At 44.4% G+C, this 63,178-nt stretch overlaps 3 protein-coding genes across 5 annotated transcripts; 2 read left to right on the forward strand and 1 right to left on the reverse strand.

The window, feature by feature from the left end:
• The first annotated feature begins 4,866 nt into the window (after window positions 1-4,866).
• On the forward strand, window positions 4,867-13,310 carry ERGIC3 (ERGIC and golgi 3). Of its 2 annotated transcripts, XM_031953910.1 has the most exons (14): window positions 4,867-5,053; window positions 5,247-5,317; window positions 6,214-6,301; window positions 6,535-6,654; window positions 7,188-7,281; window positions 7,410-7,575; window positions 8,400-8,457; window positions 9,407-9,421; window positions 10,459-10,490; window positions 10,823-10,919; window positions 11,215-11,279; window positions 11,559-11,695; window positions 11,792-11,847; window positions 12,019-13,310. In XM_031953910.1, the coding sequence occupies exons 1-14, from the start codon at window positions 4,966-4,968 to the stop codon at window positions 12,096-12,098; spliced, it is 1,167 nt and encodes a 388-aa protein (XP_031809770.1). In that variant the 5' UTR covers window positions 4,867-4,965; the 3' UTR covers window positions 12,099-13,310. The 2 variants fall into 2 exon arrangements, with proteins under 2 accessions (XP_031809770.1, XP_031809771.1); XM_031953911.1 differs by lacking the exon at window positions 9,407-9,421.
• Window positions 12,783-45,291, reverse strand: LOC105749236 (fer-1-like protein 4). The gene is made up of 44 exons (XM_031949316.1): window positions 45,213-45,291; window positions 44,427-44,481; window positions 44,122-44,302; window positions 43,595-43,686; window positions 43,343-43,384; window positions 42,995-43,153; window positions 42,577-42,637; window positions 42,279-42,410; window positions 42,076-42,138; window positions 41,887-41,971; window positions 41,437-41,596; window positions 41,090-41,273; window positions 40,712-40,898; window positions 39,938-40,290; window positions 38,779-38,887; window positions 38,323-38,536; window positions 38,074-38,194; window positions 37,818-37,918; window positions 35,033-35,120; window positions 34,771-34,887; window positions 33,465-33,617; window positions 33,198-33,351; window positions 32,964-33,088; window positions 32,075-32,209; window positions 31,702-31,875; window positions 28,842-28,958; window positions 28,422-28,583; window positions 27,840-28,011; window positions 19,760-19,830; window positions 19,527-19,658; window positions 19,365-19,407; window positions 19,189-19,289; window positions 18,920-19,057; window positions 18,708-18,818; window positions 17,674-17,801; window positions 17,326-17,496; window positions 16,832-16,986; window positions 16,601-16,749; window positions 16,391-16,476; window positions 15,422-15,520; window positions 14,999-15,240; window positions 14,498-14,778; window positions 14,312-14,412; window positions 12,783-14,178 (listed from the first exon to the last, which is right to left on the reverse strand). The coding sequence occupies exons 1-44, from the start codon at window positions 45,289-45,291 to the stop codon at window positions 13,992-13,994; spliced, it is 5,970 nt and encodes a 1,989-aa protein (XP_031805176.1). The 3' UTR covers window positions 12,783-13,991.
• Window positions 45,292-58,909: 13,618 nt separating this feature from the next.
• SPAG4 (sperm associated antigen 4) lies at window positions 58,910-62,285 on the forward strand. 2 transcript variants are annotated; one of them, XM_031953912.1, is made up of 11 exons: window positions 58,910-58,989; window positions 59,106-59,178; window positions 59,722-59,783; window positions 60,104-60,144; window positions 60,247-60,272; window positions 60,440-60,548; window positions 60,644-60,719; window positions 60,862-60,977; window positions 61,546-61,713; window positions 61,880-61,969; window positions 62,100-62,285. In XM_031953912.1, the coding sequence occupies exons 1-11, from the start codon at window positions 58,938-58,940 to the stop codon at window positions 62,265-62,267; spliced, it is 981 nt and encodes a 326-aa protein (XP_031809772.1). In that variant the 5' UTR covers window positions 58,910-58,937; the 3' UTR covers window positions 62,268-62,285. The 2 variants fall into 2 exon arrangements, with proteins under 2 accessions (XP_031809772.1, XP_031809773.1); XM_031953913.1 differs by lacking the exons at window positions 60,104-60,144; window positions 60,247-60,272 and having other exon boundaries at window positions 59,754-59,783.
• Window positions 62,286-63,178: the final 893 nt, after the last annotated feature.

A 63,178-nucleotide genomic window follows, 5' to 3' on the forward strand; every position in this document is an offset into this window, starting at 1 on the left:
ATATACTCCCCAGACAAGTTGTCTTTCCAGGATGCCAGAGCCTTTGATTCATTTACAAATCCTGGTCAAAAAGCATCCCTTTGAATTCCAATAGGAGATCCAGGCTTATCCCAGCCTCCATTCTGACTTTATTGGACTGCTCAGCCCCCACTGGCTCTGATCTGCTTGGGCTTCCCAACCTTCTGCCTAGCCAATACAAATTATGAACGCATTCACAGCCGAACCCTTATTCTTACTCGAGGCTTACAAATAATCCTCCCACTAATATGCGCCTGATGACTATTGGCAAGTCTTGCTAACCTAGCTCAGCCCCCCTCCACCTGATGACTATTGGCAAGTCTTGCTAACCTAGCTCAGCCCCCCTCTATTAATCTCCTAGGAGAACTTTTAGTAATTATAACCTCATTCTCCTGATCTAACTTTTCACTTATCTTACTAGGCACTAATACAGTAATTACAGCTGTCTATTCATTATATATACTAATTACCTCACAACGAGGTAAATTCACTGACCACATACATCCCATCAAACCAACATTTACTCGAGAACATATACTAATAACCTTACACCTCCTGCCTTTACTAATTATTTCTACCTGCCCCAAATTCATTCTTGGTATTACATACTGCAAATATAGTTTAACAAAAACATTAGATTGTGAATCTAATATTAGGAGCTTAAACCTCCTTATATGCCTGAGAAAGTTACAAGAACTGCTAACTCTTGACTCCATGATTAAAACCCATGGCTTTCTTACTTTTAAAGGATAACAGCTATCCATTGGTCTTAGGAACCAAAAATTTTGGTGCAACTCCAAATAAAAGTAATTAACTATTTATTAAATACTTTTCTTCTACTAACCATCATTATACTTACTTTTCCTTTAACCTATAACATCTTTATACCAAATAAAATCATCAACTTCCCACTATTATGTAAGACCACAATTAAACTAGCTTTCTTTACTAGTCTTATCCCACTAATACTCTTCATCTACTCTGGACAAGAATCCACAATTACAAACTGACAGTGACTTTCTATAAATACATTTAACTTATCAATAAGCTTTAAACTAGACTATTTCTCCATCATATTCATCCCAATTGCATTATATGTTACATGATCTATCCTAGAATTCTCAATCTGATATATACACACTGACCCAAATATTCACCGCTTTTTCAAATACTTAATTATCTTCCTCTTTACAATAATTATTCTTGTATCCGCAAACAATCTATTTCAATTATTCATTGGATGAGAAGGCGTAGGTATCATATCATTTATACTCATCGGATGATGATTCGGACGGACCGACGCAAACACCGCTGCCCTCCAAGCTGTATTGTACAACCGAATTGGAGATATCGGATTCATGCTAGCCATAGCATGCATAATGCTCAACAACAACTCCTGAGATATCCAACATATTTTCATAACAAACATTGACACACCAGCCCTACTTGGACTTGCTGCAACTGGAAAATCAGCCCAATTTGGCTTACACCCTTGACTCCCATCAGCCATAGAAGGACCCACTCCCGTATCAGCATTACTACACTCTAGCACTATAGTTGTTGCAGGTGTCTTTCTACTAATCCGATTCAATCCTACCATACAAAGCAACCAAATAGCTTTAACCACTATACTATGCTTAGGAGGAATTACAACTCTATTCACCGCTATTTGTGCTATCACCCAAAATGATATCAAAAAAATCGTAGATTTTTCTACATCAAGTCAACTAGGCCTAATAATAGTAGCTCTTGGCCTAAACCAGCCATACCTAGCATTCCTACATATCTGCACACATGCTTTCTTCAAAGCAATACTATTCCTATGCTCCGGCTCTATTATCCACAACCTTAATGATGAACAAGATATCCGTAAAATAGGGGGACTACTCATACTTCTCCCAATTACATCCTCTGCAATTATACTAGGCAGCTTAGCCCTTATAGGAACCCCATTTTTAGCAGGATTCTACTCAAAAGATGCAATCATCGAAGCCATAAACACATCACACGTAAATACATGAGCCCTGTGCATCACACTTATTGCTACCATACTCACAGCCTCCTACAGCATACGAGTGATTCACTTCGCCTTACTAAATGAACCACGATTCCTACCTATTTCTACAATATCTGAAAATAATCCAAACATAATTAATCCTATTACACGACTAGCTTTAGGTAGTATTCTTATAGGCTTCTTTCTCACAAGTCTCACCAAGACACCCAATATAATAAGCTTCCATCAACTAAAGGCTTTGCAGATGGCCCTCAGTAGCTCACTCAGCTGCCAGGACTTTCTGTCCATTGAGAGAACTGCATTCTTAGTGCAAAACTCCATTTTCCATAAATCTGCCACTACAGAAGTCAGTCAATGGGTAAACTGATTTCTATCTAACAATAAACTTTCATTTTGCAACTAATATTCAGGAATGAGTGAATTCTTTCACTCCTATAACCTGTGGCCGATTTAAAGGGGATTCTTAACAACTCTTATAGCCACTAACCTCTAGACCACTCTAAACCTCATCAAAGGGAAGGTGGCTTCTGTGATTTCAGAAAGAAAAGATCCTAAAAGGGAGAAGATGAGGCAAAAGGGGGAAAGAGTGAAAAAGGAAGGGGAGTAGATGACCCTAGTTTGAAAGTGGAAGGGGGTTCCACTGATGAATGGTCTTATGGGAAAAGAGAGATAGTAAAGGAAGATAAGGATCTTTCACTGCCTGAAGTCTGAGGGATCTGATGCTTTAAAAATCTACTTGTTCTGGGAGGGGAGTAATTGGAGCTCCTGAAGACAACTGGAACCTGGAGGAGTAGGAGAATATGAAACAGGACATTTTCAAGAAATATAAAAAAGTTGGGGGGGGGCACATGAGAGGATATAGATTAAGAGGGGTGGAAAGAGCTCTACCATGGGATAGTGTCCTCTCTGACATCTGCCCCAATTGGCATTGGTAATAGAAAAGGGAAATTCACTGGGAAAGTTCTACAAGTTAGTAGTAGAAACCACCTAAAGAGAACTTAGAATGAATTTGATTGCATGAAGAATGCAGGGAAAAGAGAAAAGATAACTTCAGAAGTTATGAATTCAGAAAATCCACTTCACAAACACAAGATTGGGGAACTGTTCAGTTTATCTGAAAAAGACAAGTATATTAATAGTCTAATAGCTTCATATGAGTCAAAAATGTGATATAGTTTTAAGGTAGCATTAAGGAAAACATACACCTAAGAATCTAATGGTAGATTAAATGCCCAATGAACCATCAGACCACATCTGGGATATTATTCTGTGATTCTGGGAACAACAGTTTAGGAAGGACACTGACAAGCAGAAAATGTCCAGAGATATCAAAATGATGAAAGATAACAGGTCCATGCTAAGGACTGATAGAAAAAGATTAAACCAATCAACCTGGTATTTAGTCAGGAGATGAGAAGACTTAGTAGGGAGCTATAGCTTTCTTTCTTTTACTTTTTTTTTTTTGTTGTTGTTGTTTAAAATATCAGATTTTTAATATTTCAATAAAATACAATTAAATTGAAATACAAATATAGAAATATAATACTTCTTAGGTGCTGTTAGTTTGGAACAAACCAAATAGCATCCCTTCTCCTTGGATTGTCTGCAAATGCAGTGCTTGTTGAACATTAATTTGCATGTAACATTAATCCCAATTCTAGAAAATCCTATCTATAGTAGCAGATTTTCAGTTGGTACAGACATTTTGTACCAAAAACATTTATCAAAATTGCAAAGGAATTTATATGTTTTTTGATCTTTCCATGAACAATGTGCAATGTGCATCTGGCAAGAAATCATACAGTGTTACTGAAAGTTATTCAGAAGCACTGATGAGTTATAATACCAGAGAAACTGAGATGAGAAGACATTTAAGTTTTTAATGGGGAGTTTAAGCTAGCTGACAGTAATGGGAATATGCTTCCAAAGCATTTGGTACAGAGAAACTGAGAGTCGGACTTTATACAGGGTTTGCAAGCAGAACACAGAAGCTGAGAAAGCCACGAGCTTTTGCAGCTGTTATCTTTACTTCAAAGACAAAGCAAAGAGAGAGGAGGTAACTTGGCATTAACAACTTGGGGCTTGTGACTCACAGGCCCTGTCAGACAAGGGAGAAGGGCCCGATAGCGTTGTCCTTGACAGAGATTCTGTTCCCAGGGTAGTTTTTGAACAGGGATGAAGTCAGAGAGGCGAGCACCTGGAGACCGTTCTTTTCTACCCTTCCTTGTGTTGCCATGGTTTGTGAAGGGGAGTTGAAGCCTCAAGGTGTAAAGGTTTCTTTTTAGATTCATTTTTCCCAAGTCTAATTGCACAAATGAAAAGGGGGAGGGGGAGAGGGAGGGGGAGGGACGTACGGCGTGCTATCCGGAACAAGAACTGTATTTCAGCATAGCAATGCTCATTTCCCTGGGGAAGAAAATCCTGATAACTACCACTGATATCGTAAGGTAGCCACTCTTAAACTTTGTAGCTTTCTTCAAATAGCTTAAAGAGTGCTACAAAGAAGATTCATAAGATTAGTTCTGTTTGACCCCAGGGGGCAGAGCAAAGGGCGAAAGCTGCCAAAAAATATATTTAGGCCTGATATCAGGAAAAACTCTAACCATCAGAGCCCCCGAAAGCGGGACGGGCTCTTGGGAAGCAGCACGTTTTCTATCACTGAAGAAATTCGAACAAAGGCCGGGGGCCGTGTGCCTTATTCTGGGTCGGGTGGGTCCCAGTACCTCCGGGACAAGACCCCCCGCCGTTATCTTTTTTGTGCCCTGTGCAGAAAACCACACAAGATGAAGGGAAGGGAAAGGGGCGGAGCCACTAGCCTCAGCGCCACGCATGCGTTTAAGCTCAACCACAGCTAGAAGGGGGCGGGGTCCCGTCCCGGAAGTGAGCGGCCGTGGGCAGGTCCCCTGACTTTCCCTTTCCGGCAGGTCCCCATGGAGGCGCTGGGGAAGCTGAAACAGTTCGATGCCTATCCAAAGACTCTGGAAGACTTCCGGGTCAAGACATGCGGTGGGGCCACAGGTAGGAAAAGGGGACAAGGTCAGGGGTCGGGACGGGGGATGGGAACGTGGGGGGGTGTTTTTCCCGAGCCCTTCCCCTTGCCCCTTGTCCTCGCCCCGACATCAGGCCCCGCGCTGGCCTGGGTTGGTTATGGAAGATGAGACAAGTACCGAGGGAGAGGGGCTGTCTGACATCTGACCCCTGGTCCCCGTAGTGACCATCATCAGCGGTCTCCTAATGCTGCTGCTCTTCCTGTCCGAACTGCAGTATTATCTTACCGCGGAGGTGAGTCTCCGGGGCCGCCGCTAGGGGCATTCTGGGGGCGGGGGGAAGGGACGTCATCAGGAAGCGCCGGGCGGGGTGGTGAAGTGAAATACACTCCCCCCAGCGCTGTGGGGTTACGGGAGGCAGGCGCCCTGGGGACCTCGTTGGGGCAAGAGGAGGAGGGGTTCTGTGTGACGAGGCCCTTTCGGGGCTCCGCGGAGGAAGGAGGGATTAGTGCGATGGATTGGGATGACCAAGGGGCCCGGGGAAGAGGGGCTCGGTGTGCTTAATCGGGGCCCTCAGGGATCCAGGAAACGAAGAGGGGCTGCAGTGGGGCCGCCCGCCGGGTCTGCGGGGTGTGTGGGGAGAGGGCCCCGGGAAGCAGCCCGCGGAGAAGGGGAGAAATGGGGCAGCCTCCCGGAGCTGCCGCGGGCCCACGGGGAAGAAGGCGCCCCCTGGGGCTGGGCACGGAGTGTTGTGAGGGAGGCCGCGAGGGTTGGGAGGGGTTTGCTGTTGAGGAGGTCATTGCCATAAGAAAGGGAGCACTGAGTGGGATGAGGGGAGGGGGCGAGGGGGACCGGTTGGGCTGAGGTGCCAGGAGGAGGGCACTGAGCGGTCGCCCAGCTGAGGGGATGTGGGTGGGGAGCGGTGATGGCAGCGCGTGTGGGGGGAGTAAGGAGGGAAAGGGGGGGGCTTTGCTGATTGGAGGCATTGGGTAGGAGAGGTACAAGCAGGGGCGTGGGGCGGGTGTATTTTTGAGAGGTAGGAGAACAGGGGATTAATAAACTTAGCATGACTTGGAACTGAGAAGTTCTTTGTGCAAAGGGGAGGGGGCTGATGGGAGGCTAGAGGAGGATTGATGGTAGCTGCTCTGGAACTGGTCCCAACCAGCCTGAGGCAGCTGCCCCCATTCATAGGTTCATCCTGAACTCTATGTGGACAAGTCCCGGGGGGACAAGCTGAAGATCAATATTGATATTTTCTTCCCGCATATGCCCTGTGCATGTAAGTGCTTGATGATCCCACCTTCTCCCATACATCCAACCCCATCCTAAACCCATTGGTAAAAATCATCAGGGGAGGTTTTCCCCCCTCCAGCTCTTATACTGATGTTGTGTTTTCTTTGCACGTTTAGAAAAATGAGGTTGCAGCATCAGTACCCTATTCATTGCCCTCATTTTCTTCACAAGTAGGCCCAACCATAGGATTAATCTAAGATCTAAACTCCCTGGTTCTAGATCTGAGTATTGATGCCATGGATGTGGCTGGGGAACAGCAGTTGGACGTGGAACACAATTTATACAAACAGCGTTTGGACAAGGATGGCCACCCTGTAACCACAGAAGCTGAGCGCCATGGTAACCAGGAGTGACAGGCCCAATCAACCCTGCCCTCGCCCCAGGAATCCCTTTTCAGAGTAGGATCCTTTCTTTGAAGTGAGTGAGGAGTCAGAGAATCAGTTTCTAGAGCTGAAAGTATTCATGGAACCACATGGTTTAATCCCTTACCTATAAGCCTAGAGAAATTAAATGACCTAGAGCTCAAAGTCACAAAGCTAGTTAGTACAAGTGGAACTAGATTCCACACTACCCTGTTGTTTCCCCGCCCAGGGATCTGATCTCCATAGGTCTTTCAGCCCTTATCTGTCATTTTTGAGGATGTCATTTGGAATCTGACCTCTTTGGGTTTCCTATGGTAGGAACTAAAGCTCTTGGAATATTTACCATCCTTCCTGCCTCCTCCCCAACCCATTACAAGGCTCCTGCCATTGATTCCTTGTCTTGTCCATACTCTTATCAAATGCTTGCTTTATGGCAGCTGAGTCTATCAAATCTATCACCTGGTCTTGCCTCTACTCCTGGCTAATGCCTTGGGCTCTGCTTACCCTCAGAGCTGGGGAAAGAGGAGGAAAAGGTATTTGACCCCAGCTCCTTGGATCCTGAGCGCTGTGAGAGCTGCTATGGTGCCGAGTCTGAGGATAGCAAGTGAGTGTCACCTACACAGGTGAGCTTGGGCCAGGGCTTTGCTGCATTTCTGTGAGCCTGGAAATGGGCCCACCCCCTCTCTGCCCTACACTGAGCTGGGCTCTGCCTTCCCTATCTCTCCCTTCTAGATGTTGTAATACATGTGAAGATGTTCGGGAAGCATACCGGCGGAGGGGTTGGGCTTTCAAGAACCCAGACACCATTGAACAGTGTCGACGTGAAGGCTTCAGCCAAAAGATGCAAGAACAGAAGAATGAAGGCTGCCAGGTCTATGGCTTCCTAGAAGTCAACAAGGTCAGAACCAGAAAAAAAGAGGAGAAAGCTCTGGGATGAGGTCTGATCAAATTTCCTTAGATGTGGATAATTTCTACCTGGGAAGACTAGGCATGGTTCTTTCAAAAGGGGACAGTCCTTTTGCCTGAAGCTACTTAACAGATATTTCCTGATCACCTATTGTGTTTAGTTTCTGCTCTTAAGGATCCCACAGTCTAGGCTGTAGGATTAAGTAGAGACACCAGTAAATATAATAAAGAGTAGTTTTAGAGGGCCAAAGGAGGGAAGATTTCTTGGAGGAGGAAATATTTGAAGTGAGCCTTTGAGGAATGATGGAGGTATGAGAGTAGAGAGATTGGAAGGTACCTGAAAAAGTAAGTCAGTACTCATAAGGCCTTGAAATATAGTTTATAAAGTTTGAACTTGATTTTTTTTAGATGTAATTTAATTTGACAATCATTATTTAGAGATTAGTCTAATTTTACCTGAGATTAAATTTGTAGAGGAGGATCATGTTATTCCTCTGCTCAATAATATCCTATGGCTCATTATCACCCACTGAGTAAAGTTGTATTCCTTTTTTTAGCATTCAAGACCTATACAATCTGCTGTCACTTTTTCCCTCCCTCCATTCGCTAACCAAACTCAATTAGTATAGGAGTTGGAGGAAGAAAATGATTGAGTGAAATCTTGGAAGTAGTGTTATTTAGAATTAATGATTGGTCAGATGTAGGAAAGGGAGAAAGAGTCAAAGACAGCCCAGGTGATAGGGGAAATGGTGACACCCTTAACAAATGAGGAAGGTCATGTTCTGAAGGAATGGAACCAATGAATGTTTGTTTTAGGTGGCTGGGAACTTTCACTTTGCTCCTGGGAAGAGTTTCCAGCAGTCTCATGTGCATGGTAAGTGAAGATTTTTGTCAGAAAATAGGCATTTATTGGAAAAGTCTCTGTCCCCACTCTTCCAAAGATCCTAATTTCCCTGTTGCAATCCCACTCCCACCTTTACCCTTACGCATATACATATAACTTTGTAAACATAAACAGCTTGACTGCTTTGCTTTTGCTTTTTTTATCTTTCTCAGATATTGTCCCTCAGCTCTCCTGCTCTCCTTAAGAAAAAATCCTTAAGATTGTAACATCAAAAATCACCTGGGGGTGGGACAAAGGACAGCTTCTCAGTTAATGTTAACATGTAGCTAGCTGCTCTAATCTCTGCAGGTGTTTCTTCTTCAAGCATTCCAACAAATGTATGAGAAGGGAATTTGGTTTAAGTTCCCCGTGTCTAATATCCCAAAGGTTTAATCACCAGAGTTTAAGCTGGAGACAGACATGGGTACATCCTTGTTTAATCAGTAGCCAAAAGGGAAGAGGACAAGGTTCAGAGTTAGGATGTCTTTCAGGAAACAAAACAGTATGGGGAGGTGGGGATGAGGCTCTCATAAAGTCAGTTTACCTTATTCAGGGGATAGTATAATACATCTAAGTGAATTGAGTTCCCCTCCTCTCTTCCCAGCTCAGGAGCTGGGGTTGTGGCCTACATACCTGGGATGAGAAGATGCTGGGATTTGAAAGGGAAGGAAGATGGTTAACCTCATAAATAGTACATGTCCTTCCCTTTCACAAGTCTTGGAGCAAGGTTGAAGATGTCCAAACTCCTTTCTCAACTGTCCATCACTACCTCTGCCCAATTCTAGAAACTGGGGTGGAGCTCAGGACCCACAATGGAGCACTCCAGATCCTTAATGGCTGATGTTCTCACACATTCAAGCCACACTAATTTTTTGGACTGTCATTATAAAACACTGAATCTCACTCTTTTTTTCTTTCCCTTTTCCCCTTCATGCTGCAGTTCATGCTGTAGAGAGTAAGTGGCCAAATGCTTAACCCTCCTCACTTCCATAGGGGGGAGAGCAAACTTGCCTTTGGCATGTCCTGCTGTCAAGAGTTGGGGATTGGATGGTGACTGTATCTTTTCTTGACAGAGGTTAAGATGGAGCTAGGTCTATAGCAGTTGAAAAAAGTGCATTTATTTAAAGCAAGGATCTGTCCAACATGAGAGACTAGAGCTAGAAGAATTATGAAAGAACCTAGACCGGGCAGTAAATAAGTACATAAGGCAAAGAAATAAATTGGAAGGTGTCTTCAGGGCCATTCTCACCTGTTGATCCCATAATCAGTCATTTCATCCAATAATGAAAAGTTCAAACCTGTGAGCTTGTGTTCCCACAGAGGAAGTTAGAATGGGAAAGACTTCTCAGTAACTTTGTCTTCCATTTTACTTTTTTTTTTTTTTTCTGTTTTATGCTCTATTTCAGTTAAATAGAAAGCAAAGCTAATACAGCAGAAAAATCATATCCGTAGCTCACTGATGGGATTTAAGCAAGGGATCTATAGAAAATCACAGTATTAGAATAAGAAAACTTTAAGAGATTTTTTTCCCTTGTAATCCATTCTAATTTATAGCTGAAGCTATAGTAAGTGATTTACCTCAGTCATATTATTTGATGGCTGAGTTGGGTCTTTACTTCTCTTCAGGACTCTCCACAAAGCAATATCTCCAAATTTTGCCTTCTGCTTTAGTAGGGCACCCTCACCCTAGTTGAAGTGATCCTAGGGAAGTAGGGTCTAACATTCCTATTCTCACAGAGATGGGGTGCAAAGAAAAAACCTTTTCTCTTCTCCATCCCCAATATGTTCTCCAGATCTGTCACCCTTCCTGGGAACTTCAGGAGGCATATAATGAGACTAGAAAGTAATTTAGGAAATCATGGGTTAGGGAATAAAGTGACTACCAGAAAGTATGGGAAAGCCATACTCCTGGGGAAGAAAGTGAGAAAGAAGCTCCTGAGGATACCAAGTTGGATCCAACCATGGCCACTTACCTCTTTTTTTTTTCCCTAGTTCATGACCTGCAGAGCTTTGGACTAGACAATGTAGGTATCAGACTTAGGTGGTAAGTACTTCCCCAGAGGTTGGCCAGGGCTCTTGGCTTTTAGGACCCTTAAGAACTGACTCACTTGGAAGGGGCTCACCCCTTCACCCCCAACCCTTGTTGCTGATTTTAGTGAATACTAGATCCCCAAATTCACTGGAATAAATAGAACCAATTAGCTTTCATCAGCCCTTCCCACTAGCTCTGGTGAATTATGTCAGCATGGGATAGAGGGTAGGCAGGCCACCGTAAACTCCCTCTGTAGTGCCTTTGGGTTTCCTCTGAGTTGAGACCAGAGTTCTTATGACCAGAACATTATGTTGGTATTTCCAGATCAATATGACTCACTACATACGACGTCTGTCTTTTGGGGAAGATTATCCAGGAATTGTGAACCCTCTAGATGATACCAACATCACTGCCCCCCAAGGTACCAAGGAGGGCTAGGGCTGGAGGTGCCATTCTAGATCTCCCCTTAGGGTAAGGGGAGGGTGGCTAAAGATGTTCACGTGGATATAGCCAAAAGGCTTGTCTTAGTTGCTACTCTGCTCTTTTTTTTTTTTTTTTTTTTTTTTTTTTATTTAATAGCCTTTAATTTACAGGATATATACATGGGTAACTTTACAGCATTAACAATTGCCAAACCTCTTGTTCCAATTTTTCACCTCTTACCCCCCCCCCACCAGCTACTCTGCTCTTGAGTTTAATTCCCATTGTTCTCACAGCTTCCATGATGTTCCAGTACTTTGTGAAGGTAGTGCCCACAGTATACATGAAAGTGAATGGGGAGGTAAGTCAGAGTCCCCAGTTGCCAGCTCTACAACCTGACCACCTCCTCCTCCCCTGTCCAGGGCTCTGTCTGCCTATTACAAGGCATCTTTTAAACAGTGAGCTCTGTGAACAGAGAACAGGAACTGGGATTTTTTTTCCCTTCTTAGCATAGTACTTGGCACATAGTAAGCTCTTAAATGCTAGTTGACTGACTGACTTGGTGACTGACCCAAGCTAAGGCAGACATACCCCTTCCATTTCTACTCCTTGTCACTGCTCCTCTCCCTTCCAACCCCAGGTGCTGAGGTCAAATCAGTTCTCTGTGACAAGACATGAGAAAGTTGCCAATGGGCTGATTGGAGACCAGGGGCTTCCTGGAGTCTTTGTGCTGTATGAGCTCTCCCCCATGATGGTCAAACTGACAGAAAAGCACAGGTGAGGAGGAGGAGGAGGCAGGGAGGGGCCATAGGCCATAGTTGGTCTTCTCTCCAAGTGCTGCTAGCAACCCACACTGGTTACTCCCCCATTTAGATCCTTCACCCACTTCCTCACTGGTGTCTGCGCCATCATTGGAGGCATGTTCACAGGTGAGTTTAGCCCTCTATGGAGTGGATTTGAAATGTTTGTCCTTAGACTTGAGGAGCAGGGAAGAGTAGAGGAAGGAGAGTTGGAATTTAGCCAGGAGTCTTCATAATTGTGGGAGGCAAAAAGACAATTTGGACTGGACTGCTGCCTAATCATGGGTTAATCTTTCCCAGTTGCTGGACTCATCGATTCTCTGATCTATCACTCTGCTCGGGCCATCCAGAAGAAAATCGAATTAGGGAAGACAACATAGTCACAGGAGCTGCATGCCCAACCCTGTCTTACTCGGGTCTATCTGTCTCCCAGCTCCTCCCAACTTCCTCAGGCCCTGTCCCTCGTGAATGCTATTCTGCCACATATAAGACCTTCTCTGTCCTCCTGACCCCACCCCACTCCCAAGAGTTGGTAAAATTGTGTATTGTGATGGTATTGAGGTCTAAGTGTGTCTCCTGCTCACTCCTCCCTCTCCTTCCCCCCATAATCCTTTGCTTCAACTCTCATGCTGCCTTGTGTCTCAAAGGACAGTTCCTCCTGGTCTTTCCTGTTATGTTCTCACTTAACCAAGCTCCTTCCTGTACTGGAATTACCTGCCAGGAGTCAAGAGCAAAGTGAACCCCTTTCCAGAGATGCTGGTCTCCCAAATTTCACCTCCCTGGCTCTTCCCAGAAGCTGATGGAGGCACTGAGCTTGGAAGAGAAGCTGAGCCAGCTACCAGTATGGGGCATTATCAAGGAGTAGGATCGTTTTGCTTTTGATCACACCTGGATTAGGAGGATTCAAGAGGATAGCCTTCCCTCAGGAAATTTCCACCCTAATTCTTAAACGGGGTGTTTATGGGATGGGAAGCACCAACATAAAAGCAGCAGCCACAGGAAGCCAAGGAAGTAAAAAGCTCCAGGTTTCTGCCCCCGAAGTCAAACCCCTTTTCCCTCTTGTGTTCTGCCTCAGACTGGGATGCAAGCTGAGAAGGGAAAGTGAAGGGAAAACAATGCAAATTCCCATGGCTTCTTGGGGATGAGAGGAAGAATTTCTTCTGACCTTTTGCTATCCCTAATGCTAGTTGGGTTCCATCTGTGCCTTAGTCACAGTGCAAACATTGTCACCTCAACCCTTCATTGACTTCTCTAAGATTTCCGTTCACCTGCATAAAGCCCACTTCCCAGCAGAGCTGGGAAATCAAACTTTCCCAGAGAAAAGTATGAAACGGACAAAAGAAAAGACATTGCAAAGACGGTTGTGGTGTACCTGAGAGGCAATGCCGTCTAGTCCCAGCACAGAGTGAATGAGGAACAAGGGGATTAATGACCATAAATAAAGTGGTACAACTTTTTAGACCCTCCTGAGTCGACAGTCTCCTTAAAGATATGGACTTAATCTTAATCTTCAACTTGTTTGGTTGAAAATTAATTTCCCAAATATCAGACACCAAATTGTGTTCAAAATAAAATAGAAATGATTTTTTAAATTTTTTTTCTTTTATGAATTATTTTTGTCTCTACTTTTCTTCCTTTTGTGTATGTAAAAAAGAATTGCGTGTAAAACAATTTCCCTGAACTCTCTTTAGTTCTCTGGGATGAGTGGATAGTGGCGGATGAGATGAGAGACATGCCCCATTCTTAGCCCAACACACACATTTTAGGAACCTCTTGGACATGTGTAGTCTGGAGCATCCCTCCTGGGCCCAAGGTTAAAAGAATGAGTTCCCAGAGCCTATGTCCTCACTTTTTTAGGTATCCAATCTCCACTTTAACTGTGACCTTTCTGCATAAGACATTATCTGAACAGAAATCAGCCATTCACAGTCCTAGGAATCCCTAGTCTAGCTGAAGATGGCTAACACGACTTTATAAGATTCCTGCCTCAGGCCTCCCTTGGTATACTGAGACTTTGGAGGGGCTTCAGAAGATCCTCGTGGTTCTCTGAGATCCTCTTCTCTCTAAAGCTGAGCCCACAAATGCTTCATTTGATGACTGACTAAAGCTGTTACAGAAACTCATTTTCTATTGCAGGTCTACAGCACAAAAAAAGTGCTCCCTACTATGCACGAGATTTAACCGATAGGTTTTATTCTACAACGATTTGCGTTTTGTCCTGGTGAAGATTCAGCGCACATAATTTTGTGCTGGGGTTTGCCCTCAGCCGGGGATCAGTGGAGGGGGCGGAAGATGACTTGGCTAATCTGACCGGGGATGGTGTAGAAGATGAGGAGAAGGAAGATGGTGAGAAGGGCCAGGAGCAGCAGCAGCACGAGCACACGCCAATACCGGCGCCAGATGAAGAAGACGAAGGTTTTCAGTGGGTTCACAAACCAGTTGAAGGAGGTCTTCGGGCGACTGAGGGGAGGGGATGGCAGTAGTGGTTGAGGCCCGAGTTCACCTCAGACGACTCCCCCCCCTCCTGCATGTCTGCCTTCCAGTGTTTCCAGCATATCTTGGAACCCAAACTCCCTGTCCTAACCGTACTCACTTGGGCTTCTCCAGGGCCTCGGGCTCCTTCCTCCCCTTTCCCACAGGGCGTTTCTCAGCTTCCTCCACAGGCAGCAGCTCAAACTCGGCTTCCACCTTTCCCTAAGCGGTATAAGGCGGAAAGGAGGGATGAGCTCCCGCAGGGACCGCCTCCCCTCCTCCCACGCCCTGCCCCCACCACACGCACCGTCAGGATGTAGACGTTCCCACCCGAGTCGGTGAACTCCACGTCCTCTGGCTTGGCCTTCCTCCTCCTCTTCTTCCTCTTGTCCCTGCTCTCGGCCTCCTGCTTCTCACGCTCCAGGTCCTCAGGCTCCCGGAGCTTCACAAACGGCCACCATCCCCGCATGCGCCGAGAGCGGAAGAGGCTGCAGCGGGGGCTGGCCCTGTCGTGGGCCTGACGGACCGTGCACAGCTTCGACTCTCGGGCACCGCGCACCATGTTTGGCAGGTGGAGCTCCAGGGACCCTGGGGATGGCGGCAAAGCTTGGGTCAGTCAGAACTCGGAGGTCCCAATCAGCTCAAAGCTGGCAGGATCAAGGGCAGAGCTCTGCGGACCCCAAGGACCATTCTTGTTAAAGGGTTTTCTTTTGGCAGAGAACTGTGAGGAGGCGAGACTCGAGGCGAGAACTGGGGTCGGGGTGGTGAGCTTTAGGTGAGACAAAGGGCCAAAAGTCAAGGCGGATACCCAGAAAGTCGTTGGTGGAGATCCGGTCGTAGTCCCAGACCTGCAGGACCAGCACCGCCGGCTGTCGAAACTCGGCCTCCTCCAGGGCGAAGGGACTGGGTTTTCTCCTGACGCTCACCTCCTGCTCCGTGGGCAGGTAGTCAAAGCGGAACACGAAGCGCCAATTAAAGTTCCCCTCCCCCGTCAGCGAGTTGAAGTGGACATCTGTCTCCTGCTTGTCAGATTCCAAACCCTTCACCCAGCTGGGAGACAGGGAAGGGGATGGGGAAGGCATGAGGAGATAACGCTTACAGAGGCCCCAGTCATCTCTGATTCAGAGCATCGGAGCACTGTTGGAGCCCCATTGAATCAGTCCCCCAGCCCTCATGGGCCCTGGGTTCTGGCTTCCCCCACCCCTAGCCTGCATTGTCTTGGGGTCCCCACCTTTTCACATAGATGTCGCTGGACATTTCCCCAGTGAGGGGATTCACATCATCCAGGATCACGTCCTCAGTATTCCAGATGATAACTCGAAGCTCATAACTGTGTGAGGGAGGAGGGTTGAAAGAAGCATCCCTTCCATAGGATTAAGAGGTCAGCCTTAATCCCACAGAAACTTCATCATCAGTGCCCTGTCCTTCATCCCTTCTGCCTCTTGCCTCCTATCAAACAGTCCCAGATCCTAAAACCCTCTGAATTCTGTCCCTGCATGAATCTAGTCTAGGTGACTTAAGCCTAGGGATTGCCTCATGCTTGAATTTTTTCCTGTAGAGGAAACTGATGGAAGGCCACATTTGGTCAAAATTAGACCTGGTCTTGTCCCTAGCTGCCTTCCCCCTAAAATCCTCCCCAATAAATAGGAGAATGTGGAACTTAATGGCCTCATCTTGGATTCCACCTACCCAGGAGTCCTTCCCAGAGTTACAGCTCAATAGCTGCATCTCTCCTCGAGTCCCTCTGGCTGTTTTCCAATCTCTCTCTCTCTAAGAGCTTCCTAAGGTCAGGGGTCCCATCTTCTCTAAATTTTGTATTCCCTCTAGTGCTGTCCTAAGTTCTGAGCTTGTTAAATTCTCTCCCCCCCCCCCCCATATTCATGTCTGTCTATTTTTGTCTCTTCTTTCCATTAGCTGATCACAGGATCGAGGACCTAGAGATGAAAGGGACTTTAGACAACCAACCCCAACCCCTGTATTTTCCAGATGGGAATTCTGAAGCACCAAGAGATTAAATGCCTTTGTCCAGACATAGTGTGCCTCAGGGATGTGAAGGCAAACTCAAATCAGATTCCAAAGCCTTGGGAGAGATGGGGAGTCAGACTCTGAGGAGCCAAATTATAGGGAAGAATTGGAGGAAAGGTCAGGGAGAGAAACCCCCAAACCCTGTCACTGTGTGTGCTGTAGGAGTTCTCTTTACCTAATTGGTTGTCGGGGCTTGATGTCCACAGGGGGTGGGGCTGGCACATCATTGGGAAAAATGTCTACCCACATATGCAAGAAACCCTAGAATAGGATCAGAAGTCATGGCTGAGCTCCCCTGCCTCTTCTCCCACCAGGCCCTGTGGTATGAGAAGCAGAGAAGAGCCATACCTCAGGTGCCAAAGAGCATGGGAAGGAAGCTTCTCACCTGCAGCAGACCCGGACTGCTGGGGTGGAAGAGGGGCCGGGTTTCCACATGTTCAGGCACCAGGGAACAGCCGTGTTGGGGCATCTCCCTCCATCGCAGCAGAACAGACAGGGCTTGCTCCTCCTCACAGGCAGCTGGACCCTTCCCACCTGGCCACAACAGGATAGAAATAAAACGGACCTCGCAGGTGGGCTTCTGCCACCTCCCCTCTAGTCCAGGTGTGTGTGTTACCTGCAGAGGTGGCCCCTGAGGGTACCTGGAAGAGCTTGCTGCCCACTTTGACCTCCCCAGGGCGGTACTCAGGAGCAGGGAGACCACTGCGCTGACACAGACTGGCCAGCACTTGAGAAGGTTTGACAGCATCCCGCCACGCGTTGTAGCCTTCCCTGTACACACAGGACACAGACATGGGATGCAAATGTGTACTTTAACCTGGGAAACTGGAACGTAGATATGTGACTTGGCAAGGACCTTAATATGGCCACATGCATGGCTGATAGGGACCTGTAACATGGACACATTTGGCTGAAATACAGCGCAGACGAGCTTGAAGACAAACTAAAGAACAGCCTTGGTCAGTATAGAAAGTGGGAAGGACTGCTGGGGACACAGACAGAGGCAGTCCAGCCTTGAGTACTTAACACAAGACAGAAAGGTCAGAGATGCAAGCATATGTGCTAGCCCCTACAGGACCTGCTGACACCCCCCCACACCCCTGAACTTACGGGTCATACTGGGAAGCTAGCCCACAATTAGCTCTGTGGTGGCTGTAAAACCGATTCTCCAGGTCAATCCGGGTTTCTCCAATCAGGTCATCAGAGCCCACAAGGTCGTGGTCAAAAACGGCCACCGTGAGCTCAGTCTCAGCAGGGAGGGAGATATTTAACTCCAAGACTCTGAAGTGGGAAGGAGACGAGATGCTTGAGACATACTTAGTGTCCTGTCAGCTCTGGGCCTTCTCCTACTGGCGTAATTCTTCTCCAGCATGGCCAGAGGCCTGGCTACACATACATGTGCGTTCCTAACTGATCCCAGCCCCGTCAGATAACTTGGCCATCTGCTCCTTCACTCACTCTCCAAAGATGGGGTTCAGCTGCTTGGGAATATAGCGTTCCTTGGTGTCTTTGCGCTCCCGGCCTGCACTCACCACCACATAAGGGTCTGCTTTGCCATTGGCATCTGCAGGGGCCAGACTGGTGGCCTAAAAGGTTATGAGGGGAGATTAAGAGGCCAGGAATAAATCAGAAGTCAGGAAAGCAGGACTGCAACCGAAGACTTAGGTCGTGAGTCTGGGTTTTGTGGAAGAGAGGTGAAGGAACAGAAGGGGCTACTAGAAAAGGCTCACCCTTGCCGCTGAAGTGAAAAAATGCAGAAGTAGCAATTCTGATCTCAGATAAAGCAAAAGTAAAAAAAGATCTTATTAAAAGAGATATGGAGGGAAAGTATATCTTGATAAGGGGTGCAGTAAATAATGAAGTAATGATACTAACTGTGTATGCACCAAGTGGTAGAGCAGGCAAATTCCAAAAAATTTTAAGCCAGTTACAGGAAGAAACAGCAAAATTGTTCTAGTGGGAGACCTCAACCTTCCCCTCTCAGAATCAGACAAATTATTTTGTAATAAACAAGAAACTAGGGAGATTAATAGAATCCTAGAAAACCTAGATATGATAGACCTATGGAGAAAACTGAATAGGGACAGAAAGGAATATACCTTTTTCTCGACAGTATCAACACAAAAATTGACCATATATTATATTAGGGCATAAAAACCTCACAAATGCAAAAAGGCAGAAACAGTAAATGCTTCATTTTCAGTCTACAATGCAATAAAAATTATATTCAATAAAGGGCCAGGGAAAGATAGACTAAAAACCAACTGGGAATTAAATAATCTAATTCTAAAGAATGAGTGGATCAAACAACAAATAACAGAAACAATCCATAATTTCATCCAAGAAAATGACAATTGTGAGACAACATACCAAAACCTATGGGATGCAGCAAAAGCAGTTCTTAGGGGAAATTTTATATCTCTAAATGGCTACATAAATAAAACAGAGAAAGAGGAGATCAATGAATTAGGCATGCAACTGAAAAGGCTCACCTTTACAACATACACACGAATGAGCAGCTTTATGGGACGGTTTTGGGGTATCCTGTGTGAAATCCGAGGCTCAGAGAGTGCTTTTGACTCGGGGTAAATGAGGAAGGAGCCCTGAGTAGGATAAAAAATCCTATCACTACGTTTCGACAGTGATCTGTCCCTCCTTTTCCTTTTCTCTTCCCTTCCCCTTCTCCCACACACAACTCTGGCACCTTAAACTTGCCCATGGGATATCCAGGCCTGTCCTCATCTCCATCCCCATCATGACTGCTACGGCCTCGGTACAGGGGAAACACGTGTAGCCAGTCCTCAAATTGGCCAAATTCATCCTCTAGCGGTGAATTGTAGATCTGTGGGATTCCTATGTTAGTCGAGAGCCTAGCCCAGGGCAGCCAAGAGACCTACATAGACTAGTACCTTATAGAATACAGTCCAGGTTCCCTAGCCCTGCCCCAAAGCCAGCCCCATCACAGCCTAGCACCTTCAGAGTAGCAATTGATTTTCTCTGGGTTGCTGGGACCTCAGCTTTAACCTTGGTCCCATCTTGAGCTTCCATGTCCCCAGAAAAGGGATTCAGCACATCTGAGAAAGGTAGAAATAATCCAGTCAGAGATGTCTCAGTTATAAGGCAATAAGAGATGCACAAGAGTCTCTTACCTGAGTATTCATTATCTTCATTGTCTTCTTCATCCATGGTCATCTGGAATCATGGGAGGAGATGAGGAATCCCTCTTATATACCCTGGTATGTACATAGTCTCTGGCTTCCAAATGCCCTTCTCCCATCTTAGCCCCCTCCCTGTCTCAGTCTAGGTCCCACCTGGTCCCCAAGCTCCTGCAGGGAGGCATAGTACTTGGACCACCAATCCAGCTCGTCAAGCTCGGGCACGTCTTCTTGTAGCTGTTGCCCTTTCTCCAAGAGACTACCTTGAGGTAGCTTCCTAAGGGGCTTCTGGGGGAAATAGGGGAGTAAGTTCCTTCTTCTGTCTCCCCACTTGGGACTGATCCTTTTCTCTCCACCCCACTCTCCCCCACAGGGAGAGCAGCTCTTACATTCATCAGCTCTTGGGAAGTCCTAGCCACAGGCAGCTGCCATACCAAAGGGGAATCCAGATATTTCTGTCCTAGAGGAAAGGGGGAAGGAGAGAAAGAAGATAATGAGGTCTTTGGTCAGATTCGCAGAAGTTGGTTTTCTCAGAGGTAAAATGATTCTTATGTTGCCTAGAATGAAGATGGGCACTGTAATATTCTGTGTCCTGGTTCCACATGAAGACTAGATCAGAAGTTAGAGATGGGTTAATTTAGAGCAAGGAGCCATGCTGACTACCAAGCTCACAGCTTAAAACATAAAGTGCTGGACTTGGAAGTAAGTGACCTATGTTTAAATCCCATTTCAGAGTAATATCATTACTAGGATTATACCCCAAAATCAAAGAAAAAGGAAAAAATGCACAAACATATTTATAGCAGTTCTCTTTGTGATGGCAAAGAATTGGAAACTAAAGGGATGCTCATTAAATGAGAATGACTGGGTCATATATGAATGTGATGGAGTACTATTGTACTGTAAGAAATGATGAAGGGGATGGTTTTAAGAAAACCTGGGAAGGGGCAGCTAGCTGGCATGGTGGATAGAGCAGCAGCCTGGGAGTCGGGTGGACCTGAGTTTGAATGCTACCTCAGATAGCTACCTCTAGTTGTATGATCCTAGGCAAATCATTTAACCACAGATTGTCTCCCCAAAAGAAAGAAAAATTTGGGGAAACTGTAACAGATTAAAATGAACCAAACCAAGAGAACAATCTACATAGTAACAATAAAATTGTAAAGATAATTAATTTTAAAAGATTTTGTAACTGACCAATATAATGACTAGAAACAGTGCCAGAGGACTCATGATGAAAAATGCTGTTCACTTCCAGATAGAGATGATGATGGATTCAGAATGAAAAGTGAAACATTTTTTTCTTTTGTTCTTTATTTTTCTTGCTTTCTCTCAGGATAACTAATATGGAAATAATGTTTTGTCTCATTTTATATGTATAATGAATATCTTCTTGCCATCTTAATAGAGGTGAAGGAATAAAAGGAGGGAGAGAATTTGGAATTGAAAGTAGAAATTTTAAATACAATTAAAAAAAAAAAGACTTTGTAAGTCTGATCAAGATAATGACTAACCATAGTTCCAAAGGATTCATGATGAAACATGCTATCTACTTCTAGATAGAGAACTAATGAATTTAGAGTGCAGATTGAGGTCTATTTTTTCCCCTTTCTTTTTTGGAACATGGCTAATGCCAACATGACTAATATTTACAATTGTTTTGGTTTTATTGCCATTGAGTAGGAAGAGGGGAGGATAAAGGAGAAAATTTGAAACAAACAAACAAAAGGAATAAAAAAAAGTATCTGTGCTTTTTAAAAATTAATTAAAACATGTCAAAAAAAAGTCTCAGTTAAGCCACTTAACTCCTATTTATTATGTTATATACTATTATATAATAAAATAACTTCTCTTACTGGGACCCAGTTTTCTCATCTGTGAAGTGGACGAATTGGGTTTGATGTGCCATAGTCCCCTTGAGGTCGCCCTAACTCGGTCGTAGCACCCCAGCTTATAATCATTCCCTCTTAAGCATGTGATGAGATAAGGGTCTTGTATCTTTACAAGACAAAGGTCTGTTATTAGAATATCAGCAACCTCTCCAGCACCTCCCTTCATGACGTTATTCTAGGCACCTCCCCAATTAGAGTATCCCCATTCCAGGTACCTCCTCCCACTATGTCATTGAACTTGGGATTCTATAAAAGATCTTCATGTAATGACACTGGGAGGGAAGAATACTTAAGATGAGAATCCTACTTAATTAATTGATTTATTTTCTTATAAATTAATAATAAAATTATTCTCCAATCTCTATTCTGTCTCAGTTTCAACGGCATTACAATGTTTCGTAAACTATGACATTCTGTAACTTTGACTAGGATTCCTGGGGATTCCGATGAATTTTTAAATAAAGGGTGCAGGTTTTATGGCCAGATCTGAAGGACTAGCTATGGAAAGAAGAGACAAGGGGTTAGAAGAGATACAACATGGCTGGTAATTGGAGCTCTGTAGGAGATCCTCTCACTAAGCATAACAGATTGTATTAGGGTGCGATGAGTAAATTCTATTTGTCTAAGTCAGCTAAACAAGTTAGTTTCAGGTGATGAGAAAGGTATAATGCCATACTCAAATCACCCAGTGACCCTAGCACAGCAGACTAGAATAGTCAATAGCCAGAGTTTTCTATGAGACTTTGTCACAAAAGCTAACAGTAATAATAGGGGACTTGAAGATTTTGCTTCTACAATTTTCTGTGAAACTTTGCCACTAGAGCTAAAATAATAATAGGTCACTTGAGGATTTTGTTTCTAGAACACATAGATAACATCTCAAAGATAGCATTAAGAGATTGAAGCTGGGTCCCTGGGGAATGATGTTGCCTTTTACAGTAACAGAAATGTTGAGAAGTGGGAAGATAGTTTCTGTTTTAGATATGTTCAGTTTAAGATACCAATGGGATATCCAGTTCCTATCTAAAAGGCAATGGGAAGTGTGAGATTATAGCTCAGAAGAGAAATTAAGGTTGAGTATATAGATCTGGGAATGATCTGCACATAGCTGGTAAAATAGGACAAGGACTCTTAATCTGGCTACCATGAACTTAATTTTTTTTTTATAATTATGTTTCAATATAATTGGTTTCCTTTGTAGCCCTCTGTATTTTATTTTTTGACATTAAAATCAACATTCTGAAAAAGGGTCAACAGGCTTCACCAGATGGCAATGGGATTCAAGACACAAAAAAGCAAAAATGCTGCAACCCTGCTGGTAGAGAATCAAGAGAAAAAGTCCATTTGTTAATCAAAAGAAACACCCACAGGTTCATCCTAGCCAAGCCAGAGTACCTTTAGAGTTCCAGGAGGATAGATTATTACCAAATTCCTCTAAACATTAACATTTCTATTGTTTAAATTGAAAAACCCTAAACTTGAACTTTGTATCTTTGTCTTGTCTCTATGTAGACTCTTTGTTTCCTGATCATTATGCACATTTTGGATCTTTTTCTCTTTCAAAGGTGGAACAACAATAATTTCAGTCTTCAAAAGGCAGAGGAAGTGACAAAGGAGAACTTTAATTCTCTGCATGATCCTGACCAATAAAAGGAAGAATCTGTTGTTAAAATAGCAGGCTCTTGGGAGATAATGATCATTTTATCTCAGAATTCATGACAAGAAAGAACTGGAAAACAGCGTATAATTCACACACACCCATCAGATTTGGGGAGAGTAAATATCAAAGGGTTTAGAAGAAGGATGTGTCCCATGGTCTAAAAATTCAGTAGGGGAAGACAGTTTAGGAAGGATTAAAAAAAACTCAAGAATAAAAAGATAGAAAAAGACAGTCAAAGTCACAGTGACTAATTGTAACACAGTAACTCAGTGACTAATTGAAATTTGAAAAAGAACACTGATGGTGTTCTTGTAGCAGGTCATGTAGAATAAATTACAAAAGGTGGCACAATCCTAAGAAGGAGCTGACCAGGAAAGTAAAAGACTTTTGGTTATAAGAGGATGGCATAAGAGGGTGGTCCAGTGAAAAGAAAAATGAAAAGACAAAAACATTGAAATGTAAAGAGAAAGACTTTCCCATAGAGAATAAGTACCTTACGGGGCAGCTAGATCACTGGCTCTGAAAGCAGGAACACCTGAATTTAAATCTAACCTCAGACACAATATTTTCTAGCTGTATGACCCTGGACAAGTCATTTAACCACAATTGCCTGCAAAAAAAAAAAAATAAAATAAACATTCCTTATTAGGAAAGCTTTAACTTTAAAGGGCAACTGGGTGGAGCACCAAGTCTAGAGCCAGGAAGACTCATTTTCTTGATTTCAAATCTGGTCTCAGACACTTACTAGCCATGTGTGACCCTTTATCCTCCTTGCTGGAAATTAGAAAATCAAATTCCTTGCCAAGAAAACTCCAAAGTTGGATAACCAAACAACAACCAGAAACTTAAATAGCTCCATTACTTACAGCGTAAAGACAATAACAAAGAAAGTCTTCATCTGCATGAGACCCCAAAAAGAGTCTAGGAAATATCACTGATAGAACTGGGACAGATTCTCACAAGTCAAGGTAGAATACTTTGCAGAGAGAAGTAGCTTTGGGAATGTTAAGTGAGTTAGACTTCTCCTATTGAGGAGATATATTTCAGAGCTAAGTTTTCTTCCAGTCCTAGGCTAAGGATCATGGCTCTAGTTAAAGAAAATGGTAATATTCTAACTAAAAAGAGAACAGGACAATCCTTCTGAGATAATGACTAAAGTGAGCCTGCAGTTGATCATTCAAGAGTAAGTCCAGTGCCTCTCTTCAACAATGAGAATGATTCAAACCAGTTCCACCTGTTCAGTAATGAAGCGAGCCATCTATACCCAGAGAGACTGTGGGAACTGAGTGTGGACCACAACAGCATTTTCACTTTCTGTTATTGTTTGCTTGCATTTTTGTTTTCCTTTCAGGTTTTTTTTTTCCTTTCTAGATCCAATTTTTCTTGTACAGCAAGATAACTGTATAAATATGTATACATATATTGGATGTAACATATTTAACATATATTGGACTACTTGCCATCTAGGGGAGGAAGTGGGGGGAATGAGGGAAAAATTTGGAACAGAAAGTTTTGCAAGGATCAATGTTGAAAAATTTCCCATGCATATGTTTTATAAATAAAAAACTATAATGAAATAAAACTAAAAAAAAAAAAAAAAAAAAAGACTAAGTCCAGGAAGACCATTGAATCAGCAGAGATGCTATTCCCTGAGAAGAATTCAAGGGCCAAGTGACTTGTCCAGCCAAGAAAAGTGTCACCTCTTTGTAGCCAAGCAACTTGCTTAGGTGAGCCTAGAAGCAGCTGAAAAACCTTATTGACCCTAGTCTAGCAGAATGGACTCAGGTGACTAAAATACTTTGTCCTATAAGGAAGAAGACAAGCTAAATGTCAGAGCAACTCATTGGTTTCATTGGGAAACCTGTGTTCTTAACATTTGTCATTATACCATTTTTATGTTTACGGTCCACTTTTCTCCCACCCAATTCTGTGATTATTTTTGGAAGAATATATACTCCAAATTTGGGGGAAATACTTTGGAATTATTGTTCTTACTATGTCATTTTAACATATTCTGTTCAGTCATTTCAGTCATGTCCTATTTTTCATGACCCCATTTGGGGTTTTCTTGGCAAAGATATTGGAGTGGTTTGCCATTTTTTTCTCCAACTCATTTATTTTACAGATGAGGAAACTGAGGAAAACTGTGATTTGCCCATTATCATACTGCTAGTAAGTGCATAGATTTGAACTATGGTCTCCCTGACTTCAGGCTTGACATTCTATCCACTATGTCATTTAACTGCCCATTTTAATAATTGCCTTTGCTAAAAAAAAAAAAAAAAAAAAAAAAAAAAAAAAGATTATATTGGCTTATTGTTAAAAGAAAGTCCAGATAGGGACTTGTGAGCAAATGTTATGAAGGTACAGAGGGGTACTTCTAGAACACCAATAACAGAGGATGCTATCAATACCAGTGCATGAATAATCAAAAAATGTATTATATTAGTTAAGTCACATTGAGGATAACAGGAAGAACAAAGGAGGGAAAAGACCACCGTTCAGAATGGGTTAAGGTAATGATAACCGTTGACATGAAGAAAAAATTACTCAGCTCATATTTTTGTTTCTTTTGTTTTCTCTATAAAGGAGAATGTTTTTTGGTTTAAATGAAAGAATAGAACAAAAATAGTAAATAGGGAATTTAAAGTACAGTAAGTAGAGAAAATGAGTTCTGAGGGATGGTGAACATGAAGAATTCAAAGATATATGGGAAGACATAGAAAGTGATGAAGAATAAAGAAAGCATAACCAATAGTGACAATATAAAAGAGGGTAAGTTTTAAAAATAACAAAACTAAACATTGATATCAATTTGTAAGAGTTAAAGTGGCTCAGTGAATAGAGCACTGGTCCAGAAATCAGGAAAAGCTTAGTTCAAATCTGGCTTCAGACCCTTAGTGTGTGTCACGCTGAGCAAGTCACTTCATCCTGTTTTGCCTCAGTTTCCTCATCAATAAAATGAGTTGGAGAAGGAAATGGCAAACCCCTCCAGTGTTTTTGTCAAGAAAACCCCAAATGAGGTCATGATGAGTTAGACACGGCTGAAAAAATGTTGAACAACATACCCTTCAGAAATGGTAACAAAATATATATTTGCCTATACAATCAGTCACAATCACTTTTTAAATGTAGTTTTACTTTTTTGTTTAACATCCTCAGGATGTCCTTTAGATAAAGGATTAGATATGTCCTCCTGGGACCAAAGATAGAACTAAAAACAGTAGCTAAAAGTTGCAAAAATGTAGACCTCACTGATTCAGGCCAGTTCAATGGTCTTGTGATGAAGAAAGCCATTTGCACCCAGAGAGAGAGGACTATAGGAAGTGAGTGTGGATCACAACATTTTCACTATTTGTTGTTGTTGTTTGTTTGCATTTTTTCTTTCTCACTTGTTTCCTTTTTGATCTGATTTTTCTTGTGTTATCATGATAATTGTGGAAATATATATAAAAGAATTGTACATATTTAACATATATTGGATCACTTACAGTCTAGGAGAGGGGGTAGGGGAAAGAGAGAGAGAGAAAATATAGAACACAAGGTTTGTAAGGGTGAATGTTGAAAACTATTTATGCATGTGTTTTGAAAATAAAAAGCTTTAATTTAAAAAAAAAAAAAAAAAAAAGGAGAACTCACCTTGTGGTAAGGGAAAAAAATTAAAACTGTCTGAATGATAATCCAAAAGTAGAACAGGCTGCCTTGGGAGTTAATCACTTTTGTGTCATATATGGAAGAAAGATAGTACCCAAATTATTTTGCAATATCTGGATGAACTAACAATGTGGAAATCCCCTGACTGACTGGTAGCCTAATATTAGAAAGTCTCCAAACCTTATGTAAGGATATGGTTGAAGGGAAAGGTCTTATCCACTGTTGTAACAAATGCTTGTTGTAACAAATGCTTGCTATCCTCAGATAAGAGACTCTATGGTTTCATCTAAAAAAACTGATTTCATGATTGTGAAAGTATTTAGTCTCTTCCCCTTGTCTCCCTACTCTAAATTTGTTCTTATTCTAATAATAAATCCAGCCAACTGTATCCAAATTATTCCTGGTTCTCTTCTTTCTCTATCCTACCTTTCCCTTGAAATGTTTTACTCTTCTATCCTAAGCTGCTGCAGAATACTGCTGACTGGCTGTTCGCTAGGTGAGCTGATGAGTTATAAAAAACAGCTCTCCATGAAGACAAAATGGTTATCAGGGAGAACAGATTCCTTAGCTTACTAATATATCCATTTATGTTCAATTTGGCCTCCTATCTTTAAGTCACATCATAAAGTAGGGTGGTATTGGGGAGAGGGCAGGGTAGCTAGACTACCAGGCTTGGACTCGAAAGATCCTTTTTCTGAGTTCCAATATGGCATCGGACACTTAATTAGCTTTTTTGACCCTGAACAAGTCATTTAACCTTGTCTACCTCGGTTTCCTCATCTCTAAAGTGAGCTTCAGAGAGAAATGGCAAATCAGGCCAGTATCTTTGCCAAGAAATCCCCAAATCACAAAAAGTTAGACATTACTGAAATAACTGAGCAACAGCAAAGGACCTCCTTTGACAGGATTGCCTTTCCCCAAAGGGAAGGGAAGAAGAAGGAAGGAAGGAAGGAAGGAAGGAAGGAAGGAAGGAAGGAAGGAAGGAAGGAAGGAAGACATATTTTGGACCCTAATAATGATCAGGTTGAAAAAAGGAAGAAAGGGAAAGGCTAAGCCTGGGAAGAAATTGGAAAAATGTTCTTGAAGGTGCTAAACACCTCCAGTGTCTGCAGGGTTTAGAAGGAGAATCAGTAGGGTAAGCCCAGTGCAGCAAAGGCAGCAGCACCAGCCTTCCAGAGTAGGGCTAGAATTGAGCCCCAAAGAGCAGTCAAGGTTGAACTGGCCAGCCTTTTCAGGAACTCTGTGAAGGTAAAGGTCACTCACCTTGGAGTCCTCTATCTCCATCCTCCTCAGAGGACTCTGTGGGCTCCTGGAGAGCAAACCGAAGGACATGGGGGACGATGTGGGAACCTACGAGAATGGTACGTCCAAAGGCTCGACGCTCAACTACAAGGACACTGAGTGGGGGCTGCAGATATGGTTGCTCAGGGAGCTCCTGGGTGGAGTAAGGAAAGGAGATGGAAAGTCACAAAGCATGAGAAGGGTCACTGGGACTCAGGGGATCCCTTTACTCTGCTCAGGATGTGAGTTTGTGTAGTGAGTTTGGAAGTTGAGAGAAGAGATGCAAGAAAAAAAAAAAAAGGAAGACATTTCCAGCAACCTATCCAAAGGGTAGATTATGAATTCAGAGGGTTTAAGGGATCTTAAGTCCAGAAGAGAAATCGATGGACCAGCTTTAAGTAGGTTCCCAACAGATTCTGAGGTTTTATGAATCAGTACTCCAAGATAGGCCAAAGATTATGAGCCCAATCAGACCTCCCATACTTTTTTCTAGGGGTGTTGGAGGTAGGGAATTCCACGAACCCTAGAGAAAGGATGCCTCCCACTCTCCCCATGGCCTCTCACCACAGTCAGATGCTTGACTAGTTCTGTGAAGTTGGGGTTCTCTCGATAACTAGCCAGAATCTCAGACTCCACACGTTGGCCCCCAATTTCTAGCACAACCTGTGGCTGCTCCACTGCAAATAGATGTATCCGGCCCAGCCCCCGAAGACCCCAGAACAGTACCTGGATGTATGTGGGGGAGAAGGGGAGAATATAGGGAGAGAGAGGGAGAGAGACAGAGACAGAGAAAGAGAGTAGGGAGAAGATGAGATATATTTTTACCAAGAAGAGAGAGAGGGGACATAATTCTAGGGAAGATATGAAAGGGGGAACTACTTATATGGGGTCTGTTAATGAGGTTTGGGGATATTTGGAGAGGGATTCTGGGAAAGGATCCCCAGGGTAGGAGGCAAGTAGAATGGGGCTATAGGTCCCAGATACCTCAATTCGGAACTCCTTGAGCAGGGGTCGTACCCCTGGGGGTAGATGGAGACATCCAGAAGTAGTGTCACGCAGAAATTCCAGATCCTGGGGCTCTACATCTTCTGGTACTGAGGGCTAGAAAGGTGCAGAAGGCAGATGATATATGGCAGGGATCAAGTAGGGAATGAGTTACTTGGGAATTATGTCCAGAGGGACATATTAAAAAATGTGTTCTCTAGATGTGGGTATGTGTTTGTATCCTTGGAGCCATATTCTTGATACAAAAGTTCCTCTCTTGGATTTCTTGTTTCTCTGCTCCTGTCTAAATTTTCATGTAAAACTTTATATCATAGTTACTTGGGTTGGTATTTCATGCCCCTGAGGACATATCCATGAGGACAGGGACCCTATCTTATATAATTCTCTCCCACTTCTCCCACATATAATATGAAAGAAAAACTCTAGATTTTTCTTATTTTGTTGTGCTTTTAGAGAGCTTGGAATAATTGCAAAGATTTTTGGATAAACAAGGTGTTGTTTACATAAAGAAACTATTGGAAAATACATTCCCCTCAAAAAGAATACTATTCTTGGGCAGGACAATAGAGACCTCCCATCCACTTCCTCAGTCTTGGTTCCCAGAATGATCCAGTCATGATTTAATGATTGTCTCACTAACTAAATTTTTATTAAGCTCCTAACTTTGTTTCTCCCTCTTCCAACATAGTATTACCCTTCTTGCCCAATCTTTCATCTCTATAACATCCTAATGTATTCTTTGTCTTCTCCACCCAGTTGTAAGAGTAGCCTATTCTGAGCAGGACCAGGAGATCATCATGTACTTCAACAACAATACTATATGATGATCAGTTCTGATGGACATGGCCATCTCCAGCAATGAGATGAACCAAATCAGTTCCAATAGAGCAGTAATGAGATGAACTAGCTACGCCCAGCGAAAGAACTCTGGGAGATGACTATGAACCACTACATAGAATTCCCAATCCCTCTATTTTTGTCCACCTGCATTTTTGATTTCCTTCACAGGCTAATTGTACAATATTTCAAAGTCCGATTCTTTTTGTACAGCAAAATAACTGTATGTATATATATGTATATATATATATGTACATTTATATATACATATATATATATGGTATTTAACATATACTTTAACATATTTAACATGTATGGGACTACCTGCCATCTGGGGGAGAGGGGGGAAGGAGGGGAAAAATTGGAACAAAAGGTTTTGCAATTGTCAATGCTGAAAAATTACCCATGCATATAACTTGTAAATAAAAAGCTATTTTTAAAAAAGTCTAATGATATATAGACTTACTAAGTCTCTTTTCTAGAAGTTGAATCTTTTAACTTTTTAATTGAGCAGCTTTAAGATATTATTTTACATGAATGTAATTCATGAAGTATTCACCTTATTCCAAGACTGAAAAAAAAAAAAAAAAGAGTAGCCTATTCTCCTCAACTTGGTGGGAGAACATGGCTTCCTTGAACAACCTGCTTACCTATCCATGATACTGGTCTTCCCTTGTATACATTGGTAATAAGTATGTTTTAGCTCAGCCAGGAAAATGCAGAATACCAAATTAATTCTTTGAGAATTGGAACTTTTAAATGATTATTAAATTGAATCAGGTGATTAGCTAAGATGACAGAAAAAAATAATGTTGTGTTGGAGGAGTTGTGTTAAAAAAAAAAAAAGAAAGAAAGAAAAGGAGGGGGGAATGCACTATTAGTGGAGTTGTGAACTAATCCAGCTATTTTGGAGAGCAACTATGTTCAAAGGGCTATCAAAATGTGCATTACCCTCAAACTTACAAAACAAAAGCAAATTAAAGAAAAGATAAAGCGGCAGCTAGATGGCACAGTGGATAGAGTACCAGCCCTGAAGTCAGGAGGATATGAGTTCAATTAACACTTTGTAGCTGTGTGACCCTGGGCATGTCACTTACCCCCAATTGCCTCAGAGGAAAAAATGTACATTACCCTTTGATCCAGCCATGTCACTACTTGGTCTGTGTCACAAAAGAGGGGAAAGAACAACAAGTGCAAAAATATTTGTGGCAGCTTTTTTTGTGTGTGTGACAAGGAACTGGAAATTGAGTGGATGCCCATCAGCTGGAGATTGGCTGAGTAGGTTTTGGTATATGAATGTAATGGAATATTATCATTCTATAAGAAATGATGAGTAGGATGATTTCAGGAAAGCTTGGAAAGACTTACAGGAACTGATACTAGGTAAAGTAAACAGAACTAGGAGAACATTGCCTATAGCAACAGCAAGATTATGTGATTATCAAATATGATAGATTTAGCTCTTCTCAGAAATACAGTGATTCGAGACAATTCTAATCAACTTGGGATGTAAGATACCATTTACATCCAGAAAGAGAACTAAGAGACTGAATGTGGATTGAAACATACTGTTTTTATTTGTTTGTTTGTTTATTTATTTATTCGTTATTAGGAAGTGTTAAGTGCCTGAGACTACATTTGAACTCAGGTCAGGCTGGTACTCTGTCCACTGTGCCATCTAACTACCCCTTTATCCTTTATTTAATTTGCTTTCTTTCTTTTGTGAGTTTTTCCTTCACAACATGATCAATATGGAAATGTGGTTAAAATGATTTTAAGTGTATAACCCAACAGATTGCTTACTGTCTTGGGCAGAGAGGAGATAAAGGAGGGAGGGAAAAAATTTGGAATTTAAGGTCTTATAAAAATGAGTGTTGAAAATTATGTTTACATATAATTGGAAAAAAAATACTATTAATAATACCCCCAAAAACTGAATCGGGTGAGTCCTGTTGGAGAGTGGGGAAAAGGAGGGGAGACAAACCTGTGATTCTACTCTTACCTCAAGCCTGCCACTGTAATCCAACTCAATGAGTTCAAAGGTGGCAATGAGCTCCCCTGCAGCTTGAAGACCCTTCGTCAGGGGGAAGAACTGCAGCTCAGGATGTCGGTAGGGCTCCTCGATCAGCTTTACCTGAGGAGCTGCCAGAGCCCGACCCAGGAATACAGGGGGTCCCTGTAAGGAAAACAAGCCAGGCTTGGAGGAGAAGGCAGGGACCTGAGATGGAAAGGACTGGGGACAAGAAGGTACCAACTGAGCCAGCAAAAAGGATGATGGTGGCTGTAGTAGCAGTTGGGCTAGGCTGAAACACGAAGGCAAACTCCAGAGAGACAGACCAATCTATGGGCATGTACACATTCACACACACACTCACAAACTTGTTGTGATCAAAGACATTGATAGTGACAAGGGGTGGCTCTGCATGAAGCTGTTCTCTCCGACCATCTATAATCAGCTGCTCAAACACTAGAAGCTCATCCCACAGTGGGCTCAGCGTCTGCTCCAGGACCTGGTAGAGACATCCAGAGGGGAGGTAAAGAAGGGAGGGATAACCAAGGGTAGGGTGGACCTAAGAGCTGCTGGAGAGCACGAATGCTTCAGCTGGAGGGTGGATCACTGTTTAGTAACTTGGTGATTTCAAATCTGTTTTTAAAGTCATGGGGGGAAATGATGCAAAATTGCAACAACAAGCTTGATCCCAAAGAAGAGGAATGGAGAAATGAAAAGATGCCTTTCCCTCTGCTTTATTGGGAAGAGGGGACTATGGCTGATGAACATTACAGTGCCAGACTTCTTTGATGTGTGAGTTAGTTTTGCAGGCCCTGCTCTTGACTTCACATTTTCCTTCCTTATCCTATTCCTCTTTCTAGTTCTCTCTCTCTTTTTTTTAATGCATCATATTCCCGTATTGGAATGTAAACTCCTTGAAGCCAGTGACTATATATTAAGCCTATTTGTGTCCTCAGCACTTACCACAGTGCCTGGAACATAGTAGTTGTTTAATAAGTGCTTGTTAATTGACTAAGAATGAAGATAAGTGAAATACCCTGTCCCTGCTTCTGGTAGCCCAAGCTTGATCCCTTCCCCATTCACTTCAGAAGATAGGGAACTACTTTGAGAGCACAAGCTCTCCCATAACTTCCACCCCCAGAAATGAGCCCTGAAGATCCAGCTTCAGGTCTGCCCACTATTCACCAGGACAGTACACTTCCTTATCCTCTCCCAACTACATAGGGTCTGGGGAGGAACAGTGTTGCCCTTACCTGGGTGGCCTGGCACTGTGTGGAGACAAGGACGTGGGCAAAGGGATCGGAGAGGCCACTGTCGTCAGCTGCCAGGACTCCCCGTGCTTGATAGAGGTGAGCTCGGAGCTGAAAGTAGCTAAAGTCTAGGGTGGGGACAGGAAGGAAGCCATGCTTATCAGAGAACCAGCCCTGATCCTCAGGCACCGATCTCTGGGCCTCCCACCTCCTCCCCGTTTCCAAGTGTAAGCTTACCATCTCGGTGTAAGGTGTGAGGCAGACCTCCCAGGGGTTGGGGCAGCAACTCTGGGGGAAGCTCCTGAGTACAGACCTTGGCATGTTTGCTCTGACCGAGCCATAGGAGCAGCTCCAGCTTGGCACAGACCTCCCCAGGAGGAGCTCCAGGTACCTCGAGTGAGGGGAACACAGCTGAGTCAAATAAATCTGTCCCTCTGGGTTGGCCCTGTTTCTCACCCATCCACTGCTTCCCTCCAAGTCTAGCCTTGTCCCTAGGCTCCTCACAGTGAGCAGGAGGCTCTGGATCCGTCCACAGTCCTGTCCACGTTCTTCCTCTACCACGGAGAATAACACATCTTGGGCTGGGACCCGAGCAAGGGCCACACGCCGCTGTCCACTGAACATCCAAACCAACACATCTGGGAGAGGTGGTTGGGGCTGCAAGAAGTCAGGAGACTATGATATAGCGAAGGTTATGCTGTAGGGACCAGAAGTGGCAAGGAATGGTACCGTAGGTAGAAGAATACAAAGAAGCTGAAAAAAAATTGGGATTGTGCTCTAAACATCCCAAAATTAACCATAGGATCCCTATTATACAAAAATATTCATAGCAGCTCTTCAAAGAACTGGAAACTAAAGCTGTATCAAAAACTGGAGAATGAATGAATAAATTATGGTATATGAATGAAACAGATTCCCATTGTATTATAAGGCATGATGAAGGGGATAGTTTCAGAAATATCTGGAAAGACTTTATGGAACAATACAGTGAAGTGAGCAGAACTAGGAAAATGATTTATACAAAGATAACAGCATTGTAATGACAAGTTATTTTTAAAGACCTAGGAATACATCAATGAGATAATTAGCCATGATTCCTCAGTGCAATTATGAAACATCCTACCCACTTCATGGCATAGAGTGATGGACTTAAGATACAGAATGAGATGCATGTTTTTGAATTTGGCCAATATAGATATTTGTTTTGCTTGATAACACATACTTGTTCCTGAAACTTTTCTTTTTCACCCTACTTCCCAATTTCAGTGGAGTGGGAGTGAGTTGAGGGAGGGGGAAGAAAATAAATGCTTATCAATTGAAAAAGGAAGAAAATTCATAAACATTTGTAAGGGGTAAAGAAAAAGATTTTTTTTAAAGAGGTGGAAGGAAGGAAGAAAGGGAGGGAGGGAGGGAGGTAAAGAGCAAGGGAGGGAAGGAGGAAGGGAGGGACAGAGGGAGAAAGGAAAGGAGGGAAGGAAGGAAGGGAGAGAGGGAGGAAAGGAGAAAGGAAGAAGGGAGGAGTGAGGGGGGGAAGGAAGGAGGAAGGAAAGGCCTGAGGAGTTAAAAAACCTGGGTTCAAGCACCAGTTCTCTCTGACACTCTCTAGTGTTGTAACTCTGGTTGAGTTATTCTCTCTAAATACTGATTTCTTCACCTGTAATAATGGGTTAGATAACATTTCACAACCTCTTTCACCTTGTTTTGTGACTACTCAATAAATCATAAAATGCAATAAGAAAGAGCTATTGTTTTTATGTCTATAATAATTAGGAAAAGATAATTCCCCCCTGCCCAGGGCAGGTTCTCTTACCTCCTGGAAGAGGAAATTTAGCTTGGCCAGGATCTTCTTAGCCAGTATCACCTTCTGGTCCACATTGCTGGGACTCAGCCCTCCTAGGAGGCGCAGGCCCTGCCGAGCAGCTACAGCCTGAGTGAGAGAGAGACAAGGATGGAGACGGGCTCCAGGCTGTTAGTGGGGGAGGATGCCATGTGCTGAGATGATCAACTAAGTGACAGACAGATCCAAGGAGTCACCCCCCTTTGCCCTTCCTTCCTTCCCCCTTCCTGCCTACCATGCTGTGCGTCAGCAGCTTCCTGCGGCTCCGATCCAGGGCATTGGGCCGGGTCATTGTCCTTCGCTCAACTCCCCGACAGTACTGCCTGGGTACAGGGAGAGTGGGGTAAGGAGTTATAGGTTACAGGGCTATAAGGGGGATCACAGAAGTCTGTGTGGAGAAGTCAGGGTGACCAAAAGATTAACATTCCTTACAAGAGAGGTGGCAGAAGTCATCAGAATCATGAGGAGAAATCAGGGAGGCTGTTAGGAGTTCGTGGGGAAAGGCCAGGGAGGACTTAGAAACGGTAAGGAGAGAGTTGCAGAGGTAAGACGTAAGGGAAGTAACGAGTCTTAGAGAGGAATTATCAGTAAAATAAAGTAACTCCCAGTCCTATAAACCTGGTATCCTGTAATTTTAAAATGCCATTGGAAAAAGTCTTGGAAAAGTCCAAATGATCACCAAAGTAAAAAAATAAAGAGAAGAGTCGAACTATATAACATTGGTGCTCATTATTTGTTTGGTGTCATTCTGATTCTTCGTGATCCTATTTGCGGTTTTCTTAGAAAAGATACCACAGTCATTTGCCATTCTCTTCTCCAACTCATTTTACAGATGAGGAAAAGGAGGCAAACAGGGTTAAGTGGCTTGCCCAGGGTCACACAGCTAGGAGGTGTTTGAGGCCAGATTTGAACTCAGGTCCTCCTGACTTTAAGCCCAGTGCTCTATGCAGAACCACCTTGCTGCCCTTGAATTCGAAAACTGGGTTAGTTCAATTACTGAGATGGGCACCATGTGGCCTCCTTGACTCTTCTAGTTTTAGTACATCAAAGAGTCTACAGATTCTTTCCTAAAAGGGCATCGAGGCTACTCTGTACAGTAGAAAGGGGACTTAACTCTGGACTTACAAGCTTAGAAACTAGATTTGAACTCAGATCTTCTTGATTCCAAGCCTAGGATACTATTCACTACACTATCTAATTGCCCCTAGATTCAGAGGACCTGGGTTCAAATTCCACTTCTGATGCTTTCTGCCTGTGTTTGCCTGAACAAGTCTACTTCTCTCTCTCGCTTGGCCTGTTTCCTCACATGTAAACTGAAGGGGGGGGACAATGATCCCTAGATCACTGGTTCTCAGAGGCAGGTTCTCAAGCAGTCTGCAAGGTCAAAGTGATTCTTCTATTAAGTAAGTAGATGCCCATCAATTAGGAATCACCATACAAACCATGGTATAGAATGTAATAGAATATTATTGTTCTATAGGAAATGATGAGTTTTAGGATGATTTCAGAAAAGCCTGGAAAGACATGAACTGATGCTGAGTGTAGTGAGCAAGACCAGAGAACATTGTACAGCAACAAGATTATCATCAATTCTGATGGACTGGCTCTTTTCAACAATGAGGTAATTCAAGGCAATTCTAATAGAGTTGGAATGGAAAGAACCTTCCGCATCCAGGAAACTGAATGTGGATCAAAGCATAGTATTTTCACCTTTTTGTTGTTTATTTGCTTGTTTTTTTTTTTTCCTTTCTCATGTTTTTTTCTCCTTTTGATCTGTTGGCATTTTTGTTTGTTTTTGTTTTTTTGCTCAGCAAGATGAATGTGGAAATGTGTAGAATTGAACACATTTAATCTACATTAGATTGCTTGTGTCTTGGGGAGGGAGGAGGGAAAAGGAGAGGGAAGAAAATTTGGACACAAGGTTTTGCAAATGTGAATGCTGAAAATCATTTTTGTATGTATTCGGAAAAATAAAATACTATTTAAAATATGGTGAACAGACTGATTTCAGAAAAGTCTGGAAAGATTTCTATGAACTGATGCTGGGTAAAGTGAGCAGAACCAGAAGAAAATAGTATATAGTAACAGATTATGTGATGATCAACCGTGATAGACTTAGCTCTTCTTAGAAATACAATGATCCAAAAAAAAAAAAAAAAAAAAAAAAAAAAAGAAAGAAAGAAAGAAAGAAATACAGTGATCTAAGAAATACAGTGATTCAAAATAATTCCAATAGACAATTCCAAATGCCATTTGCATCCAGAGAGGATTATAGAGACTAAATGCAGATCAAAGTACAATATTTTCACCTTTTTTTTTTTTTTTTTCTTGTGATTTTTCCCTTTTGTTTTGATTTTTCTTTCCCAGCATGACTTGTATGGAAACATGTTTAAAATATTGGTACATATATAACCTATATCAGATTGTTTGCTGTCTTGGGGAGGGTGAAGGAAGGAAGGAAGGGAGGAAGAAAAAAATTTTGGAAAAAAAAAAGTGAATGTTGAAACACATCTTTACATATAATTGTAAAAAATAAAATACTATTAAATGAAAAAATTCTGTTTCCCTAGTAATACTAAGATGTTTTAATTTTGAATACAGTCAACATTGATAAATAAAAGCCACATAAACAAAAGCTCTTGGGCAAGAGTCTCTCAATAATTTTTAAGAGTATAAGTAGGGCCAGAATTGTTACTCTAGATACTTCCATAATATGCTTCTGGAAAGTAGAGACTGTTTTGTTTGACTTTTGTCCTTGTTTCTCCTGGAATCTAGTAGGTGCTTAATAAATGTCTGTTGACTCATTTATATGATGCTGAGATCCTTTGGTTGGTCCCAGTGGGAGAAAATGCTCTGGAACAAAGCCAGCATAACTGGTAACCAACTATGATGAGCCATCATGGAAGAAGGAGGGGAGAGGAATGCCCTCAAGTGTTCAAGCCTGCTGGGCCAGACTAGCTGTGTGGCTTTAGGACAATCCTTTGCCCAGTTTGGGCCACAGAACCCTGGAGCCCTCTCACCTGCTCCCAGCCACCAATTCCTCCAGGGCCTGCCGCAGCCGTACCCAGGCCCCTGGTCCTGGCCTCTTCAGCAGCCTCTCTGTCTCCTGCAGCCCCTGTTCCTGCAGAAACACAGTGGAAAAGGGAGACCTGGATCCTGGACCCTCCTCTCCAAGGTCCAGCTTCCTCCCTCCATCTTTCCCTCCCAGACCTTCATGGTTCCTTTCTCTGGGGCCCCATCTCCCACATTCTTACTCACTGTGGCTCTGGCCCTTACCAGTCTCTCTGCTACTTTCTTGATGCAATTGCTGCTTTGAAGGCGCCAAGTATGGTCTTCCCAGCGACTCCAGACATGAATACATGGCTTCTCATATCGAAGGGGCAGGCAAAGGTAAGGCCTAGACAAATTCAGAGGTGAAGGCTATTGTACCTTCACCTTTTTCACCTCTCTCCAAGCAGGACCATCTTTGGATCCCACTTGCCTTGCCAGAATTCAGTGATCCCTGCCCCAGTCCTGTGGACCTACCCATCACCCTCCATGGGCTCTGGTTGCAGCCCCGGAGTTCCCATCAGCTCCCCAGGTCCTCCCTGCTCATCTAGCCCCAGACTGGTCTCTGGTTCTGGGTCTAATTCCAGCAGAGGCTGGGTCTCTCTGGTCTGAGTATCCATCCTGACTCCAGCCTCAGCTTCTCTGCCCTGTGATCTTCGGCTCAGAGACTCCTCTCGTCGGCCAGCACCTCCTGCCCCAGAATGAGCAAAGTTCAGAAGCCCCAGTGATTGTTGGGGAAAGCAGCAGCAATCATGACTCAAACCCCTGGGGTTACCCCATCCACCAGCACTGACCATAGCTCAGATTCCAGAGTGATCACAGTCCTAATCTCCCTCAAGTGACCCTCCACCACCTCCAAAATGCCCATGGCTCAGATCCCACTGGGGCTAGGATTCACCCAGCACAGACTGCACATGCCGGCAGATACTGTACCAATGGAGATCTCAAAGCTGATGGGTTGGGGGCCCACAGAAGGGTCAATCATTGTGGCTTCAAAAAGAACGGCAAAGAGTAGAAAATCTTCTTGGGCAGCCAAAGCTTGCTGGGTAAGGGCGAGAAGACAAGACATTGGAACAGGAATCAGTGCAGAAGTGTAATTTAAGCTGGCAGAACTTGCCCCCTCCAGGACCTATCTCCTGAACTTCCTGCCAACCACTCACTTCCATGGTTAGGCTATCTCTTCCCTGCAAAGATCTATTTGCTAACGTCATCTTCTCTTACCCTTACCTCCTGCCCCTTAGATAGAGGCTCCCCAAAGGGCAGCATGATGCACTGACAAGATAGCTAGATTTAGAATCAGAGGATCCAAATTTTAATCCCTTTTCTCACCATTTACAGTTACTTAACCTCTAGCCTTAGTTTCCTCATCTGTCAATGACCTCTGAGGTCCCTTGGAGCCCTATGATCCCATGTTTAACAAACTAACCTTAATAAACTAATAAGCTATCACCCACAGTGATAATAGTTTTCAGAGGTGCCTTTCCTTAGAATAATTTGCATTTTAAAATGCTTCCTTAAAGAGACAGCTAGATGGCACAGTAGACAGAGCATTAGACAAGAGTTTAAGTCTACTCTCAGATATTTAACTAGCTGTGTGACCCTGATTATTTACTAGCACTCATTTACACACTATCTACCTCAATTTCTTCATTTGTTTAAAACAGGGAGATAATACCACCTACTTCCCCTAAGTTGTTAGAAAAAAAAAAAAACTAGATAATGATTATAAAGCAAACCTTAAAGCAGGGCAGTTTGGTGGTGCAGTGAATAAGAATGTCCTTAAGTTCAAATTCAGCCTCAAAGACTTCCTAGCTGTGTGACTGAGGAAGTCTTATTTACCTGATTCCTCTGTAATGAGCTGGAGAAGGAAATGGCAAACCACTCCAGTATCTTGGCCAAGAAAACCCCAAATGGGGTCACAAAGAGTTGGACACAACTGAATAACAAACCTTAAAACACTGTGTAAATGCAAGTTACTGTTATTCCTACCAGAGATTTCATCTTCTTCATGGTAAAATTTCCAGGGCCAGGAAGGAAAGGAAGACCCCAATTCTCAAGCCCTCGCCCAAGACCCGCTGTTTTAGGCCCCTACCTCAGGCAGTGGATACAGTTCTTCCACCTCTACTCCCACAGCACTGGGCAGCTCTGGCCCATCTTGGGTGACATTTGGCTGTTCTGGTTCCTTGGCTGAACCCCAGTCTTTCCGGCCCTTCTTCTTCTTCCTGATGACCTGGGCCATCCTGGAGCCCTGTGGGACCTGGCGGGGCTCAGGATGGGCCCCACTCCCAAACATCTCCAGCCCCACAGCTAGCAGCAGGCGGCCTCGGAACCACACACCTGGGCCTTGGCCGCTGTTGAGGCCATGCAGACTGTCCCGAAGTCCCCCAGTTGGGGGGGAACCATAAAGAGGAACCCAGGTGGGACCAAAGGTAGGCTTAAACCCCACTGCGGAGAGAGGGGCAAGGGATGCCAGTCAGTGTGGACACAAGTATTCCTGTCCCAGGAGGCTGAGGGACACACTCCGGGAGAACAGGTGCTGGGATAAGTCTGGGACATGTTTTCAGGGCTAGGAGGGGTAGGAGGGAGAACAGGGCCTCAATTAAGAGCTTCTAGTATGCTGGGGTAGGAATCTGGTGGTATGATGTAGTGTCCTGGATGGGACACAGGACCTGGGGGCTGGAAGTCTTCAGATCAAATGCCTAGGAAGCATTGTGCTCAGGGACGAGTTCTTTAACTTTGGAGGACCTCCCTTCCTCTTTTGTAAAATGAGGGGGTTGGGTTTGATGGCCTCCGACTCTAGATCTAAACGCCTCTTGGTGTTTCTGGAGCCGTGGGATCTTTTGGGGACAAGGAGTAGGGGGCTCACCAGCACGGCCTGGGTGGGAGATCTGCCGGAGATCCAGGACATGGGTGGCAATGGGCACGTCACCCATTTGAGCATCATCCATCAGCTGCAGACGGATGCGGGAGGTGAGAGGTGGAAACAGCTCCACAAAGTTCAGCTGTTCGTTCCATTCGGGATCTATGGTCTCACTTTGCACTGAAGTCTCCCCCTGCAATTGTGTTTTTTGACTGGCATCAGCATGTGGGCAAGGAGAATGCAGCATGGGGGCTAAGGCAGGGCAGCGGTGGGAGGCGGAAAGAAGGCGGGGAGGGCTGCATCTGGCAAACGCCGGAGCCTCTTATTGGAGCTTTGTCTCTGAGAGGTGGGGGAGGGAGGGAGTTGGAATGGAAATAGGCTCACCTGTTGCCCCAAGAAGGACACCCTAACGTAAGGATCCACTAACACTCGCTGCTCTCGCACAACACGGGCCAAGCCACCCAGGAGTCCAGGGCTAAGAGCAGGGAGACCCTTAGCCCGGTATAAGCGGACACTGAGCCGGGCCCACTGCCGGTCAGCTGGAAATCCCCGAGGCAGAAGCAGATTCCTAGATGGGGAGACACAAGAAAGAGCATGGAAGAAAGAAGCTGGACAAGTCACAGCTCCCTAAAATCCCAAATCCCTAAATCTAATCCTCTTTCAGTCCCGGCCCCTTTCGGACCCTGTCTCCATCGGCCACCCATGCCCTCTTCCCCAGGTTTTGCTCTTACTTTTCAATATCAGGACTGTGGCCCGGTGGAGATGGAGGTAAGGGCCGGGTCAGCTCTCCCCGAGCCGTCACTGTTAGGGTAACTTTGACAAAGCCTTTGACTCCCGCATGGGTGTCCTGGGGATCGTGGAGCACGGCCCATTTCTGGGAAAAGTGACTGTCTGTGGGGAAATGGGGAATCAGCGCAAGGGGAACATCCTGAGAGCGATTCCGGTTTTTCCCAGTCCCCGTCAGGTTCAGGGTCACCCAAGAGAGGGCCGAGTTGGCAGGGCTCTTTGGACCGGTGGTAGGGTCTCAGAGGGCGGGGACTGAGGGGGGCTCAGGGTCCTGTCGGCAAAGGGTTAAAGGTCTGATAGGATCCGCGGAGAGGTCCTTTCAACCAGAGACAGTCCAGGACTGGGGATCAGTATCCGTGGGATACTAATGTGATGGGAAGAGAGGGGTCCAGTACCCGGCTGTTCGCAGACGATGTCCAGGTCCATTCTGAAAGTGCCTATCCGGGTGGCCAGAAAGGGAAGTGTCTGAGAATGGAACACCTGGGAGTGTGGCGGAAAGCGTGGGAGGGGAATAAGTCCCAAGAGAAGGGACCCCCTTAGTCCTGCCCAGCCCATCCCCACTCCCCCAGCGTCGCCCTCATCACCGAGATCTCCAGCAGCATTTCACGCAGACGCTCCCTGGTTTCGTGAAACTCGAATAAGAAATGCTGAAAAATAGAGAGCAAAGAGCAAAGTAGGGGAGAATGGATACCTAGAGCCCCTCTCTGTAGAAAGAACTTTTACTGTCTGGTCCAGATCTTTGGGTCCCTCCTTTTGTAGCCCTGTGTCCCATTCCCATTCCAGATACCTCATTGAAGAAGGGGCAGTTAGTCCCCCGCTGCTTGGCAGTCTCTCGGCGCTGCTCCCCCACCTTCACGACCACATAAGGGTTAATGTTGACTCCCACCAGTTTCTGGGCCTCGAGAACTGAGACACCGACCTAAAGGAGAGAAGGGCAGCCTAAGCTTTGCCCTTGCAGCTCTGGGGGGATCAGGGTGTGAGGGAAGATCTGGGGCTGTCTGCAAGGGGGAGGGAGCAGGTGTCCTATGAAAGCCCCTTCGGAAGCAGGGTCCAAATTCTCCCCCTCTCTTCCCCGCATCCAGTACCTGGAAGGCCTGGGCTTTGGGCATCTGGTGAGGGTCTCGTCTAGGGATGTCTCTGGCTCGGCTGCAAAAAACAGGGTGTCATTCCAGTTTGGGGGGGCTGAGAACCCATCCTCCCAAACCACACAGTATCTTCTCCCTCCCTCTAAGGTTTCTGAGAAATTACTTTTGAGTCTATCTCAAACTTCCTCTCTGTCAGTCCAACACCTACCCATGCACTAAGAATCAAGCTAAACACCGATGCCTCCTGGAAGTCTGCCCAAATTCCTGAGCTACTCATTTGGTACTTAAGTATGATTTTTTTTTTATTATCAGGCTCTTTTTGGTGTGAGCCCTGTCTCTGCCAGGGGGACTTTAAGCCTTTTCTTTAAAATCACCTTCTCTGCCCAGCCCTTTTCAACCTCATCTGCCCAGGAGTCACCTTTTGATGGGACTGAATACAACCCCTGAGATTTCATCTTCAGGATCTTCCTCCAGATCCCACTCATCATCTTCCTCTTCCTGTGGTGGGCCCAGGCCTTGAGCTAACCTTTGGCCCAATGCAACAGCTCGACGATCCAGTCCACCTGATACCTGGGGTCTGGGATCACATATTCTTGTCATTTCTCACCCACACATGTCCCACAGCCTGAGAGGCTGAGAGAACTGAGAGAATACAGAGGATTTAGAGGGAACTAAGGATACTAACATAGGCAGATATTTGATAACCCCACACCCCCACCCCTTCCCGTCACCCAGCTTTGAGCCTCCATGGTTCCTATCTACTCACTCCAGCTCCTGGAAGCCCACATTCTGGATAGTCAGATCTGAGCTAGTGAAGGAGAAATACAGAGAACACTGAGAACAGGTATCCACATCCACCTAGCTAGTGAGAATCTGGGAAAATCTAGAACTAACCCACTTACTGTCCAGAAGCATTTATCCCACCCACCCTTCCTATCAGTGTTTCTGGGAAATCTAAGGGGTTTCAGATGCAGGGAAAGGATCTGCAGTAGGTAAGGATGGGCTAAGGGAAGAATACCTCTCTCTGATATGAGACAAAAAGTCCTCCTCAGACCAAGCTCCAGCAGCACCATCAGGAGGATGGTATCTGAGATCTAACTCTACCTGGATCTGGGAAAGGAAAGGGAGAAGAACAAGGAGGGGAGGGAGAGATAATTATTAAGTGCTTACAAAGCACTTTACAAATACCTGTTCTGATCCTCCCAACCAACCTAGGCTGCAGGAGCTATTACTTTCATTTTACAGTTGAGAAAACTGACACAGAGTTAAATCACTTGTCCAGGGCCATAGAGCTAATTAATGTCCAGATTTAGGTTTTCCCGACTCTAGGACTAATTCTTTATACATTATGTCTCTTAGGATTAACAGTGACTTCTGAGGACCCCAATCCTTGATACCCCAAGTCATGAGGGGGAAAGGGAGGGCCCTCTCTATGGGAGGCAGGATGGATTCTTTCTTTCTTCCACCTCCCCAGTCTCAGAAGCATAGCCCTAGCCAAAGTGAGGAGCCCCCGGTCTCCAGGGTACAGAAGCAGAGGACACTTACCCGGGACAAGCATTGGTTCCTGTCCACCAGGGCCTCTTTCAAAACCAGATGCCCCACACTCTGCAAGTGCTGCAGGGAGATCACCAGCGTTCCCAGGATCCTGCCAAGGCCCTGGGTGAGCCATGACTGGCCTGGGCCTTCCCTCACTTCCCTTGGCCCCTGGGTCTTCTGGGCCCTCCCACTTCCCACCCTCTCCGATAACTTCCCCTTACAGTATGGTTTTACTTTTTTAAAATCCTTAAGCCTCTTGGGCCCCTCAGTCCCTTAACCCTCTCATTCAGCTGCCTTTCAGGCCAACAACTCACCTAGGGCTGAAGAGCCGGCTGCAGTTGACCACCTGTACTGACAGGAACTCCTGAGCTAGCAGGGACCCATAATGGGGCCACCGAAAAAACTGAAGCAGGGAGAACATAGTAAGGGGCCTGGCTCCCCCCAGGACCAGAGACTGAGTGAGCCTTGACCCTTAAGGTAACCTCCAGCTGCAGAACTGACATCTCCAGGTCCAAGGACTGAGTGAACCCTGACCCCCAGGGTAACCTCCAGCTGCAGAACTGACACCTCCAGGTCCAGGGACTGAGTGAACCCTGACCCCAAGGGTAACCTCCAGCTGCAGAACTGATTCCTCCAAGTTCAGAACTGAACCTCCCAACCTCAGAACTAAGCCCCTCCAGGACTGAACTCTCCCAGAACTGATGCTACTCCCCTTTACCGACCTCACCAATATCAGCTTCATGGCCACAATGAATCCTCCTTGTTTTCTGGGTAAAACCTGTATTGTGACTCAAATTAATGAATTCCTGACCTCTCCTGAGTCTGTTCTCCTCTTTTACCTCCCCTACAACCCCCTACTTAAGAACCCAAGCTTTCCCCATTGTCCTCTCTTCCTCATCCCCCACCCTCACTTCCTGGAATATCTGGGCAGTAGATCTGGGGATGAGAACCAAAGGATGCTTGAAAGTGAAAAGCAGTTGAATTTGGGGAGGAAGTAGGGAAGGCAGGGATTGGGCTGGGTAAGAGAGATTTATGTAGTCCCTCCAGTCATCTCTATCATCCTATGCTTAGGCTTCCTAATCCCTCCTCCTTCTTCTCACCTCGGAAACTGAGTTGTACTTGTCTTTCGTGGGTTCCAGGAAGCCCTGTCACCTTCTGCACCTTCACTTCCAGGGCCATGATGAGGGATCCCTGCTTCTCCTCAGGTAAGACCTCCTTTTCCTATTTAGCCCCTTCCTCCTTCCTTCCTTGGCCCCTCCAGCTCTGACTCATTCAGACTCGCCCTGCAGGTTCAACCATCCCTACCCTTAAAACAAACAAAGTCAACCCCAGGGCTGATGGTCAGCAAACCAAAGGTGGTGGAGGGGAGTCAACTAGGACCCAGTGACCACAGAGGCAGAGAGACCTTAAAAGACATGGATGTGGTCCTCAGCCCAGGCCAAGTGTCGTGCTTTAGCCCAGGAAGGCCTGGGATCCTGGTCTTGGATGTGTCTGGCCAATATTGAACTGAGAAGAAAGGCCTCCCCATTGTGAGAAATTTCCCAAAGTGTTCACTCCTCTAGGAAGGAGCTATGGGACATATTACCCTTAAAAATACCCGATTTCCTTATTAGCAACAACCTGCATTGGTCTGCAGCTTTATTACATTCCTGTCTTTTTTCATTTCCCCTATCTCATCTAATCTCAACACCACCCCTGGGAAGCAGCCATGTGTAATTCTCGTTTGACCAGAGAGGAGAAAGGCTTGGAAAAGGGCAGTGAGTTATACAATCTCACTTACTGAGGTAATGGGAGCACTAAATGGCACTAAAACCTCAGGTCGTCTACTCCCAGACCAAGTTTCCTTCATAAGATCCTCTGCTTTAGAGCTAGAAGGGCCCTTGAAGCATGAAGTCCAGCTAATTTATGCTGCAAATGAAGATGAGATTAAAGAAAGAAAAGTAATTTACTTTTGTGAGTAATCTGTGTGAGATCACACAGATTATAAATAGCAGAATCAGGATTCCCAGAAGCAGCAAATAGCACAGATGGATAAGGGTGCTGGCCCTGGAGCTAAGAATATTCAAGTTCAAATCCTGCCTCAAATAACTTTCTACCTTCCTAATCTTAGGAAAGTCACTTATCTTCTTCTCAGCCTCAGTTTCCTCATCTATAAAACAGGGTTAATATGGGTACCGATATCTCTAGTTTATCACAGAGATCAAATGTACAGTGTTTTGCAAATCTTAATTTGTTGTATTGTTCAATTATATCCAACTCTTTTGTGATCCCACTTGGGGTTTTCTTGGCAAAGATACACTGGAGTAGTTTATCATTTCCTTCTTCAGTTCATTTTACAATGAGGGAATTGAGGCAAACAAGATTAAGTGATTTGCCCAGAGTCACACAGCTAGGAAGTATCTGAGATGGGAATTGAATTTAGGTTTTCCTGACTCCAGAATCAATGTTCAGCTATTTAGATGCCTCCTCAAAAACCTTAAAGACTAACTAAATAAATATAAATATAAAAACCTCTGCACCATGTTCCTTTTCCATCCGATAAGCATCTATTAAGACTCTAACATGTTTCAGAAGCATGTCATTTTGTATTCATTCCTTTTTCAGTTATTTGAACATATGTTGCATTTTTTCTATGTTCCCATTCCCACCCCCAACACACCAGACTACATTAGATTCTGTCTATGATATGATTGGACCAAATCCATGATGGCACAGATCAGGATTTACCGATCTTTGCATCTGCTCCTCCAGATTGTTAACTAAAGGAGTTTATTTGTAAAGCACTTAGCATAGTGCCTTTTACATAGTAAGCGCTGAATAAATACTTGGTCCCTTCCCTAAGGTTCATAAAGTACTTAATAGTATGTGATTTCATCCTCCTAATTACTCCATGAAGGTAGATGCTTTTAAGATCCCCATTTGACACATAAGGAAGCTAATTTACCAGGTAAATAAGGTAAATAACCTGACCAGCTTGCAAGTGGATTCAGGTCTTGCTGATTCCTGGCTGGGTGCTTGCACTTCATTCATCACCCATCACCTAATTTTGGTGGACTGCTCCAGGAGCAGATGCTTAAACTTGTCCTGTTCAATGTTTTTATCTCCACTCCAGCTCTGTTCTTTGGGAAAATTGAAGTAGGTTGGTTGGGCAGAGTTTTGAGGGAAAGAAAAGTCACCAAGATGGGGGGAAAGGAAGCATTCCTAGAAACACGTGACCCTTGTCCTCTCCTTCTTTCACTGGTTCTCTTGGGGACATACTATGCTGAGAGGCGGCTGGAGCATAGGAGCCTCTGGCTTTGCCCTTCCCTGCTCATGTTGGGAGGTGGAAAAGAGAGCCTTTGTGATAATAGAGGAAGCAAATTTTAGCCTTTGCTCTGACACTGGGAATTTGTTTCCTCTGCTGTTAACTAAGGGAGTAGGAAACAAAGTGGTCTCTGAGGTCTTGTCCAGTTGTGAGAGTCCATGAATATTAGAGATTTAGGCTCCATTTGATTTGATCTCAGATCAGACTCAATTTCATTAAGAGTTGAACCTATGGGAGCTGCTGAAGTTACCAAAGGGGAGAATAGAGGGAGAAGAGAAAGTTTAGGACAGAATTGGGGGAACACCATATAGGGTTATAATATGGATGATGAACCATCAAAAGGAGAATGATAAAGCATAGTCAGATGGTAAAATTGGGAGAGGGCAGAAATAATGAACTCAGTGGAGACTGAAACATATTCCTTTTCTTTTCTTTTCTTTTCTTTTCTTTTGCTTCATTTTATTTTATTATTTTTTTTTTTTTGTAGCATAGCCAATACAGGAATATGTTTTTCGTGACATCACATGTAAAATGGGCACATATCCCTTGTTTTCTCAATAGAGAGGAACTGGAGGGAGAAAATTTGGAATTCAAAAAAAATTTTAAATGTTAAAATCTTTTAAAAGAATAAAACCTTATTTACAACAAAACTTAGAAACGCAAAATCGATAGAGAAATACCTTCAAAAATATAAAGTGTTCAACATAATAGAATAGAAAGAACAAAAAACCCAACTCTCAGAAAACCTCCTGATCCTGAAGGATAAACAATTCTATCAAACTTTTAAAGAACAATATAATATTACTCAAACTATCCTCAAAAATTGAAAAAGAAGGCATTATATCAGATTCTTTTCATGAAAAAAAAAAAACATATAGTCTTTATACATCAACCAGGGAGAGATAGGAGAACTATAGACCAGTATCATTGATGACAACCAATTCAGAAAATTTTAAGCAAAATTCTGTCAAATAGACTATAGGCAATTCACCCAGCAATCATCCAGTGCACCCAAATTGGATTTATCCAGGGATGCAAGGACAATTCAATATTAGGAAAGCAATCAACATAATCAGTCATAATAAAAACAAAAATATCCAAAATCACTCAATTATCCTAATAGATATGAGGAAAGCCATTGATAAAGTATAATATGTCATTTATACTAAAAATTCTACAGTGGGATTTTTTTTTAATACAATAAAAAGTATCCATCTAAAACCAAAAGCAAATATATGTGTCCAGAATGCACTAGAATACTTTCCAATCAATATAGCAACAAAGCAAGGATACTCACTCTTCCTGTATTATTTGGTATAGTTCTAGACATGTTAGCAATAAAACAACAGGAAGAAATTAAAGGCATAGCAGCATGAGGAGTATGGAAATATATTTGGAAAAATTGCACATGTTGAACATATATCAGATTGCTCACTGTCTTAGGGAGGGGGGAGAGGGAAGAAAGGGAGAAAAATATGGAACATGAGGTTTTGTAAAGATAATGAAAATTATCTTTGCTTGTATTTGGAAAAATAAAATACTGTAGTAAGAAAATTAAAGGCATGAAGACAGTTAAAAAGAGATTAAACCCTGCATTTGCTGATGACATGATGGTTTTCCTAGAAAATCTTTGAGAATCTTAACTACTACTTAAGATAATAGCTTTTACAAAGTTGCAGGCTATAAAGTAAACCCTTGAAGAGTAATAGCAGTTCTATATAATCATTGGTAATAATAATAATTAAGTCCAAGAAATAATAAGGCAATTCCATTTCTTTTCTTTTCTTTCTTTCTCTCTCTTTTTTTTTGAAAGGCAGTTGGGCTTAAGTGACTTGCCCAAGGTCATCCTCCAGTTCTCCTGACTTCAGGGCTGGTGCTCTATCTACTGCATCATCTAACTGTCTCTTCTCATTTCAATGAAAAAAAAATGAGGATCAATCTCCTAAAGTACACAAAAAAGTTATATGGACTCAATTACAAAGTGCTCCTAAAAAAAAATAAATAACTTACAGGAATGTTCAATGCTTATGGCTGGATCATAATAATATAATTAAAGTAACAATAGTATCAAAGTCAATTTACATTTCAAATGCAATCCCAATCAAATTATCAAAGAAAATTGATAAAGAACTAGATGAAATAATAAAATTTATTTGTAAAAATAGGAGATTTAAGATATCATAGGAAATGATAGAAAGAAGTTAAGATAAAGAAAGAGGAAAATAGCATTTGTAGATCTCAATCTATATTAAAAAGAAGCATTTATCAAAAAGATATGGTTTTGGTTGAGAAAATAGAAAAGTAGATCAATGGAACAGACTACAAAAGGGAGAATCAGAAATTATGGAATTCAATAATCCTGTAATGGATAAACTTGGAGTTCTGGGAGCTGAGCTAAGATGGCAGAATGAAGCAGGAAGCTGCTCAAGCTTTCTCAGTATCCCTCAAAAACCACATGAAACCAAGCCTCTGAATAGAGTCTGCCAGAATGAAATCACTCTTCAACTCAAGATAGACTGGAAGGACTTCAAGAAAGGTCAGTTTTACTGGGGTGAAAGGAATGTTCAGCCCAGCTCAGACAGTGTCTGGGAAAGCCAGTGAGAGGGTCTCAACCACAGCAGATCAGCAACTGAGATTCAGAGTCCTGGCTCAGTAGTGGAGCAGACTAGTGGGGCAACCTCCAATCCCAGTTCAGAAGGTAATTTGTCAGCTAGGGAAAACAGGTTTTTTCCTGGAGAAAGCAGGTGGGGCTACCTGTTGCTCTCAGCAAGACAACAAACACAAGGGGCCCCTGTGCTCAAAGCCAAAGCTCAAAGCTGCATGAGAAGTTTGAGACATCCACCCCTTTATCCCAAGAGCATAACTCAACCATAAAAGGCACAAAAGAGGGAGGAAAAAAAGGGAAGAAATGAAAATGAGCAAGGAACAGAAAAGAATTTTAACCATAAAAAGCTACTGTGATGACAGGGAAAACCAAAATACCACCTCACATGAGGACAAAATGTCCTCAGAGGAAATCTCAAAGAGTGATATGAATTGGTCTCAAGCCCAAAGAGTCATCTTAGAAGTGCTCATAAAAGATTTTAAAAGGTAAATAAGAGAGGCAGAAGAAAAAATGAGAAAAGACATGAAAGGTAAGCAAGAGAGAGTCAACAGCTTGAAAAAGGAAGGGAAAAAAGTGACTTAAGAAAACAGTTTTCATGCGGGAAAACTGGGACACTGATGCATTGTTGGTGGGGTTGTGAATGAATCCAACCATTCTGGAGAGCAATCTGGAATTATGCCTAAAAAGTTATCAAACTGTGCAAACCCTTTGATCCAGCAGTGCTTCTACTGGGCTTATACCCCAAGGAGATACTAAAGAAGGGAAAGGGACCTGTATGTGCCAAAATGTTTGTGGCAGCCCTGTTTGTAGTGGCCAGAAGCTGGAAAATGAATGGATGCCCATCAATTGGAGAATTGTTGGGTAAATTGTGGTATATGAATGTTATGGAATATTATTGTTCTGTAAGAAATGACCAGCAGGATGAATACAGAGAGAATTGGTGAGACTTACATGAACTGATGCTGAGTGAGCAGAACCAGGAGATCATTATATACTTCAACAATGATACTATATGAGGATGTATTCTGATAGAAGTGGATTTCTTCGACAAAGAGACCTAACTCAGTTTCAATTGATCAATGATGGACAGAAGCAGCTACACCCAAAGAAAGAACACTGGGATATGAATGTAAACTGCTTGCATTTTTGTTTTTCTTCCCGGGTTATTTTTATCTTCTGAATCCAATTCTCCCTGTGCAACAAGAGAACTGTTTGGATCTGCACACATATATTGTATCTAGGATATACTGTGACATATTTAACACATATAGGACTGCTTGCCATCTAGGGGAGGAGGTGGAGGGAGAGAGGGGAAAAATCAGAACAGAAGTGAGTGCAAGGGATAATGTTGTAAAAAATTACCCTGGCATGGGTTCTGTCAATAAAAAGTTATTATAATAATAATAAAAAAAAGAAAATAAACAGTTCTTTAAAAAAAAATACAATTGGCTTAATGTAAATAAAAAATCCATTGAAGAAATCAATTCCTTAAAAAACACAATAAGCCAAATTAAAAAAAAAAAATCATTGAAGAAAACAGTACCTTGAAAAGTAGAATTAATCAAATGGAAAAGAGAAACTAGAAAATATAATTATTTAGGAAAAGTATTTGATAAAATATTTGATGAAAACTGTTGGGAAAACTGGAAAGTAGTCTGGCAGAAATTAGGGTTGGACCAATACTTTGTACCTCACATCTTATACCTACAACACATTCTTTTTTTTGCCCTGAGGCAATTGGGGTTAAGTGACTTGCCCAGGATCACACAATTGGGAATTGTTAAGTGTCTGATGCTGGATTTGAACTCAGGACCTCCTGACTTCAGGGCTGATGCTCTATCTACTGCACCACCTCGCTGTCCCCTACAATACATTCTAAAAGGATATCTGACTTTAATGTTAAACATTCTACTATTAAAAAGTTAGAAAAGAAGCAGATCATATATCTTTCATTTCTATTGGTAGAAAATGTATTCTAAAAACAAGGAATAGAATCAATTATATAATTTTTTTTTAATTGTAATAACTTTTTATTGACAAAACCTATGCCAGGGTAATTTTTTACAACATTATCCCTTGCACTCACTTCTGTTACGATTTTTCCCCTCTCTCCCTCCACCCCCGCCCTTAGATGGCAAGCAGTCCTATATATGTTATTATTTTTTTTTAATTTAATAGCCTTTTATTTACAGGATATATACATGGGTAACTTTACAGCACTAACAATTGCCAAACCTCTTGTTCCAATTTTTCACCTCTTACCCCCCCCACCCCCTCCCCTAAATGGCAGGATGACCAGTAGATGTTAAATATATTAAAATATATTAGATACACAATAAGTATGCATGACCAAAACATTATTTTGCTGTACAAAAAGAATCAGACTCTGAAATATTGTACAATAAGCTTGTGAAGGAAGTCAAAAATGCAGGTGTGCATAAATATAGGGATTGGGAATTCAATGTAATGGTTTTTAGTCATCTCCCAGAGTAATTATATAATTTTGACTACATGGAACTTAAAGCTTTTGTTCAAACAAAATTAAAAGGAAGCATATGAATGGCAAAAAAAAAGTACTTTGTATTAAATTTCTCTGAAAGGATTTGAATGAATCCTTTATTTATATGAATATAAAATATCAATACACATATATGTGCGTGAATGTGTAACAAAAAGACATTTTCTAACAGATCAGTGGTCAAAAGACATGAACAAACAAGTTCTCAAAAACAATAATAACAGCAAATTAGTAAAGATGACAAGAAATGAGAATGATTAATGTTGGACAGCTTGTGGGAAGATAGGGATATTCATGCATTATTGGTAAAGCTGTGAATCAGTACAACCATTTTGGAAAATAATTTGGAATCATGAAAACCAAAAATGTCCATATGCCTTGACCCAAAAATTTCATTACCAAGGAGACTGTTGATAAGACAAAAATGCCCACATATACTAAAATATTTGTAGCAAAACTTTTTGTGATAACAAGGAATTGGAAACAAAAATTTCCATCTATTGTTGTTTAGTTGTTTAGTAGTATCCAACTCCATGGATCATAATACACCAGCCCATTTTATTCTCTACTATCTTCCAAAGTCTGTCCAAGTTTATGTGCGTTGTTTTTATGATACTGTTGTTCCATTTTCCTTTTGTTTCAATTTTTCCCATCAGAGTTTTTTCCAATGGGTCTTCTCATATGTGGCCAAAGTATTCAAGCTTCAACTTCAATATTTGCCCTTCCAGTGAATAATTTGAATTAATTTCTTTACACATTAACTGATTTGATCTTCTTGTATTTAAGGAGCTCTCAAAAAGTGTTCTCTAGCACCACTATTTGAAAGTATATGTTCTTTGTGCTCAGCTTTTCTCATAATACAGATCTCACAGAAATATATTGCTACTTGAAAACACATAGTGTTGATTATATGAACCTTTGTTTGCAAGATATCTTTTTTCTTCTTTTAGTATGCTGTGCACATTTGCCATAGGTTTTCTTCAAAAGAGCAAGTGTTTTTTGTTTTTGTTTTTGTTTTTTAATGGGTGTAGTCACCATCTGCTGTGATCTGTGAGCCCAAGAATATAAAATCTAACACTCTTCCATTTCTTCTCCCTCTCTTTGCCAGAAAATGGTGGGATGAATTGCTAAGATCTTAATTTTTTTTGATGTTAAGCTTCAAGCCAGCTTTTACACTCTCCTCTTTCACCCTCATCAAGAGATTTCTTTTTAAAATAAAAAAATATATATTTTTTTCAAATTACATGTAAAGATAGTTAACATTCATTTTCCTAAGATTTTGAGTTTCAAATCTTTTCCCTTCCCTCTCTTACCTCCCTGCTCCCTAAGATAGCAAGCAAATTTGATAGACTATAAATGTACCATCATTTTAAACATATTTCTATGTTAAGTCTAATTGTGAAAGAAAAGTCAGAATAAAAAGGAGAAAACCATAAAAAGAAAACAAACAAACAAACAAACAACAACCAAAAAAAACCATTCAGTCTCCATTGTTTTCTCTCTGGATGCAGATGGCATTTTCTTTTCTTTTCTTTTTTAAATAATAGCTTTTTGTTTTCAAAATACATGCAAAGATAATTTTCAAGATTCACCCTTGCAAAACTTTGTTTCCAAATTTTTCTTCCTCCCTTCCCCCCCCCCCTGTAGACAGGAAATAATCCAATTTAGGTTGAATATATGCAATTCTTCTGCACATATTTCCACATTTCAGATGGCATTTTCTATTCCAAGTCTATTGGAATTGTCATGGATCACTGTATTGCTGAGAAGAGTTAAGTCTATCATAGTTGATCATTACATAATCTTTTTTGTTAACAGAATACTTTTTGTCATGAGTAGGAACTAGGAACAAAATAGTTGCCCATCAACTAGGGAATGGCTGAACAAAATTATGGGATATCAATGTAATGTAACATTATTGACCAAAGGGAGAGATTCAGATTCCAAGTAATAATAATATGAAATTATGAGATTGGGGTGAGTAGAACCAGAAGAACAATTTATACACTGCACAGGAAAACAAGTTTGAGAGAGACTTAACAATTCTGTCTCATAACCCTTCTTGTAGTGGAAAAAACTGGAAACTGAGTGGATGCCCATCAGTTGAAGAATGGCTGAATAAATAGTGGCATATGAATATTATGGAATATTATTGTTCTGTAAGAAATGATCAGCAGGATGATTTTAGAGAAGCCTGGAGAGACCTACATAAACTGATGCTGAGTGAAATGAGCAGAACCAGGAGATCATTGTACACGGCAACAGCAAGATTGTAATAGAATCTATTCCAATGGATGTGACTCTTTTTAACAGTGGGCTGATTCAGGCCAATGCTAATAGTCTTGGTTGATGAAGAAAGCCATCTGCAAGCAGAGAGAGGACTGTGGGAACTGAGTGTGGATCACAACATAGTATTTTCACCTTTTTATTTTTTGTTTGCTTTCACTTTGTTTTCTTTCTCATTTTTCCCTTTTTTGATATGATTTTTCTTGTGCAGCATAATTACTGTGAAAATAGAAGAACTGTACATGTTTAACATATATTGGATTACTTGCTATCTGGGGAGGGAGAGAAGGAAGGAAAAAGTTGGTATATAAGATTTTGCAATGGTGAATCTTGAAAATTATGCATATTTTTTGAAAATAAAAAACTTTAATAATAATAATAAAAGAATTCTGCTACAATGTAGTGACTCATCATATTACCAGAAGAATGATAACAGAACATGCTTCCCATTTCTTAGAAGAAAGGTAGTGGATTACAGTTGCAGAATGAGGCATATATAATTAGAACAAAACATGATCGACATGTGAATTTGTTTGACTATATCTGCTTATTAAAAAGTAGTGCATTTATTTGGAGAGGGGGAAAGATATGGCATGAGGGAGAGTGATAATGATTTTTTTAAAAGGATTGTCAAGGAAACATTAAAATGTTCACTCTAAAAAACAGTAGTTCAGCAGAGGACACACACAGGATACTGTTGGTAGGTAATTTGTTAAAATGTAATTGCACACTTAAGAAACTTAAGAAAAAAAAGGTGTATAATGGAAATTCATGGTTTCCTAAGAAAGCCTCCTTTTCTCTTCTTGCTACATGGAAATGTATTATTCAAATTAAAAAAAAAATTTTAAAGGAAAAAAAGTAAGATAATATAGCTATATTTGGAATTGTTTTTGTTCACTTGTGTTTAACTTTTTGAAACTCCATTTAGGGTTTTATTGGCAAAAATACTGGAGTGGTTTGCCATTTCCTTCTCCAACTCATTTTACAGATGAGGAATGATGAGGAAACTGAGTAAACCAGGTTAAGTGACTAGTTTAGGGTCACATAGTGAGTGTCTAAGGCTGGATTTGAACTCAGGAAGAGAAATCTTCCTGACTTCAGACTCAAAAGTTGTCTCTATTGCTTCATTTAGCTACTCCCATATTTGGAATCCATAATGTAAATATTAAAGTTATCAGTAAAACTTATTTTTAAAAATACCACCAAAGTCCTCTCCTTATAACTCCAACTGAATCATTGACAATGATAGAAAAGATTTCAGAGATCAAGTAATTCAACCCCCTCTGAATTCCAGAGTGGGTTAAGCATCTTAGTCAAGGTCAAGGTCACACAGGTTGAAAGTGGTAATTCCCATTATATGAATCCAAATCCAGTGTTTCCACTGTATGATACAAGCCTTGCTCAGTGAGACTAGCAATATTGGTCATATGGGGCTATGTGGCACTAAAAATCCATACCCCCTAAAGCTTTTTGTGGTTCCACCATTAAAGAGTTAATTTCTTTGGATTAAAGGATTGGATCACAGTGTCAAGAGATTTAGAGTTGGAAAAGATCTTAATGTCTGTTTTAACTCAATTTGCAGATTAGGAAATGGAGGCCCAGAGAGGCTGACTTGTCCAAAGTGTTTTCCAAAGTACATTTCCATGTACTATGGTATATAATGGTAGAGCGGATAGAGAGACTGTCTCTGGGAATTGAGACAGATTCTAGTTTGGGCTTGAACACTTTTACGGTGTCACTTTGGGGCAGTTTTGTCACAGTTCTGCAATGGAAGGGCTCTGAAGATGAAGTGTGGACAGGATTAATATTGGCTGGGGATACAAAGAAAGATAAAATACAGTTCCTGCTCTCCAGGAGCTCCCAATCTAATTTAAATTAACATGTAAAAACAAGCTGTATACGGGATATGTAGCAATACATATACAAATTCAACGGAGAAATAATCAACAGAAGAAAGGCACCAGACTCGAGTCCTAAGGGCTATGTCTGAGGTAACCTTAGATCCTAATTCTGGGCTGACTCGGTCTCCTGGACACCACCCCTAACAACAAATAGACGCCTTCCTTAGGGGAGAAGGGCCCCCTCCCCTTTCCTCCTGCTCTGTGACGTCAGCAGACTGGGCTTACACCTTTTTGTGACGTCGGAGTAGAGGATCGGGGGTATAGGGACCTGTAGGGCATCCTTACATTCAGGTCCACGTGTGGGGCCCTCAGTGTGGGAGTAGGGGGCTGATCTGGTCTTCCCAGGGTGGGTGGCGGGGAGCTCCCCGGGCCCGGACCCGGGCAGGGTATAGGGACGGGTCTGGGGGAAGCATCATGCGGCGAAGCCCCAGACCCGGTTCGGCTGCACCATCCCACAAACACAACCCGGATTTCTACAGCGATCGCAGCAACAGCTCAGTGAGCGCCACCTCCCGGGACAGGGCCCGCAGGAGCCGGGGGCCATGGGAAGAGGGCCCTCCACCGGGGGGCGGAAACCAGGGGAGTCCGGGAAGGCAGCGGGGGAGGAGGACCTGAAGTGGGGAGGAGGGATACGGGAAGCCGGGGGCGGGGTCTCAGCGGGGAGGACACCGGGGCCGAGGGGGCCCCCTGCGGGGATACTCCCTGCCGGGGGCGGGGTCTCAGCGGGGGACACCGGGGCCCGCCGGGGGCGGGGTCCCAGCGGGGAACGGGCCCGCCGGGGCGGGCCAGGGGGAAGGGGCCCGCCGAGGGCAGTGTCTCAGCGGGAGGAAGGGCCGCCGGGGCGGCCCATCAGCGGGGGGATACCGGGGGCCGGGCGGGCCCCAGGGGAAACCCGCCCGCCGAGGGCAGTGTCTCAGCGGGGAGGACACCGGGGCCCGCCGAGGGCGGCGTCCATCAGCGGGATCGGGCCTGCCGGGGGGGTCCAGCGGGGGGACACTGCCCGCCGGGGGTGTCCCGCGGGAGGAACCGCCCGCGGGTCCATCAGCGGGGGACACCCTGCCGAGGGGGTCTCAGCGGGGGAACCGCCCGCCGAGGGCGGCGTCCATCAGCGGGGGAACCGGGCCCGCGAGGCAGGTCTCAGGGGGAGGAAGCCCCGAGGGCAGGGTCCCAGCGGGGAGGATAGCCCGCCGAGGCAGGGTCCCAGCGGGGGAGAAGGGGCCCGCCGGGGCGGGGCCCCAGCGGGGAACTGGGAGCCGGGGCGGGGGTCCAGGGAGGAACGGGCCGCCGAGGGCGGGGCCCCGCGGGGGAACCGGGGCCCGCCGAGGGCAGTGTTCCCAGCGGGGGAACCCGGGGCCCGGAGGGCAGTGTCCAGCGGGAGGACACGCCCGCGGGTACCAGCGGGGGGGACACCGGGGCCCGCCGAGGGCAGGTCCCGCCGGAGGACTCCCGCCGAGGGCGGGGTCCAGGGGGAACCGCCCGCCGAGGGCGGTCTCAGCGGGAGGAACGGGGCCGCGAGGCAGGTCCCCGGGAGGACAGCCCGCGGGAGGGTCTCAGGGGGAGGACACGGGCCCGCTGAGGGCAGGTCCGCGGGGGACACTGCCCGGGGGCGGGGCCCAGCGGGGGAACTCCCGCTGGGGCGGGCCCCAGCGGGGGAACGGTTGCCGGGGCGGGTCTCAGGGGGGAGGCACTGCCCGCGAGGCAGGTCTCAGCGGGGACACGGGCCCGGGCCCGGGGGGGGGCAGGGGCCCCGGGGGCGGGGGGGAGGACACGGGCCCGGAGGGGGGTCCAGCGGGGGGACACTGCCCGCCGGGCGGCCAGGGGAGGACACCCTGCCGGGGGCGGGGTTCCAAGGCGGGGGGGAGGGCACTGGGGAGGCCGCCGGGGCGGGTCCAGCGGGAGGAACCTGCCGGGGGGGGCCCCCGGGGGACTGGGCCTGGGGCGGGGTCCGGGAGGACACTGGCCCCCGGAGGGCGGGTCCCGGGGGCCCGGGCCTCCGGGGCGGGCCAGCGGGAGGACGGGGCCGGGGGGGTCCACAGGGGCCCAGATCCTGGGCGGGAGCCGGGGTCCGGGTGGGCTGGAAGCTTCCCGGTAAGGGGCAGCGGTTCTGGGGAAGACAAAGGGCGCCGGGGGGGGGGCCCTAGGACCCGGCCTGGCTTCCCCAAGCAACAGCCGCAAGAAGCGCCGAGCCCCTGCAGCCTCCACCTCTCACCCATGGAGCTTCCCCGGGACCGTCCCGCCCAGCGGCAGTCGAAGAGCCTGACGAGTATGACACCCCCTGACCCCTACCCCAATCCCGCTGGGACGTCTTGCCTGCCTCCGACCCCCTGAAATCCGGATCAGCCGCCGGCCCCCCAATCCTTCTGTCCTTCTGCCCCCCAGCCCTCGTCCTCCAGGCGCTGGGGTTCTTTCCCGCCGTGTTTGGGGAAGTCGTGGGTGCCTTCTGCCGGTGCGGGTGAGTGGGGGGAGCACGTGTGAGGGGAGCAGGCCGGGGGTGTAGGGGAGGAACCGGGGAAGAGCGGAAAGGAGGCTGGCGGGGAGCGCTGGCGAGGCGGAGCCGGGGAGGAGGGGGAGGGAGGAAGAGGGCGGGAGACGAGTGAGGGGGCGGGGCCATACGGAAGGGGACGGGGCCAGGGCGGCAAGAGAGGCCAGGACCATTTTGGGGGGCGGGGCCAAAGCGGGTGGGAAGGAGGAATCGGGGCATCTGGAAGCGAAGACAGAAGCAGGTGGGGGAGGGGCCGAGTCCCGGTGCGCCGGGAAGGAATCTCAGGCTGGGGGAAGAGAAGCCTGAGGCAGGTAGAGGAAGAGGCTGGGCTAGGGCCAGGGACCGGTAGAGCGGGCGGGCTGGGGAAGAGCCAGGGACAGGGAGGGAGGAAGGAGCAGGAGGAGGGCTGGGGAGGATCGGAGGCGGGTAGGGGAGGAGCCGAGGCAGGTAGAGCAGGCCTTCTTCCCTTAATCCCTCCCTCGTTCCCTCGCTCCCTGTTGGTCTCTGCGCCAGGGAGGTCCGTTCTCTCCGCTTCCTGCTTACAGCCTTGCTATTCTTCAGTGTCTTCACCGCTGGTGAGGGGACGACTCTCCAAGGGTCCCTCAGGGCAAGGGGTGGGGGTGAGGAACTTGGCTCAGAGCCCCGGCGCACCAGGAACAAACTTTCAGGGAAGCAGAGGCAGAGCTTCGGGGATAGGACAGCCCCATCGCCCATCCCTGCTCCTCAGGTTGGCTCTGGAGCCTTCCTGGGAAGGAACTTCCGCCAACCCAGACTTACCTGTAGCCTTCATGTCTATAAAGGGAGGCTTAGCACTGGGAGTCCGGGCCCTTTCCCTCCGTCCCTGGACCCCCTGAGTACCCCTGATTCCCTGAACTTGATTCTCTCTCTGCAGTAGTATGGGGTGCCCTTCTGTATTTTGCCCCTGTCTGGGATGAGGTGAGTGATTCTGATGATGGCAGGGATGGAGGAGATGGGGAGGGCTGGGGAGACAACTTGGAGAAAAGGTGAGGCTGAGCTGTGTTTCACTTTCTCCTCCAGGAAACCAAGGAGTTCCTGACTCTGAGGTGAAGGCTGGGGCCTAGGGAAAACTTGGTGGGTCCTGTGGGAGGGCTCATCCATATATATATATATATATCCCTGAGGGGCTGGGGGCATGCCCTTTGCCCCATGCTCCCACCCTATGCTCCTGCCTCCTGTTCCCTGCCCTTTGCTCTCCTACCCCCCTTTGCAGTGAATACCATGAGAGAGTTCACTCCCAGGGCCTGCAGCTGCAACAACTCCAGGCTGAGCTTGACAAACTCCACACTGATGTGTCCAGTATCCGGGCGGCCAACAGTGAGGTAAGCTCTGGTCCTGATAGAACTGTCCCACACCTTAGTCCCCCACACCCCAGAGGCCAAACCCAGCTGGTCCTTCCCTCCCCATCTCTCCCCAGAGGGTGGCCCAGCTCGTGTTCCAGAGACTGAATGAAGATTTTGTGCAAAAACCTGACTATGCGCTGAGTTCCGTGGGTGAGACTACCTAAGACAGAGATGCCTAGGGAAAGAGAGACACACCTGGAGAGATAGAACCCCCGAGACAGAGACATATGTAAACATAATTCTCCCATTCCCTTATGCTCATTTCTGAACCCAGACCCTTTGTTGGTTACAGGGGCTTCCATTGACCTAGACAAGACATCACATGACTATGAGGACAGGGACACAGCTTATTTCTGGAATCGGTTCAGCTTCTGGAATTATGCCAAGCCCCCCACAGTCATCCTGGAGGTATGAGGGGAACCTGAACCCTGTGGAAGAAAGTAGGGTGGGCACTGAAGGACGCTGGGAGGAATTGGGACCAGCCTCATTTCCAAGTCAAGGTAACCCTCCAATTGGGAGGAGGGGAAAGGTCTGTGAAGCTGAAAATGAAAAGTGAGGAAGATACTTGTGGATAAGGCAGAGGATAAATGGAGATGGGGCATTAGGCAACCTATGTAGCAGGTTCATGGAGATCCTTTTTAGGCATTCCAGACTGGTAGTGGGTTATAATGTAAAGGGTCCTGGATTCAAATTCAGACATTTTCTGTGTTACCCTGGCAAAATGCTGCCTCAGTTTTCCCATCTATAAAATGGGAAGAAAACACCACCTACCTCCTGGGATGATTAAAAAGATTAAATGAGGTGTAGGATGTGTTTTACAAAGCTCAAAGTACTCTGTAAATGATGAATGTGTTGTCTTTTTTCATTCTTAAAATGAGAGAACTGACAAGATGTTCTCCAAGGGAATCTTGCATCACTAAATCCTGTGATCCTGAGTTAGTGACCTGACCCTATATGTCTGTCATCCCTTCTCCAGCCCGATGTCTTTCCTGGGAACTGCTGGGCCTTCCAGGGTGCTAAGGGCCAGGTAGTCATTCGGCTGCCCGGCCGAGTTCAGCTAAGCGACATCACCCTGCAGCACCCCCCACCGAGCGTGGCCCACATTGGAGGTGCTAGCAGTGCCCCCAAGGATTTTGCTGTATATGTGAGTAGCACTGAGGACTGGTTTGCAAAGCTCCCCATGGTCGGGCCCCTAAGGGGAACTGATGAAATCGCTGCTGGGGAATGACTCCATGGGGTTGTGAGACTGACACATCTTGGATATTTCCTTTGATTCCCATTATGTCTCTATCTTCCTGTTATTACCCCAGGGCCTCCAGGGAGATGACAAGACTGAAATTCTCTTGGGAAAATTCACCTTTGATGTGGAGAAATCTGAGATTCAGACCTTCCATCTGAAGGTGAGGGAAGGACTGGGGAGGAGATTGGGAAGTGGGCTAAAGCATTATCCAGAAGGGCTGTCTCCCTGTCCCTTCGAGACTGATAAGTCCAGAATAAGATCTGAATTCTGACCTATGTCCTTCTTCCCAGAATGAACCCCCCCTGGCCTTCCCAAAGGTGAAGATACAGATACTCAGCAACTGGGGACACCCACGTTTCACCTGCTTATACCGGGTGCGGGCCCATGGGCTTCGGAGTCACGATATGCAGAGAGAAGACAGCAGGACTAAGGGTGAACCTGTTACTATTCCTCATTAAACCACCTGCTAAATTCCACAAAAACTGATTTCAAGGATCTCTTTATGGGAAGCTAGAGACTGGGGGATTAGGTCTGTGGGGATCTAATTCTTTCTTTAGGAGAATGACACACTTTTGAAACAAGTCCACCTAGATTTCACTCTAGAGAAAATTATTTTCCCCCACGTCTTTCTGGGGCTGTTCTCTCGAAGTATAATATTGTAAAAGTCAAGTGGATCAGTCCTCTTCTATTTAATTTTTTAAACATTCTGTGAACTTTCTTTTTTTCATCCATGGTCTGTGATCATTGTCTTTACCTACCACTATTCCCACAGCCCTGGATGTCATAGAGACAATGCTCTTACCTTCCTTGGGCCAAAGCTCATTCCCCTCAATATTTTATTTTCACACAACCTCTAGCAAATTATCTCATCTTTACAAGTTTCAGCCCTCACTCACACACTCAGAGGATGAGTACAATATCCATTACTAATATCCCCTCCAATAGTTAGCTATGGCTAAGGATCCACACCCTCAAAATTCCTGATTTCAAAATGAAAAAAAAAAAAATGTTCTCTGCTTTACAGTGAATGCTTTGGTTTTTATTCTTCGTGGACTCAATGTTGACACCTGCTGTCACAGGAATCTACACATAGTGGTAGAAAAGATATACTAAAATGAATTGTGGCCAATAACCATAACCATAGGTTCAGTCCTTTTCAAATTTTGCATCCAAATGGGCATAGTCATTGTAATCCCTTAGTCACCTGGGCCAATTTTTTTATTTTTAAATCCCGTCCATTCTCCAGAAACCCTAAAATCTATGTGAAATAACATACTCACCCAAAACTACTTGAAAGAACATCGATTTGGATTTATTAAAAATGTAGCTCTGATTACAGCCCCACTGCACTTTCCAAAGGTTTGGCTAC

The sequence above is a fragment of the Sarcophilus harrisii genome, chromosome 2 (assembly GCF_902635505.1).
Source record: "Sarcophilus harrisii chromosome 2, mSarHar1.11, whole genome shotgun sequence".
Classification (NCBI taxonomy): domain Eukaryota; kingdom Metazoa; phylum Chordata; class Mammalia; order Dasyuromorphia; family Dasyuridae; genus Sarcophilus; species Sarcophilus harrisii.

Bases quoted from the DNA above. Each gene is read 5' to 3' on its own strand.
- ERGIC3 (XM_031953910.1), top strand. From the start codon at position 4,966: ATGGAGGCGCTGGGGAAGCTGAAACAGTTCGATGCCTATCCAAAGACT. The intron at 6,302-6,534 runs GTAAGTGCTTGA...CCCTGGTTCTAG, and splicing joins CCCGCATATGCCCTGTGCAT to ATCTGAGTATTGATGCCATG. The intron at 11,280-11,558 runs GTAAGTCAGAGT...TTCCAACCCCAG, and splicing joins ACATGAAAGTGAATGGGGAG to GTGCTGAGGTCAAATCAGTT.
- LOC105749236 (XM_031949316.1), bottom strand. From the start codon at position 45,291: ATGGCCCTGGAAGTGAAGGTGCAGAAGGTGACAGGGCTTCCTGGAACC. The intron at 33,089-33,197 runs GTAAGCTTACAC...TCCCCACCCTAG, and splicing joins TCACACCTTACACCGAGATG to ACTTTAGCTACTTTCAGCTC. The intron at 19,659-19,759 runs GTAAGAGCTGCT...TATTTCCCCCAG, and splicing joins CTTCCCAAGAGCTGATGAAT to AAGCCCCTTAGGAAGCTACC.
- SPAG4 (XM_031953912.1), top strand. From the start codon at position 58,938: ATGGAGCTTCCCCGGGACCGTCCCGCCCAGCGGCAGTCGAAGAGCCTG. The intron at 60,978-61,545 runs GTATGAGGGGAA...TCCCTTCTCCAG, and splicing joins CCCCCACAGTCATCCTGGAG to CCCGATGTCTTTCCTGGGAA. The intron at 61,714-61,879 runs GTGAGTAGCACT...TTATTACCCCAG, and splicing joins CCAAGGATTTTGCTGTATAT to GGCCTCCAGGGAGATGACAA.